Source organism: Rosa rugosa, chromosome 5 (assembly GCF_958449725.1).
Source record: "Rosa rugosa chromosome 5, drRosRugo1.1, whole genome shotgun sequence".
Taxonomy (NCBI): domain Eukaryota; kingdom Viridiplantae; phylum Streptophyta; class Magnoliopsida; order Rosales; family Rosaceae; genus Rosa; species Rosa rugosa.
Genome location: NC_084824.1, coordinates 36,322,033 through 36,394,121, shown reverse-complemented (window position 1 = coordinate 36,394,121; position 72,089 = coordinate 36,322,033). Strand labels below are relative to the sequence as shown.

Genomic DNA, 72,089 nt, shown 5'->3' with positions numbered 1-72,089 from the left:
ACTCAATTTGATGGGAAGAGATGGGATGAATTTGTAGATTGTTCAAAATGGGAGAGAGAGAGAGAGAGAGAGAGAGAGAGGCAGAAGAAGATGGAGACACGACCAGTTAAATTGCAGATTGCTCAATTTTTCAGGACGAGAAACTGAGAAATTGAAACATAGCGAGGTAGACCTCGGGGAGGAGAGGCAGAGGGAGGAGAAGAGAGAGGTGAAGCTTTCGGTGATGGCGAAGGCAGACCTCGATCGACTTCGAGAGCTCTGAAAGTCTGAATAGCATGGTCTGGTTCAATGGGGATTTTGAGTCAAAACGGTGAGGATTGGCTTTGAGATTGGGGTGTCGGAGCTCCCCGGATATGGCAGCTCAGCTTGTCCTCCTTCGTCTTCCTCCATCTTCTTCTCGCGGTGTATGTGGGTTTGTGTCAAGTTACTGAAGCTTCAACGATTTTGCATTCTCTGTGGGTTTATGTCTAATTCTTGTTTTTCACCTTCTGTCTGCAGAAACCATTTTGAAAAGCTACAATTTGTAGCTTCTGAAAACTTGCTGTTGGGAGAAGCTAGAGTAACCAAAAGCAGCTTTTTAAGATTTTACCAAACACCTTGGATTAGACCCAAAAGCGTTGTTGGTTCAAAAAGCACCCTAGGAAGCAATGCCAAACTGGGCCTTAGTCCTATGTATGTATAAACTATAAAACTCGAGCAAACCGATGTATACATAATATTTAATTATGTATTTTTATAATGAAGTGGCATTTTATTTTTTGATGACTAAAAAACTTGCAACAAAAAAGAAAAACTACGAGAGACACCCCCTCACAGCTGATCTAACTGGAATGCTGGGCATACAAATAGGGGTAAACAATAGAACCATATTTTAGGACAGTGAAAGTTATATGCTAAAGATGCTAAATGATCAGCTACAAAATTCGCCTCTCCATATATATGTCTAAAAATGATATTATGAAACTTATCAACCAAATCTCTAATATCTCGTATTAAGATCTTCATAGTCCAGGGAATTGGTGCAGCACCACGTATACAGTCAATGAGTAACTTAGAATCTCCTTCCACTATTATATGATTGAGCCATTGAAGATATGTTGTATGCAATCCTTCTCTCAATGTTGTAGCCTTAACGACTAATATATTTGTAGTACCCAAAACCCTGCATGCAGCTACTAAAGGGTTACCATCAGAATTGCGAAGGATAAAACTTGTGGAAGCTTTCCCATTCTTCACCGAACCATCAAATTTGATTTTGACAAATTGGTTATCTAGAGGTATCTATTTATTAAATCTCTGTAAAATTCTTTGTCTAGCATGAATCTTGCTATTAGCTCTTTGATATAAGGAACATGTATTAAAAGCCTCAAACCCAACTAGCTGCAGGAGTTGTACATTTTTGTTGGAAAACAATCTTGTTCCTGCTATTCCAAATTGACCAAAGAACAAGTAAAGCATTGCTCAAATGGTTCTTACTATCTTTAGTTCTTTTGCTGATATAATCTAACCAATTAGTAATAGATCCATTCCAATTATTAGGAGTACTAAAATAAGAATAAGACCAAACCTGTGCTGCAAAATTACAGCTTTTAAAGAGATGCTCCATAGTTTCAGGTTCAACATTACAAAGAGGGCAGAGGTTAGGCATATTACTATGATAACTCGCAATTCTATCTCTAGTATTTATTCTGTCTCTGATGAAATGCCAGCTAAAAATTTTAACTTTAGGTGGTCTATTTAAATTCCAAACCTTCAGCAAAAGACTAGTCTTGGAATGAGAATGAACTTGAGAGAATTGTAGAGATGAAGCACTCTTAGTTGAAAAAGTACCAGAAGGAGAATAACCCCATATAAATTCATCTGGTTTAGGAGTGAGAGATAAAGGAATAGTAGTAATTTTATCAACAATATTAGTAGGTAAAATTATAAAAGTGCTTGCTTATTTCAGGTTAAATTGGAAATGAAATCATTGAAATGTCTAACTAATCTCTATTTTCTTCAGGAACCATAGGACTACACCCACAACTAATTTTGTGCTCTAATATAATACATCCTTAGGCCTTCTCCAATGGTGGGTCTAAAGTCTAAGTTATAGACCATTGTTTCCCGAAATCCATCTCCAATAGGAGGTTGGGTCTATTACAAAAATTAAATATGGAGGTCTAAAGTCTATTGGTTAGTCTAAATATAGACCTTGGTTTAGACCATGAAAACCAACAGCTGGCCCACATGGATGATTCAAATGTGTTAGAGTATGTAATTGTAGACCTCAAACGATTGGAGTTGGAAAAATTATAGACATTACTATTTGGATGAATAGTACTTTTTAAAAGGTCTAAAAATTTAGACCATGGTCTATTTTAGACCTTGACGATTGAAGATGGCCTTATCCTTTTCATCCTCATTCTATCTCCAGTAGTTCTGCCTTTTGGTTCTTTCTGATGATTGAATGTTTCACTGTTGCCCTTTGACATTTCACATGCGACAAATTCAACATCAGAATCTCCCAACATAGAGATTTAACCTTTTTCAAAGACAACCGTGAATTCTAATATTACAACACTACCATGGAACTGATTCATGAAAGATGATGTTTATGGTTTGGATCGCATTAATTGGTATGATATCTTCGCTGACAAATTTTCAGATAATGAAATCATTGAAATGAGATTGAAAACATGAGAAATTGACCCGAAATTTTTTAGGTCAGGTAAAATGTCTCGATAAATTATCATTCAGGCTTGATCCGTGCTCAGTTTGATGTGGTTGTGTCACACTAAGAAATCCCTTTTTTGGTCATTTTAAGAAATTACTTATGAGATCTACATTTTGATCACATATTAACATTTTAATCGTTCAGTTTTTAAGATTCCATAAGTAGATAGAGAAGTTTTATATACACACATCTAATTACTTAATGCACACGCCTCTATGTTTTTGTTATCAAACTTTCATATTTACCCCTCCTAATAAATAAATAAATAAAAAAATAAAAATAAAAATAAAAATAAAAATAAAAATAAAAATAAAAATAAAAATAAAAATAAAAATAAAAATAAAAATAGAAATAAAAATAGGGGAATCCATAAAAATAGGGGAATCCATAAAAATAAAATAAGAATTAAATGCTTTATATATCTAAATATTAATTAAATATTTTCTTATAGTTTAAATTTTCTTCTCGTATTCGATCGTGATATAATCGACATCTCTTCAAGATCATGCGTGAACGTTAATGGCAGATGAAATAATTGCAGTTCATATGAAGAATTAGCAAGCAACCAAATTGGTTGAAACATATTGAAAGAGGTTATAAAACCATCAAATATATCTTGGATACATCAATATATACATCATCATCAAACACTTCGTTTGCAAAACAACCACCATGACTCATTCTTTACCGATTTTACTATTGACCATGACTATATGGATCATGAAGATATTGACATATATTGAATCTTTAAAAATCTTAGAGGCATGAAGTCTTCATTTCAACTTGAAGAACAACAAAGGTAAGAAAATAAAGTTATTTAATCTTCTAGCAATATACCAACCTTATTGATGTGAGAAAGAATAAGTATAATTAATAATTACCATATTGATATGAGCTGGAATAAATTAGGAATTAATTCCACAATAAATCAAAAAATTATAGTAAAAGAATGTATTAAATAATTTTTTTTGATACGTAGGCGATCTAATTTTTTTTAAAAAATTTCTCATTTATTTATTTAATGAGGAGGGGCATAGATGGAAGTTTGATGAAAAAATGAGACAAAAAAATGTAAGGAATGTGTATTTAAAATTTCTCAAGTAGATAACTTATAAAAATTTTCAGCAAAAAAGATAAAGAAAAGGGAGGTCAATTGCACCCAACGTCAAACTTAGAATTTTCCACGATTTTGCCCAAGCATCGGGGCAGAAGATCAACTCAGATAAGTCTTCTATTTTCTATTCCTCTAAGATCTCTAATAGTACTAAATCTGATATTACAAGTATTTTGGGAATTCAACACAAGGTTTCAATTGGTAAATATCTAGGGATCCATAATATTGTTTTCTGGAAAGACCCCTTGAATGCTAAAGAATTACTTTTGAAGATCTCAAATAAGCTCAGTGGTTGGAAAAAGGCCACCCTTTCTAGAGCGGGGAAGCTTACTCTTATAAAATCTAATATTGTTGGAATGCCAAACCATGTTATGTCTTGCTTCAATTGCCCTCCAAAAGTTACTAAAGCCATTGATAAAGAAACTAGATCTTTCTTCTGGGGTAAGGATTGTCATTCCCCCCCAGTTGCTTGGAACCAAATTTGTCTGCCTAAATCCTTAGGTGGTCTTGGAATTCGGCCAGCAGCTTCCTTCAACAAGGCTGCTTTGGCAAAATTAGGCTGGAAAGTGATCTCTGATCATGATAACTGGTGGGTGGATATTGTTCGTAGGAAATACTTAAGAAAACATGCTTTTTTCATGCAAAATAAGCAGGCCAACCATTCTATGGCCTGGAAAGGTATTCTTGATAATAGAGATCTTTTAATCCAAGGTATGCGCTGGATTGTTGGTAATGGTACTGACATCAAATTCTCGACTTTCAATTGGGCCTTTTCTTTTCCTTTGATCAATCTTATTTCGACTACTAATAGAATTTCTATTGATATTGATGAGAATGTTAGTGATTATATAGTTAATGGCTGTTGGAATGTTAATAAACTTTCTATTTTCCTTGATCATGATACAGTTAACTCTATTTTAAGTATTCCTCTTCCTACTTTGGACTCTAGGGATGATTTTTTCTGTTTAGGGTTAACTCTATTTTCGGTTGCTCCCCATTCGAGGGTTAAAATTTTGAATGAAATCTGGAGACTTAACATTCCTCCTAAGGTCAAGATTTTCTCTTGGCTCTTAGCTAGGGGAAGATTGAAAACTAGGGCAAGACTTGCTCGTTATTCTACTAATTATGATTCTTTGTGTGCCCTTTGCAGCTCAGGGGATGAGGACTTAAACCACCTTTTCTTCTCCTGCCCCTTTGCTGCAAATGTTTGGCGCTCTGCTGGCATTACCAATACAGATTTCCAAAACTTTGAAGAACGGTTCTTTCCTGGTTCAGGAAGGATTACCAAAAGTCTACTACTGAAAATCTTCTCCTTCTTTGCTGGAAAATTTGGGAGGCGAGGAATAACCTCATCTTCAGACATTCTCCCTCTCTTCCTAACATGGTGGTTCATGCTGCGGCATCCATTGGTGAGAATTACAGAAGGAATAACCCTTGCCTTTTCAAGGGTCCTGCTTCTACCTCTCAAGTTATTCGCTGGTCTCCTCCTCCTGCTGGCTTCGCCAAGCTCAATTTCGATGGTTCTGTTGTCAACAATAAGAAAGCAGCTGCTGGTTTTGTTATCAGGGATCATGATGGTTCTCCCCTTTTTGCTGGTGCGAGAGCTATTGGTCATGCTTCTGTCCCCATTGCTGAAGGAAGTGCTGTTCGTGATGGTCTTTATCATGCCTTCCTCCTTAACTGTCGAAAGCTTTATGTCGAAGGTGACTCCAAGTTAATTATAGACTCCATCAACAAAAAATGTGCTCCTCCTTGGCGTCTTCGTACTCTTGTGAAAGACATCCTCAGTCTGGCTAGCAATTTCGAAGCTGTTTCCTTCTCTTATGTTCCCAGGGAAGCCAACTTCGTTGCTGATGCTGTTACAAATATGGGTCATAGATCTTCTACTCCTATCACTTGGTCCAAAAAGTTGCCGTTCTCAGCTTTGTCTGCTTTTAATTTTGATCAGTTTAGTTTTGGTTGTAATAGGGGCTTTAAGTTGTAATTTATTTTCCTCCTCAAAAAAAAAAAAACGTCAAACTTAAAAGCAGTATAAAACAAGAGAGTAACAAAATACTAGATTAAAGAGGACCAAGGGTAGTAAGTGCTTTTGCGACAACAAGACATCAAGACGTGTAGGAAAAAGCTATGAGTAAACGCAGCAGCTAGGATTTGAATCACAAAAGAAAAAGAGGAAAGGATTGATATGTACCAGACCTTCCTCTCTGTTTCTTACCTTTTAAAATGGAGCCACCCTTTACTAGGAAGCTGCTTGTTTCAATTGCCACTTTCAAATACGAAGCTTCCCAAATTGTTTGTGAATGCAACCGCAAGTCCACAATAGAATTATATAATTTAATTAGCCTATTAGGCGTCATAATTAATGGGCTGAAACCCAAACTGTGGCCCAAAATAGAACCCAGGACGCAAATAAAAAAGAAGAAAACGAATAGACGGCGAGAAGATCCCAGTGGCCAAGTAAGTCCCAGCTTCTTCTTCTTCTTCTTCTCCAAATCGGCTGCAGTATGAGTAGCGCCATTAACGGTATTCTCTCTCTCTCTCAGTTTTACTTCATCATTTTGATTTCTAGTTATATATGAACATTTTGCTTCAGATGCCACCTCGCCTTCCTTCTTCTCCGACAAATCCGCAAAGATCTTCGTCGCCGGCCACCGCGGCCTGGTGGGCTCCGCCATCGTCCGGAAGCTCCAATCCCTAGGCTTCACCAACCTCGTCCTCCGCACCCACGCCGACCTCGACCTCACGCGCCAGAACGACGTCGAGTCCTTCTTCGCCGCCGAGAAGCCCCAATTCGTAATCCTCGCCGCGGCTAAAGTGGGCGGCATCCACGCCAACAACACCTACCCGGCCGACTTCATCGCCCTCAACCTCCAAATCCAGACCAACGTCATCGACGCCTCGCACCGATTCGGAGTCACCAAGCTCCTCTTCCTCGGCTCCTCTTGCATTTACCCCAAGTTCGCGCCCCAGCCCATCCCTGAATCCGCGCTCTTGACGGGCCCACTCGAGCCCACCAACGAGTGGTACGCCATTGCCAAGATCGCCGGCATCAAGATGTGCCAGGCTTACCGGATTCAGCACAACTGGGACACCATTTCCGGCATGCCTACCAACTTGTATGGCCCGCACGACAACTTCCACCCTGAGAATTCGCACGTGCTCCCGGCATTGATGAGGCGATTTCACGAGGCCAAGGTCAATGGTGCCAAAGAGGTGGTGGTGTGGGGGACTGGAAGCCCCTTGAGGGAGTTTCTGCACGTGGATGATCTCGCCGATGCGGTGGTGTTCTTGATGGGAAGTTACAGTGGGTTGGAGCATGTCAATGTGGGTAGTGGAAAGGAGGTCACTATTAAGGAGTTGGCGGAATTGGTCAAGGAAGTTGTGGGGTTTCAAGGTCAGCTTGTTTGGGACTCGTCCAAGCCCGATGGAACTCCCAGGAAGCTCATGGATAGCTCCAAGCTCGCCGGATTGGGTTGGACCCCGAAGATCTCACTCAAGGAGGGGCTGGTTGGTACCTACAAGTGGTACTTGGAGAATGTCAAGCAATGATAAGGCAGGTGATTTGCATTGAATGTGAGTTTTGTCCCTTTATCATGAGCTTTCAATTGTTACTGTGTGGTGCTTAGTTCGATCTTGTTGTTACAGTTTACATCCAAAGCCTATGTCAGATTGTGTATCGATTATGTGGAATAAGTTATTTGTGAATGATCTTGAAGAAGAGTACTAGAACCAATTGAGTTATTGTTGTACGACTTCAAACAGATTAAGCCATTTAAAACTATTGAATATATTAGTGCTTTTACTTGGTGCTTTACATGTGTGTTTTCACAACATGGTGCACGCCTTTGAATACATAATATTGCATGCTTCTTATCTCAAATCTGGCTTTGCTATATTATCCTTTCCCAGGGCCTAGTTGGATCTTATTTAAGGTTAGTCAAATTAATGTCTCAATAAAAAGAGGTTTATGAGCCTTGCTCTGAAATATAAGTGTTATAAAATTGAAACTAAAGAAATATGACAGTTAAAGTTAAATAAAAAAAAAAAAAAAAAAACTTGGAATCAAAATATACAGGATAAGAAACAAAAAAGAAGAAGATTAGTTTAGGGAACAAAAAGGATGTGGTTCTAACTTCTAACTGCAAATCAAGATGGTTCTCACCTTATATCCAAAATGGTCTCTTACTTTCCCAAGTGTTGCATGTTTTTATTTATTTTTACTAGTGATTTATTCATTCTTTGCTTGATACCGATAAATCCTCCATATCTGCTTCGTGGATCGAGGCTTGAAACTGAGGCCTCCTGCCGGACCATACAATGTTTAGGAACAGGAAACTCTAGCAAACAGCTAGGTTGGTACTGTAAGAGGATTCGAACCCCAGACCACATGGGTGCAATCTATGTGCCTGACCATTCCTATTACTGGTTTTTCTTAGTTGTTGCACAATTAGATTGTTTCACAATTAGATTGATGCATGATTAGAGTTCCCTCTGTGATGTTTGTTTCTCGTCTCTCCATTGACTTGAGTTGGATGAGCTGTTTCATCTCAAGTTGTACACTAGACAGTGTTCTAAGTTCTGACAGATGAAGAAGTTATTTAGATTTACCGCATCGTTGACATTGGGGCTTATATGTCTATTTGAATGAAGATTTTAATAGTTTTCCTGGGACTTATGTTTAGTTTTCCAAAGGTATCAGCTGTGAGTCAATAATTAGACTTTTTGGGTTCCTAAAAGTCATTAATGAGGTCATTCCATGTTTAGTCTGTTTTAGTGTCTTCTGTAGCTCTGTAAAAGGGTCAGTATGTAGTACTTCATATCAGAGAATGAGATTGCTTTTGTTTTTTTTGTTTTTTGTATTTTTTTTTGTATCAAACAATATCTCTCGAGTGATTTTTGAAAGTTGTTAGTGTGATTCCAAGAATCCTTCTAGTTTGATTCCAGATTTCCCTTTACTGTCTAATACTCCCTTTAAGCCTAGGACCCCTAACCACAACACCCCACACATTGTAACCCTAAACTTGACCTTCTACCTCAAACGCATTACCTAGTGGCTGTCCTACATCACCTTTACTCTTAAGACCATTTTCCTTGCATTTAGTATGTGGGGATTTTGTCGAGCCTCAATGTGTTTCCTTTCTTTCAGTTTATGTGAAAAAGTATCATTGCACCTATTCTAATCATGTTGATTAGTCATACTTTTATAAATGATTCTTCTTTCAGTTTATGTGAAAAAGTATCATTGCACCTATTCTAATCATTTTGATTAGTCATACTCTTATAAATGATTCTAGCAAACGAACCAGAGCCTAACTAATATGGTTAAGGAGGAGACGATCATGACTTATTTTGTTTGTAGTTATTCCTAAATTATACTTATCGATATTAGTTCAGACACCATGTTTTGGGATTTGTAGGATAATGTTGGCTGTATAGAGATAAAGAATCTACTTATCGATATTAGTTCAGACACAAGGAATTGATTTAGCCATATTTTTGAAGTGTTAATATACTTGCAGTAAAAGAATCATTCTAGTTTGGGTTGGGACTGTAGTCTTGAGATAAGAGATTTCATTCTAGTTTGGGTTGGGATTAGTTGTCGTTTTGAGTTACAATTGAGATGGTGCACCAACTGCTCTTGGTGGTTTGCATTTTAGAGCTAGTTAAGTTCTTTGTTGCACATGAGTTGTGGCTCCAGGAAACCAAAGCTCTACAGTGTCTGAAGAAGATCTGATGCTGGAGGGCATGTGGCTTATGCTGATAGAGATAAAACATAAAAGAGCCATCAGAATACTGTCTTGTCAGTCCACATGGAATGTTGTTCTAGTAAAAGAGCCTGGTATGGAGAATATGTGACCCCTTTAATCTTAGGGATATCAATTCCATTCACCAAGAGAAAAGAGCTTTGATTAATCTCATCTGAGAGGCGTAAAAGAGGTGTAAATCGATTTTGTGAAATATTTCTTATTGGGAAATTTTACATACACCTCTTTTTTGCCATATTTTTTTCCAATTTTTTCTCTTCTCCGTTCTTCTCACACTCGGTTCTCTTCCTCTTCTCTGTTGCTTAAGTAACAACTAGTTGGCTATAGGCTGTACGCCTGTAACTAAACAGAAAGAAAGAATTAGAGAAACTCGAGGGAGAGGCAATCGAGCAATCGTACAAGAAATTATGCAGTATGTGCATCAATTTCTTGATTTTTTATTTATACATAGGAACACGACAATATATAAAAGAATTTTTTTATTGGGCAAAATTTAATGTTCTAGGTAAGTCTAATTATAGATAACTAGACTCCAAACACACCTTATGGGTGTGGATAATTACGTGGGAAGTTATTCCACAGAATGTAAAAAAAATTGCTGCACATATTTTGTTTTTGTTCAAATAAATCCAGAATATGTGTCTGGCCCAAACTCTAGGTTACTTGAGCTAGTTGTAATAGAGTTTTGAATTAGAGATATTCTCGGAGATATTCATAGATATCCGATTAATTGTACGATTATCTTTCCTTGTACAACTCTGATTCTATGTCTTGTAATCTTATATATAAAGATGACCCTATTATTAATGAAAGTACGACTTAATTCTCTCATAATTCAGTTTTCCTTAAACACGTTATCAGCACGAAGTCCTAACCCTGAAACCCTAATATCGTAGCCTTCAAACCCTAACAACCTCCGCCGCACACCTCGAAGCCTCACACGCCAAGCCAACCCGCTCAGGCGCTTGCTGCTATCTCCTAGACGCAGCAGCCCAGAAGCAGTAGCAACCCCCGCTGTCAAAAGAAAAAAAAAAAAAAGGAAGAAGAAGCTCTCGGCCAAAAGTCAAAGAAAAAGGAAAAAAAAGGTTGGGAGCGGCCCACGTATTAGGCAGAAGAAGAAGAAGAAGTAGAAGCAGAAGAACAAAAAAAAAAAAAAGAGGAGGAAGCCTGCCCACTTGCCAGAAAGAAAGAAAGAAAAGAAAAGAAAAGAGAAAGAGAAAAGAAGGGGTGTGGCCCACTGCCAGAAAGGAAGAAAAGAAAGAGAAAAAAGGGGCCGGCCCACTGCCAGAAAAAAACAAGAAAAAAAAAACCATTGCTGGAAGAAGAAAGAAAGAAGAAAAGAAAAGGGCGGGCCTAGAAGTAGAAGAAAAGAAAGAAAGAAAAAAAGGAGAAGTCGGTCCAGAGGAGGAGACGCGGTCCATACAGGTGACTCGGCCCACTTCAGCAAAAAAAAAAAGAAAAAAAGGGGCTGATGCGGCCCAAGTCAAAAGAAAAGAAAGAAAGAGAAAAAAAAGGAGGGAAGCCCAGAGAGAGAAAGAGGAGCAAGCCCACATTGCAAAAGAAAAAAAAAAAAAAAAGGGAAGCAGACCACCGCCAAACAATTCCGGCGACCACCTCTGGCGACGATTTCTGGCCACCTCCGGCGACCAAATTCCGACGACTTTTTCTGGCAATTTTATACACTTTTCAAGGTATGTTTTAAAGGTTCTATTAGTTTCCGTTTTTGAAGTTTTTTTTATTGTTTTTCTCTTCTTTTTCCTCGGAGACTTGCAACCTCCCTCTCCTACCCCCCCTTTCTTCTTCATAGGGGAGACTAAAAGCCGAACTGTGAGGATTTGTGCTCACTCCAAGCTTGGAGCTTGTTGAGATCTCCAAACTTAGAGTTTGTAGAAAATTTATGATCGACCACTTACATCATTGTTTCGATCTAATCCAATACATCTTGAAATTGTATTTCTTAGAAGCGACTACGCTCAGAAATTCCTAATTTCTTAGAAGTGACTACGCTCAGAAATTTTTATTGTTTTTGTGGTAGCCTTTTCGCTCCGAAACTAACCTTACTTTCTTGTTGTTTTTCAGGATGAGTAACTTTCTTGTTGTTTTTCAGGATGAGTAACCTGAACAAGTTGAGCTTCGCTCCACTAGAGACAACAGGCGCAGGATATCACAAGTGGGTCTGTGATGTGCGCCAGCATCTTAAGGCTGATGGGATCCTAGATACGATCTGAGAGCCAAGTCAGAACGTGCTTACTCCTCAACAAGCTGCTGCTTTTGAAGCAAATAGAGCTATGAGAGAGGCGAATGAAGCTAAAGCCATAATTCTCATGACAAGGCACATGAATGACGCGCTCCAGAATGAGTACCTCAATGAGGAAGACCCTAGAAAGTTATGGGTAGAACTCGAGCAGTGTTTTGGCAACGTTCGTGACTCCCTGCTTCCTAATTTAGAAGTGAGATGGCATAGCCTCCGCTTCTGTAATTTCAAGTCTGTACTTGACTACAATTTGGAAGCACTTCGTATCAAGTCTTTGATGGAATTCTGTGGGCAGAAAATCACTGATACGATGTTGATCGAGAAGACTCTCTCTACCTTCCTTGTCTCTGCATTGATGACAGCCAAGAACTATCAGATTGATGTCAATGTCAGACGAAGATTTCATGAGCTTATTGGAGCCATGAACGTAGCTGAAAAGCACGACAACATACTTGTGAAGAACTATAACTCTAAACCCATGGGAGTAAAGCCAATTCCGGAGTCTAATTATAGTCGCGCCCCTAAGGAAGGGTGCAAGGAGCGAAACTCTAGGGAAATGGATAATTCTGGACGTTCTGGTCCATATTCTCACCTCAAAGAGGAAGAAAACCGCCAAAATAGGCGTGCATGGAACCGTGGAGGTCAATGTGTGAAAAGAGAGAGAGAGGCAAAGCCTCCGGCTATGGTGGTGGCGCCACCAAGGATCATAGTTGTCCCCAACGCGCCCTAAGCGCTCCTCGATCAAGGGAGCTTGACCATAATGATGCTTATCTTCGGTGTGGAGCGTTCGGACATTGGGCCAAAGCATGTAATGCACCCCAGAATGTTGCTAACGCGTACAAGATGTATCGTGAAGCAAGGGAAGCACATTACATGGAGCAAGAAGATCAAGATGACGATCTTGCTCTACGTGTTGAAGACTTCAAAGGCCAAGATCCAGAGACTGGCGATTTTGATTAAGTCTTTTTATTTTTCAAGAGATGTAATAGACAATTGCCGTATATTTTTGTAGTAGATGCCAATGGTTTAGTCTTTCTTCAAAGTAGGCTCACCCAAAATAAGTGTGATGTCTAGGAAAGTTTTGAGATTAGTGGTACTTAAGCGAGCCTTGCTCCACTGACATCTCTTTACTCACCTGGTCACATTTATTTTGGAGTTACCAAAAGAAGTTAGACGACTACCATTATTTTGCATTAGCTAGCATTTTTGGATTAGATTTTCTTTGGTCAAAGAGACAACGATGTAACTCCGTTGACTTATGAATAAAATTTTGAGTTCTTTTCATTATGACTCCATTTTAATTCTGAGCATATTACTTTGTGCCTACGATGACTGGGCCATCAGTGATAGGAGCATAAAGTGCGACGATATTATTGAGTATATGCCCCATTTTAGACTTGTTTCTCCCTTAAGTTTCGTGTTTTGAGTCATCGAGTCAGTTTAAGAGTCTTGTACAGTGTTTGGCGTAAAATAGGCGCAAAATGCGAAATTTATGAAAAAAATCCTAACGGGATCAGGATTCCTTACAGTCGACGTTTTTGCGGTCTTTACATTAATTCCCTTTATTTTCTCTTAAAAAAATCTGATATTCTCCACGTTTTTGTAGGAAATTTAAGACGTTTGACCAAGCAATGAAGAAGGGAAATAAAGGAGAAAGACGTTTCAGCTGGAAAATAAATAAAGGAGAAAGACGTTTTCAGTTCGGGAATAAAGGAGAAAGACGTTTCAGCTGTTAAAAGACCCCATTATGAGAGGAGTTAAGGCCATAAAGGAGACGTTTTCAGTTGGAAAATTAAAGGAATTATGATGCAATCCCATCCGTCCAATGATGAAGGGTATGATCGACAAAAGCCAACCAATGCTCCCCTATAAATAGGCAACGTCCAGAACAGAATTTCTATCACTTCCTGACCAAGATCAGTTCCTTGTCTATCACTTCCTGACCAAGATCAGTTCCTTGTCTATCACTTCCTGGCCAAAAACTATTCCAAGACTCTGCCCAATTCACTCCTCAAACTTCCATCACCTACAAGACCGTGACCACCATCCATCCATCAATCTACGAAGTTCTTAGGCGCTGAGTCAAGGACGCTCCACCACCATAGCAGAGACGAGTTCATCACCTTGTTGCCAAGCCGCTGAGGAAAGCTTCAAAGTGTAACTATGACTCTACTCACAATTTTTGTTTCGGTTTTGTGTGTTTGGATTTGCGAGTTGTGTAATTGGAGACATGAAATTTTCAGAATATTTTTATTAATATTTTTGAGATTTTCAGTTTATTATTGAGTTAATTTCGAGAATTCTTTTATGATGCATGTTACAATCTTGTGCCCTTTTATGTGTTTAGGTAATTTTCAGAGTTAGGTTCATAAGTTTGCATGCTAGAATAACGGTGAGAGTTCTTGTGTGTTTGCTTAATTTGCCAAGAGTAATTGTTATTTGGGGGTAGTTTCCTCTGGATAACGGCTGATACCGTCTCGCTCATTTTCACCACCTCCTTCAATCTTGTCTGCCTCCTTGTGGTGCAAAGCTCCTTCAAGAACTTGGCGTATTTAGGCACTTGTTTGATGCACTCTAAAGTAATTGTTTACTCTGACCATGCAGCCTTGAGATATCTGATGATCAAGAAGGAGGCCAAGCCCAGATTGATTAGATGGATCTTGCTGCTGCAGGAGTTTGACCTAGCGATCAAGGACAAGAAGGGAAGCGAGAATGTGGTGGCGGACCATTTGAGCAGGATAGTACATGAGGAGGACATCCAGCCCCTACAGGAAACTTTCCCAGATGAGCAGCTCTTTGGGATAGAGGTTAGTGTGCCCTGGTATGCGGATATAGTTAACTATTTAGTCACTAGGACATTTCCTGACACACTTTCCAAAGCTAGTAAGGATAAATTGAAGAAAATGGCTAGGCACTTTATTTGGGATGAGCCCTATTTATGGAAACATTGTAGTGACCAAGTCATTAGGAGATGTGTCCCAGAGTCTGAGCATAGGTCAATTCTGTCATTTTGCCATAGTGAGGCTTGTGGAGGCCACTTTGGGCCTCGTAGAACGGCCTTGAAGGTCTTAGACTGTGGATTTTATTGGCCCACTATCTTCAAGGATGCAAACTTGTTTTGTATTTCTTGTGATAGATGCCAACGGACTGGTAATCTTGGCCCAAAAGATCAAATGCCCATGAGCCCAATAATAACTGTAGAAATTTTCGATGTTTGGGGCATTGACTTTATGGGCCCATTTCCTTCGTCTAATGGCTGTTTATATATACTATTGGCTGTGGACTATGTATCAAAGTGGGTGGAAGCAAAAGCCACCAGGACTAACGATTCAAAAGTGGTTGCAGGTTTCTTGAAAACTAACATATTTTCCAGGTTTGGTGTGCCACGTGTGCTGATCAGTGATGGAGGTTCTCATTTTTGCAACCGGACAATCGAGGCTTTGCTGAAGAAGTATGGGGTAACCCATAAGGTGTCCACGCCCTACCACCCTCAGACCAGTGGCCAAGCAGAGGTGTCCAACAGGGAGATCAAGAGGATACTCGAAAAGACAGTGGGCCCAACAAGGAAGGATTGGAGCCAGAGATTAGATGATGCATTGTGGGCCTACAGAACAGCCTACAAGACGCCTATTGGGATGTCTCCCTTTAGGTTGGCCTACGGAAAGGCATGCCACCTTCCAGTGGAGCTAGAGCACAAGGCTTGGTGGGCTGTCCAGAAGTTCAACATGGATTATGATGAAGCGGGCCTACATAGGAAGCTACAGCTAAATGAGCTTGAGGAGATAAGGAATGAGGCCTACGATGCTTCATGGATCTACAAGGAGAAGACAAAGGCCTACCATGACAAAATGATCCGCGGAAAAAGCTTCCAAGTGGGCCAGAAAGTTCTGTTATTCCATTCCAGACTTAAGCTATTCCCTGGTAAACTTCGTTCTCGTTGGGTTGGCCCATTTATAGTTACAAATGTGTTTGCTCATGGTGCTGTAGAGATCAAGAGTGAGAAGACGGGGAAGGAGTTCAAGGTAAATGGGCATCGTCTCAAGCCCTACTATGAGTCCTTCGTGGGGCACACATTGGAAGAGATACCCCTCCAGGAGGCACCCCATGACGTGTGAACAAGGAGAAGAGTCCCGGCTGAAGGACTATAAATATTAAGCGCTGCATGGGAGGCAACCCATTTCAACCGAAGCTGTGGAGGAGCCATCAACGAGAGTTTGACATTTCTATCCCTTCACTTGCTTAGGTTGAATTGTACTTGTGTCTTTGTTTGTTTGTTTGTTTATTTTACCCTTCCCATATTTCGGGTCTATATACCATATTTTTTTGCCTACATTGAGGACAATGTAGATTCTAAGTATGGGGTGGGTTTACACCTTTATTTTCAGAATTTTTTTTCAGTTAAAAAAAAAAAACAAAAAAAAAAAACAAAACAAAAATTATTTCGTTGGTTTTAGAGTCTTTTTGTTTGTTTGAGTCTTAGGATGCTCCTAACGTCTAGGATGAACATGTCTCTGAATTCATGGCTGAAGGTTTTCACAATCGAAATAGGACTTAATTGAATTCTGTGGTTAATCGACGTTGTGATACTTGTATGAAGATTTGAGATAGGATTGTAACTTGGTTCATTAAGCATGCTAGGATTAAGTCTGATTCATTTGACCCTAAGTGAGCTTTTGAGCTAAAATACTTTCTTTTCGAGTGCTTAATTGATAATTCTAGAATTTCGTGGCTGTATTTGCAAAACCTCATCATTCTTTGAAAATCCAATGATCATGTGCCATAGATTTTAATGGACTAGAGAGTACTAGAACTCGGCTGTTGTGACTGTCAAAACTTGTATGCCATAATATGCACTGATCCTGGATAGGATAGAAGGCATTAGGGTAACCACCATAGCCAAACAAGCATGTGTCCCCAATTGTGCCCGTCGTGGGACTCCTTAGAATGAACCCCTTTGAGCCTACGTTTAAAACCTTTGTTTCATCACCCTCACTACCCTACCATGAGCTTAGTACAGGATATCTCTACCCTTGTCCTAGGGACTTAGTAGAGCATGACATAATGTGTAGGGGTGACGATGAAAGACAAGTGTGGGGTGGGGAAAATCCAAGAAAAAAAAAAAGAAGAGAAAAAAAAAATTTGCCATAAAAAAAAATTGAAAGAAAATGAAAATGAAAAAGAAAGAAAGAAAGAAAAGTGGCAAAAGAGAAGAAAAATTGAAAAGAAAACTCTTGGGAAATTGTTGAAGTGTGGTTTTGGACTTTCATATTTGTAGAAGGCTCAAAGTTGAAAATTAGGCATTTGTCCGTTTCCATGTTGGTTAGAGTGAAGGTTTGGCCCAAAACAATGATATTTGGTCTACAAAAATGATGACATAAAGTGGTCCATATATGCTCTGCTAGGTCCTTAGGATTTTTGTATCCTTAATCTTCATTTCGAAAACCCTAGCTTAGCCCCATTACAACCTATTTTAAGTGCTGACTTGATCCTTGAGATGGGCAGTCTTTGGTTAGTGGAGTCAGGTACGCAGTCGAGCTTATGGTTTAGGTCCATTTGTGCACTTAGTCATTTCTTGAGGTCTTTAATAATTCTTCACAAAATGCGTTTATTGATGAAATATGCAAGTTGTTTGTTGCCTTACAATTTGTTCTCTTGCATATACTTGAGTGTGAAGCTTTTAAGCATAGCCATTTCTGAGAGAAAAATTGAGAGTATGCCTTGTGAGTTTGGATTGGACTTGTTCGAAACATGCTATCATTCACTGTATAACTTAAGTTCTCCACATCTTACTTAGTCATATGAGCGTTACATGTTTATTAACCATGGAATTATCTATGCGATTTTGATTAAGTGTTTAACGTGAAAGCCATGAGTTTGGAGTCTCTGAGACAACAGTTAGGGGTAGTAGAGTCATTTACTTGCTTTTTGTCGAGTCTTTGTTTTGTTTTGTATTTCTGTTTTGCTAAGGGACTAGCAAAAGCTAAGTGTGGGGTATTTGATAGGAGCATAAAGTGCGACGATATTATTGAGTATATGCCCCATTTTAGACTTGTTTCTCCCTTAAGTTTCGTGTTTTGAGTCATCGAGTCAGTTTAAGAGTCTTGTACAGTGTTTGGCGTAAAATAGGCGCAAAATGGAAAATTTATGAAAAAAATCCTAACGGGATCAGGATTCCTTACCGTCGACGTTTTTTGTGGTCTTTACATTAATTCCATTTATTTTCTCTAGAAAATTCTGATATTCTCCTGCTTGTTGTAGGAAACCTTGGCTGGTGGAACTCTTGGAAATAACAACGATGGAGTCATAAAATAAAGCATTTAAGACATTTGACCAAGCAATGAAGAAGGGAAATAAAGGAGAAAGACGTTTCAGCTGGAAAATAAATAAAGGAGAAAAGACGTTTTCAGTTCGGGAATAAAGGAGAAAGACGTTTCAGCTGTTAAAAGACCCCATTATGAGAGGAGTTAAGGCCATAAAGGAGACGTTTTCAGTTGGAAAATTAAAGGAATTATGATGCAATCCCATCCGTCCAATGATGAAGGGTATGATCGACAAAAGCCAACCAATGCTCCCCTATAAATAGGCAACTTCCAGAACAGAATTTCCATCACTTCCTGACCAAGATCAGTTCCTTGTCTATCACTTCCTGGCCAAAAACTATTCCAAGACTCTGCCCAATTCACTCCTTAAACTTCCATCACCTACAAGACCGTGACCACCATCCATCCATCAATCTACGAAGTTCTTAGGCGCTGAGTCAAGGACGCTCCACCACCATAGCAGAGACGAGTTCATCACCTTGTTGCCAAGCCGCTGAGGAAAGCTTCAAAGTGTAACTATGACTCTACTCACAATTTTTGTTTCGGTTTTGTGTGTTTGGATTTGCGAGTTGTGTAATTGGAGACATGAAATTTTCAGAATATTTTTATTAATATTTTTGAGATTTTCAGTTTATTATTGAGTTAATTTCGAGAATTCTTTTATGATGCATGTTACAATCTTGTGCCCTTTTATGTGTTTAGGTAATTTTCAGAGTTAGGATCATAAGTTTGCATGCTAGAATAATGGTGAGAGTTCTTGTGTGTTTGCTTAATTTGCCAAGAGTAATTATTATTTGTTAAGGCGCTGAGTTAAACAAGTAGTAATTAGTTCTAATGGGTGGTAAAAATCATGTCTTAATGATTAAATGATTCTGGAAATTACGTGTTAAATTCTATGTGTAATGGTTAATTTGCACGTGTGAGTTGATTCGAGGGTTAGATAATACTACTAGTTAAGAGAACTACGCTGAGTGTTTTCGAAAATTAGTAGTATTAGGCTTGGTAAGGACTTTTCCGATCCAAGCCTACATTAGAACGAATTAGATAAATGGATTGATCCGCTGAGGCTTTTCATTTGAGCTCTTATCTAAGCGTTTAAGATGGGCACATTCTTGTAGCATGTTGAAATGAATTTTCTGTTTTTACACTTAGTAATTTCTGAGTGGTATTGGTCTAGGTTAGGGAAGTCGATCAATGTATATAGTTTTATTTGTTTTGTTTTTATTTTAAGTAGATTAGGAACCAAATTCCAAAACCCCCATTTTATTCTTTTATTTGTCAATTGACCTTTTTGTGTAGGTGTACCCTACAATCCCCGGACTGAACGATCCCTGCTTATCCTATACTGACAACTACATTTTGCAGGGTTAAATTGTGAGGCTATTTTAGCCGCATCAATTTTTGGCGCCGTTGCCGGGGATTGTTAAAATCCCTAACATATAAAGTGTCATCGATTTTGTTGTATATAGAATGCATGCTAAATTTTTGTACTACACTTGTGGAATGGTGACAAATTGCGATTTATGTTTGGCCAAGCTATAATTGTGATTTAGTTTAAGTTTTATGAGTGTTACGAAATTAAGCATGTCTTTTATAATTGTTGTACAATTTGTAGAAGTTTTTAAGCATATTGTAAATTGTAGAATGAGTTTTTTTTAAAGCATGTTGTAAATTGTATGTGTTTCACTTAGATTAATATACTTAATTGTTGTAAATTGTATGTTGTCATGAATTTAGTTAAATACTTAATTGTTGTAAGTGTGTAAAATCGTATGAGTAGACAAGGGCCCTTTTGTTAATATTGGCCTAAACCCTTCATTAGTACCTTTCTAAGGTCTCTTGAGGTTGAGGGCGGCCTTTATTAGCATTTGGAGAACAGTCTAACACATGAGTTAATTTCCAAACTGAGTAAGGGGCATTACAGATGGTGTCTTAGGTTGAGACCCTGGGTGATGGGTTCAAATTGGATCTCAGAGATACTATAGACTGTGCGTAAACCACAATGTGGAAGTAGCCAATAGGGGCGTAAACCTCAATGAGGGAGTAGCCTCCGTAGTATCACCAAAATGAGTCCTCCCTCTCTCTTACCTCTTAATCTGGCTATCTGGCCTTCTGAAACCACGGAAAGAGACTTATGTCTAGGCGACTATCCCTATATCGTATCTCACCAATAGTAGTGGTTTCTATTGGGCTCGACTTACAACTTGGAATCAATTGAGATATTAACTAAGTTTATAACAAACTTAAAAAAAAAAAAAAAAAAAGATAAAAAAAAAATAAAAAATGTTATGTGACATGCTTAAGGTATATTGGATTAAACATGACCTTGTCGAGGGTAGCTGTTCTATAGTCCCATTGCACAAACGAGGTCCTCTGTTCCAATACCTAAGTATGTAAATGTAAAAGTAACTTAGAAAGTAGGAAAGACATAATGTTTGTATTTCGAACCTTGTATATGTTACTAACACTTGATTTGGTCTTAAAGGTCCATGAATGTCCACTGTCTCTGATAAGACTAAGGAGCTCTTTGAGAAATTGGAACGTGCTAAGCAAAGGGCAGAACTCACTTTTTCAGACCGCCCTCTTCTAGAAAGGAGGGATTCTCAGGACTCTAACTATTCAGGTTATAACTCCTCAACTAGATCAACCGAGGAGATCAACAAACCTGACCATTCTGAAGAAGGAGAAGAACAAGTCTTTGAAGAGGAGGAAGAGGAGGTCACTGAAGAGGACGTTGCGAATACAGAAGAGGAAGAAGAGGAAGAGCACGCCCGTGTTGAGCAAGTACAAGCACCAATGGCTGAGACTATTAGGCAACTGTCTAATCCTACAGGTGGGGGTGCTGCGCCCTTATGCATTGCCTATCCAGAACCAGGAGAGGGGTTTAATGATGATTTTGAGTTAAAGAGTGGGTTTCTGCATCACCTACCCAAGTTTCATGGGATGAGTAGTGAAGACACCAATAAGCATCTCAAGGAGTTCGAGTTTGTCTGTGGGAGTATGTGCCCTAAAGGAGCTGATATCAATATCTTGAAGATGAAGGCATTCCCCTTTACTTTGGAGGACAAGGCCAAGACTTGGCTATTTGAGCTGCCTGCTGGGACTATCAACACTTGGGATAGGATGAAGGGCGAGTTCCTTACGAAGTACTTTCCTGCCTCAAAGGTCACTGTTTTGAGGAAGCAGATTAGTGGAATCACGCAAGGACATGAGGAGAATTTCTGCAATTATTGGGACAGGTTTAAGAGCCTTGTAGCATCATGCCCTAACCATGGGATGAGTGAGGGGTCCCTCCTTACCTATTTTTATGAAGGACTCACCGCTAATGAGCGTGGTCTGTTAGATGCTGCTGCTGGAGGGTCCTTTATGGATAAGACACCTGCTGATGCAAGGGAGCTACTTACTAATCGTGCACTAAACTATCAGCAATATGAGGGGGTGCTTTCCACTCAACGGAGGGTACATGAGGTGTCCACTAACTCTGCTCTTGAAGACAAGGTCAACAAGATGTCTACTCTGCTGTCTCAAGTCTTAAACGGTAATGGAGGAGGAGCAATGGCTCAAGTGTGTGGGATGTGCTCGACTCAAGGGCACCCCACTGATAAATGTCCCCAGCTTGCCTCTCCAGAAGGATGGGAATCTGTTAACGCCCTAGGGTATCATGGAGGTCAAGGCGGCCCGAGGTACAACCCTTACTCCAATACGTACAATCCTGGGCTCAGAGATCACCCCAACTTTCGTTGGGCCAACAATGATAACACCTTGAGACCACCTCAAGGCCCAGGTCAGAATTCTCAGCGCCCACCAGGTTTGTTTTTGAGGCCTCAGGTACCTCAAACTTTTGGTATTCCCAATTCTGTCCCTCCACCTCCTGTTTCTAATACTTTGAGTGCCCCTAATTATGATGAACTGTTGAAGTCCCTTGCTGCGGGGCAACAACAACTTAACACGGCTACTCAAGCTTTGGTTGTAGGACAGGCGACCCATTCAAAGGATATTGCAGAGCTCAAGAATCAAATGGGCCAAGTGGTGGATTTCATGGGTCGAATTGCTGAAACAGGGAAGCTACCGAGCAACACAGTGCCTAACCCAAGGAATGAGCACGCCCAAGCCATCATCACTAGGAGTGGACGCGTACTAGTTGACCCTCCCAGAGCCCACAAGAAGATCCAAGCGGCCCATAATGAAGAAGAAGACGTTGTGGAGGTGTCTAAGGAGGATGTTGAGAAGGACCTAGCTACATCAAGGGTGGAAGTTAACGTGCCCCAAGCTGAGGCACCCAAAGGTACAATTCCTAACTCTAGTGGTTTAATTAAGACTAACCCAGTTGTTTCTATACCTTTCCCAAGCAGGTTTGCCAAGACGAAGAAAGATAAATCTGATCAAGAGATCTTGGAAATCTTCAAGAAGGTTCAAGTGAATATGCCCCTGATTGAGTGCATCAAACAAGTGCCTAAATACGCCAAGTTCTTGAAGGAGCTATGCACCACAAGGAGGCAGACAAGAGAGAAAGAGGTGGTGAAAATGAGCGAGACGGTATCAGCCGTTATCCAGAGGAAACTACCCCCAAAGTTAAAGGACCCAGGGAGTTTTTCTGTTCCCTGTATCATTGGTGACACCAGGTTTGAAAATGTGATGTTAGACTTAGGGGCATCCATAAATGTTATGCCTTATAATTTGTATGTGTCCCTAGGTCTAGGCCCTCTTAAAAGGGATAATGTTGTCATTCAACTTGCTGATAGGTCTAACAAATACCCTCAAGGGTATGTTGAGGATGTTCTTGTGCAGGTAAACCATCTGATATTCCCTGCGGATTTCTACGTATTGGACATGGAGGAATCACCCCTAAATACCACTCCATTACTTTTAGGGCGTCCCTTTATGAGGACTGCAAGAACGAAGATCGACGTGTACAAAGGGACTCTCACCATGGAGTTTGATGGTGATGTTATACGCTTCAACATTCTTGAAGCCATGAGGTACCCTGTTTCTGACTTGAAACCTTGCTTTGCTATTGATGTAGTTGATTCACTCGCGCAGGTTTTCTCTGAAGTAATGGTTGAGGATGAATTGGCTCTGACCCTAGAGGAGGTTGTCGGATATGATGCAAATGGGGAACCTATCCCCAAGGTTGAGTGGGACGTTGAGGAGCCTAGAGTGATCAAGACTGTGGCCTCACTGGAGGCTCAGCCTATAAAGAGGTCAATTTCCTATTTGTCAATTCCGGTTTCTACTAATAAAATGCTACGCTCTATTGTTCAGGCACCCAAGTTGGAATTGAAGGTACTCCCTGAGCATTTGAAGTACGCGTACCTAGGAGAAAAGGAGACCCTCCCAGTGATCATATCGTCAACGCTGGAGGTAGAGCAAGAAAGGAAGTTGGTGGACGTGTTGAAGAAGCACAAGACTGCCATTGGTTGGACTCTAGCAGATATCAAGGGGATCAGCCCAACCACGTGTGTCCACCGGATCCTGTTAGAAGATGGCGCCAAGCCCACAAGAGAAGCCCAAAGGCGTCTACATCCGCCCATGATGAAGGTGGTCCAAGACGAGGTGATCAAGTTGCTAGATTGTGGGGTGATCTACCCCATTTCTGATAGTAAGTGGGTCTCTCCAGTGCAAGTGGTGCCCAAGAAGTCTGGGGTGACAGTGGTACAGAACGAGGATAATGAGCTAGTGCCCCAGAGATTAGTGACTGGTCATAGGGTATGTATCGACTACCGGAAGCTGAATGCCACAACGAGGAAGGATCATATGCCCTTGCCTTTTATTGACCAGATGTTGGAGCGCTTAGCGGGCCATTCCTACTATTGCTTCTTGGACGGATATAGTGGGTACAACCAGATCTGCATAGCCCACGAGGATCAGGAGAAGACGACCTTCACGTGCCCCTTTGGGACCTTTGCTTATAGGCGCATGCCCTTCGGCTTATGCAACGCACCAGGTACTTTCCAGAGATGTATGCTTTCCATTTTCTCAGAATACATTGAAAATATTATTGAAGTCTTTATGGACGACTTTAGTGTCTTCGGTAAAGATTTTGATACTTGTTTAGAGAATCTAGGATTGATACTTGAGAGGTGTGTAGAAACTAACCTTGTGCTGAATTGGGAGAAGTGTCACTTCATGGTGACACAAGGGATAGTGTTAGGACACATAATATCTGCTAGGGGCATTGAGGTAGATAAGGCTAAGGTTGATCTTGTACGTCACTTACCCTCCCCCACAACTGTGAGGGAGGTACGCTCTTTTCTTGGCCATGCAGGATTTTACAGGCGGTTCATCAAAGACTTCTCCAAGGTGGCGAGACCTATGTGTGCCCTATTGCAAAAGGACGTGCCCTTTGTGTTCAATGAGGATTGCAAGAAGGCGTTTGAAAAGCTCAAGGAGTTGTTGACCACGGCCCCCATCATGTGCCCACCGGATTGGAGTCTACCCTTCGAGCTTATGTGTGATGCATCAGACTATGCTGTTGGAGCTGTGTTGGGCCAGAGGAAGGATAAGAAGCCCTATGCTATTTACTATGCTTCTCGGACCCTCAACGACGCCCAGCTCAACTACTCCACCACTGAAAAAGAACTCTTGGCTGTAGTCTTTGCTTTAGATAAGTTTCGTTCTTATTTATTGCACTCTAAAGTAATTGTTTACTCTGACCATGCAGCCTTGAGATATCTGATGATCAAGAAGGAGGCCAAGCCCAGATTGATTAGATGGATCTTGCTGCTGCAGGAGTTTGACCTAGCGATCAAGGACAAGAAGGGAAGCGAGAATGTGGTGGCGGACCATTTGAGCAGGATAGTACATGAGGAGGACATCCAGCCCCTACAGGAAACTTTCCCAGATGAGCAGCTCTTTGGGATAGAGGTTAGTGTGCCCTGGTATGCGGATATAGTTAACTATTTAGTCACTAGGACATTTCCTGACACACTTTCCAAAGCTAGTAAGGATAAATTGAAGAAAATGGCTAGGCACTTTATTTGGGATGAGCCCTATTTATGGAAACATTGTAGTGACCAAGTCATTAGGAGATGTGTCCCAGAGTCTGAGCATAGGTCAATTCTGTCATTTTGCCATAGTGAGGCTTGTGGAGGCCACTTTGGGCCTCGTAGAACGGCCTTGAAGGTCTTAGACTGTGGATTTTATTGGCCCACTATCTTCAAGGATGCAAACTTGTTTTGTATTTCTTGTGATAGATGCCAACGGACTGGTAATCTTGGCCCAAAAGATCAAATGCCCATGAGCCCAATAATAACTGTAGAAATTTTCGATGTTTGGGGCATTGACTTTATGGGCCCATTTCCTTCGTCTAATGGCTGTTTATATATACTATTGGCTGTGGACTATGTATCAAAGTGGGTGGAAGCAAAAGCCACCAGGACTAACGATTCAAAAGTGGTTGCAGGTTTCTTGAAAACTAACATATTTTCCAGGTTTGGTGTGCCACGTGTGCTGATCAGTGATGGAGGTTCTCATTTTTGCAACCGGACAATCGAGGCTTTGCTGAAGAAGTATGGGGTAACCCATAAGGTGTCCACGCCCTACCACCCTCAGACCAGTGGCCAAGCAGAGGTGTCCAACAGGGAGATCAAGAGGATACTCGAAAAGACAGTGGGCCCAACAAGGAAGGATTGGAGCCAGAGATTAGATGATGCATTGTGGGCCTACAGAACAGCCTACAAGACGCCTATTGGGATGTCTCCCTTTAGGTTGGCCTACGGAAAGGCATGCCACCTTCCAGTGGAGCTAGAGCACAAGGCTTGGTGGGCTGTCCAGAAGTTCAACATGGATTATGATGAAGCGGGCCTACATAGGAAGCTACAGCTAAATGAGCTTGAGGAGATAAGGAATGAGGCCTACGATGCTTCATGGATCTACAAGGAGAAGACAAAGGCCTACCATGACAAAATGATCCGCGGAAAAAGCTTCCAAGTGGGCCAGAAAGTTCTGTTATTCCATTCCAGACTTAAGCTATTCCCTGGTAAACTTCGTTCTCGTTGGGTTGGCCCATTTATAGTTACAAATGTGTTTGCTCATGGTGCTGTAGAGATCAAGAGTGAGAAGACGGGGAAGGAGTTCAAGGTAAATGGGCATCGTCTCAAGCCCTACTATGAGTCCTTCGTGGGGCACACATTGGAAGAGATACCCCTCCAGGAGGCACCCCATGACGTGTGAACAAGGAAAGAGTCCCGGCTGAAGGACTATAAATATTAAGCGCTGCATGGGAGGCAACCCATTTCAACCGAAGCTGTGGAGGAGCCATCAACGAGAGTTTGACATTTCTATCCCTTCACTTGCTTAGGTTGAATTGTACTTGTGTCTTTGTTTGTTTGTTTGTTTATTTTACCCTTCCCATATTTCGGGTCTATATACCATATTTTTTTTGCCTACATTGAGGACAATGTAGATTCTAAGTATGGGGTGGGTTTACACCTTTATTTTCAGAATTTTTTTTCAGTTAAAAAAAAAAAAAACAAAAAAAAAAAACAAAACAAAAATTATTTCGTTGGTTTTAGAGTCTTTTTGTTTGTTTGAGTCTTAGGATGTCCCTAACGTCTAGGATGAACATGTCTCTGAATTCATGGCTGAAGGTTTTCACAATCGAAATAGGACTTAATTGAATTCTGTGGTTAATCGACGTTGTGATACTTGTATGAAGATTTGAGATAGGATTGTAACTTGGTTCATTAAGCATGCTAGGATTAAGTCTGATTCATTTGACCCTAAGTGAGCTTTTGAGCTAAAATACTTTCTTTTCGAGTGCTTAATTGATAATTCTAGAATTTCGTGGCTGTATTTGCAAAACCTCATCATTCTTTGAAAATCCAATGATCATGTGCCATAGATTTTAATGGACTAGAGTACACTAGAACTCGGCTGTTGTGACTGTCAAAACTTGTATGCCATAATATGCACTGATCCTGGATAGGATAGAAGGCATTAGGGTAACCACCATAGCCAAACAAGCATGTGTCCCCAATTGTGCCCGTCGTGGGACTCCTTAGAGTGAACCCCTTTGAGCCTACGTTTAAAACCTTTGTTTCATCACTCTCACTACCCTACCATGAGCTTAGTACAGGATATCTCTACCCTTGTCCTAGGGACTTAGTAGAGCATGACATAATGTGTAGGGGTGACGATGAAAGACAAGTGTGGGGTGGGGAAAATTCAAAAAAAAAAAAAAAAAGAAGAAAAAAAATTTGCCATAAAAAAAAAAATTGAAAGAAAATGAAAATGAAAAAGAAAGAAAGAAAGAAAAGTGGCAAAAGAGAAGAAAAATTGAAAAGAAAACTCTTGGGAAATTGTTGAAGTGTGGTTTTGGACTTTCATATTTGTAGAAGGCTCAAAGTTGAAAATTAGGCCTTTGTCCGTTTCCATGTTGGTTAGAGTGAAGGTTGGGTTCAAAACAATGATAATTGGCCCACAAAAATGGTGACATAAGGTGGTCCATATATGCTCTGCTAGGTCCTTAGGATTTTTGTATCCTTAATCTTCATTTCAAAAACCCTAGCTTAGCCCCACTGCAACCAGTTTTAAGTCCTTACTTGATCCTTGAGATGGGCAGTCTTTGGTTAGTGGAGTCAGGTACGCAGTCGAGCTTATGGTTTAGGTCCATTTGTGCACTTAGTCATTTCATGAGGTCTTTAATAATTCTTCACAAAATGCGTTTATTGATGAAATATGCAAGCTGTTTGTTGCCTTACAATTTGTTCTCTTGCATATACTTGAGTGTGAAGCTTTTAAGCATAGCCATTTCTGAGAGAAAAATCGAGAGTATGCCTTGTGAGTTTGGATTGGACACGTTCGAAACATGCTATCATTCACTGTATAACTTAAGTTCTCCACATCTTACTTAGTCATATGAGCGTTACATGTTTATTAACCATGGAATTATCTATGCGATTTTGATTAAGTGTTTAACGTGAAAGCCATGAGTTTGGAGTCTCTGAGACAACAGTTATGGGTAGTAGAGTCATTTACTTGCTTTTTGTCGAGTCTTTGTTTTGTTTTGTATTTCTGTTTTGCTAAGGGACTAGCAAAAGCTAAGTGTGGGGTATTTGATAGGAGCATAAAGTGCGACGATATTATTGAGTATATGCCCCATTTTAGACTTGTTTCTCCCTTAAGTTTCGTGTTTTGAGTCATCGAGTCAGTTTAAGAGTCTTGTACAGTGTTTGGCGTAAAATAGGCGCAAAATGCGAAATTTATGAAAAAAAATCCTAACGGGATCAGGATTCCTTACAGTCGACGTTTTTGCGGTCTTTACATTAATTCCCTTTATTTTCTCTTAAAAAAATCTGATATTCTCCACGTTTTTGTAGGAAATTTAAGACGTTTGACCAAGCAATGAAGAAGGGAAATAAAGGAGAAAGACGTTTCAGCTGGAAAATAAATAAAGGAGAAAGACGTTTTCAGTTCGGGAATAAAGGAGAAAGACGTTTCAGCTGTTAAAAGACCCCATTATGAGAGGAGTTAAGGCCATAAAGGAGACGTTTTCAGTTGGAAAATTAAAGGAATTATGATGCAATCCCATCCGTCCAATGATGAAGGGTATGATCGACAAAAGCCAACCAATGCTCCCCTATAAATAGGCAACGTCCAGAACAGAATTTCTATCACTTCCTGACCAAGATCAGTTCCTTGTCTATCACTTCCTGACCAAGATCAGTTCCTTGTCTATCACTTCCTGGCCAAAAACTATTCCAAGACTCTGCCCAATTCACTCCTTAAACTTCCATCACCTACAAGACCGTGACCACCATCCATCCATCAATCTACGAAGTTCTTAGGCGCTGAGTCAAGGACGCTCCACCACCATAGCAGAGACGAGTTCATCACCTTGTTGCCAAGCCGCTGAGGAAAGCTTCAAAGTGTAACTATGACTCTACTCACAATTTTTGTTTCGGTTTTGTGTGTTTGGATTTGCGAGTTGTGTAATTGGAGACATGAAATTTTCAGAATATTTTTATTAATATTTTTGAGATTTTCAGTTTATTATTGAGTTAATTTCGAGAATTCTTTTATGATGCATGTTACAATCTTGTGCCCTTTTATGTGTTTAGGTAATTTTCAGAGTTAGGTTCATAAGTTTGCATGCTAGAATAACGGTGAGAGTTCTTGTGTGTTTGCTTAATTTGCCAAGAGTAATTGTTATTTGTTAAGACGCTGAGTTAAACAAGTAGTAATTAGTTCTAAAAAGTGGTAAAAATCATGCTTTAATGATTAAACGATTCTGGAAATTACGTGTTAAATTCTATGTGTAATGGTTAATTTGCACGTGTGAGTTGATTCGAGGGTTAGATAATACTACTAGTTAAGAGAACTACGCTGAGTGTTTTCGAAAATTAGTAGTATTAGGCTTGGTAAGGACTTTTCCGATCCAAGCCTACATTAGAACGAATTAGATAAATGGATTGATCCGCTGAGGCTTTTCATTTGAGCTCTTATCTAAGCGTTTAAGATGGGCACATTCTTGTAGCATGTTGAAATGAATTTTCTGTTTTTACACTTAGTAATTTCTGAGTGGTATTGGTCTAGGTTAGGGAAGTCGATCAATGTATATAGTTTTATTTGTTTTGTTTTTATTTTAAGTAGATTAGGAACCAAATTCCAAAACCCCCATTTTATTCTTTTATTTGTCAATTGACCTTTTTGTGTAGGTGTACCCTACAATCCCCGGACTGAACGATCCCTGCTTATCCTATACTGACAACTACATTTTGCAGGGTTAAATTGTGAGGCTATTTTAGCCGCATCAATCAGTATTAATTCAAGGACATGGAATAGCCCAAGTTCCCCTTGCCAAATGGCACCTTAATTACTGTTACAGAAACTCTCTACGCTCATAGGGCAAATCGCACCTATGAATAGCCAACGAATTCCATGCAGAAACGCATGTAGAGAACAAAAAATGAGTTCCTTTGCAGTACCTCTAATGATTGCATCTTAGAGAAATTTATGTGTCTCTCTAGTGGACTCTATGTCACTATTCGAGCTATTAAATCCAATAAAGTCATGAGAGAAGATCTCTTCGATTTAGACACATATTGGCTTTGTCACGACAGGATAGGTCGTTCTGGTCATGATATGATGATCCGTCTACTAAAGACTTCACACGGACATCCATTCTCTTGAGTGAAATGAAGCATGAATCAAAAGTTGATTCATGGACTAAGTGTGACCGCCGCCGCTACCTATGGCACAGCCGCCGTCCACCACTAGCCTAGGGCAGGCACAATCCCTATCCATGATGCCATGGATGGCATCCATCATGGTGATGGCGCCCCAGGTGATGCTGCAATCACTAACTTTGCTTCAAATAGCGTTTCAGACGCTTAGGCCCAACCAAGATCCTCATTGGTTGCTTCTAAGGCCTCTCGCTCGTTTTACAAAACCCGTTCCTTATGTAAATTAGGACTGAGACCGTCCTATGCAAAGGATATGACAATACTCATTCTGTTCTTACATAGAATCCATGGAGATTCTGTGGACTGATTCAACCAATTTGCGGACACTTAAATATCTCATGATGTTGGTTGACAGGCAAACATGATGGTCACATGTTGTGCCATTGTCCATCTGTAAATGCTGCTTATACTACACTCCTAGCACATATCATATGACAACGGGCTCACTCCCCGGATCATCCTATTCAGTCAATTGGACTTGACAATTCTGGAGAGTTTATATCGAAGACTTTCGATGGTTATTGCAATGGGACTGATGTTGGACATCATATTCCCATGTACACACCCAAATAGTCTCGCGGAAACGACTACGATGGTAGTCCGGACATTGGTAATGCGTACCAATCTCCCTATATCCGCTTGGGGTGATGCAATATCGCGTGCAGCTATGCTACTCCGTCTACGACCCACAGCTACTCCATCTACCTCTGCGTTACAGCTAGTGACTGGGTACCATTTCGTACTTACTCATATTTGAGTAAGCTGTTTATGTGCCAATTACGCCGCCACAATGCACTATAATGGGTCCTTATAGACGAATAGACAACTAAGTTGGATTTGAGACTCCAACAATCGTCCGCCACTTAATGCCCTTACTAGGCAATCTCTTTACCGCATGTCTTGCGGATTGTCATTTTGATGAGACAGTCTTCCAGTCGTTATGGGGAGATAAGAACACGAATGTTCAGCAGGAACGACATGAATTATCGTGGTCTGTCGCCACTATGTCTCATCTCGATCCCTGTTAAAGTGACGAGATCACACATATCTGTTGCAAATATGCCTGCAAGGAAGGACGTCCCTACGAGAGGACGAAGCGCCACCCTACACGGAGGTAGGCATGTCGCCAACGCCAAAGAGAGTGGCACTCTAGCGTTATAGGCCATGGCCCTAGCTAAGATGTATGGGAGGCCCGTAGGTTCGAATGATACTTTAGCACAACTCAATCCTTGGATCATCGACACTCATATTCCATCTCATGAGAATCTTCCGGATTATGGTTATCGTTGGGGGATGCCTCAACGTCAGAACCTATTCCTGAGAATATAGAGTTCTATGAAAATTACACTAGTGTACATGAGAAGTGGGATAGAAACTCCATCATAATTGATGACGTATTCGCGCATTTCATAGCGCATGAGTTTGTTGAGTCCGATGATATCGAACCACGCTCTGTTGATGAATGAATGCCAATGTAGAGAAATTTGGCCTAAATGGAAAGATGTGATCCAGGTTAAGTTGGATTCTCTAACGAATAGGAAGTTTTTTGAGCCATTGATGCCAACACCTCCTAACATAAAACCTGTTGACTAATGGGTCTTCGTTATAAAGTGTGATGAGAAAAAGAGATAGTAATCTCTTCTTATGGGGCAAGACTTCTCACAAAAAGCCCTGAAATCGATTACGATGAGACATATTCTCTCGTAATGGATGTCATTGCACTCCACTACCCTGTCAGTTTGGTAGTTTCCGAATAACTGAACATGCAGCTTACGAATGTGTTCACTACGTATCTCTATAGGGATCTAGATATGGAATATACATGAAGGTTCATTGTGAACTTCATTTACCCAAGTCAAGTGGCTCTAGACCACGGAGCGCGTTTTACAAAGAGGTTGAAACGCTCACTAAAGTGACTACTTGATTGGGAAAGGATATGCCATCGCATTTCCATAACAAGTTTCGAATTCTATCGCGGTTCATGTTGGACATGATCTTCATTGGAAGCCCTTAAAATGTTAAGGGAAACCGTTGAACACTTGAAATCCGATTTTGAGATGAAGGATTTTGGAAGAACACGATTATGTCTCGGTTTGGAACTTGAGCATCGTGTTGATAGATGCTTAGGCATTTTGACAAGGTCAAGCCTTCAAGCACCCCTATGATCGTCCGTAGTCTTGATCCTAAAAAGGATCCTCTTCGTCCAAAGGATGATGACGAAGACATGCTAAAGGCAAAAGTGCCATGCTTAAGCACAATAGGTGCATTATTGTACTTAGCTCAATGCGCAAAACCGGACATCTCATTTGCTATGAACTTGTTAGCTAGATATAGCTTTGCGCCAACGCGAAGCCATTAGATTTGTGTAAAAGATATATTTCGGTACTTGAGATGTATGATTGATATGGGTTTGTTCTATCGCTACAGAGAGACGATGGATTAGGACCCATCACACACCAAGAACGCCGCCAACACTGGCCTACGTACTCTATCCCTATCCCAAAACTACATAAGTGTTTTGGAAGGTTTTGCTGATGTTGGGTATCTCTCTGACGCACACAAAAGTCATTCCTAAACTGGTTAAGTGTTTACCATGGGTTAGACCGCGATATTTTGGAGGTCTATAGAACAGACCCTAGTCGCTATATCTTCGAACAATGCAGAGATTATTGCTCTTCACAAAGTGGTTCGTGAATGTATATGGATTGGAGCCATAATTACGCATGTTCGAACAATTGTGGTTTGAAGTTTACCACAGATGAGCCTACAAGCATTTAGGATAATGCTGCTTGTTTTGAACAAATGAAGTAATGCTACATCAAAAGTGACAAGACCAAGTATAATCAACAACAATAGACTCTCCTCAAGATCAAAGTGAACAAGATTCAATCTAAGGACAGTGTGGCAGACTTGCTCACTAAGTCAGTATCTAAATTCCACTTTCGAGAAACGTGTTGATAGCATCGTTTGTTGAAGTTATCCGAACTCCCATGACCGTTGTCATCAGGGGGAGATGTCTACATGTATGGTCTCAAAACGTGAAGGGTGTGTTGTGCTCTTTTTCCCCTTCGACCAAGGTTGTTTTTGTCCCACAGGGTTTTTGTTACTCGGTAAGGTTTTTAATGAAGCAACGAGAGGAGCACCACGTTTAGGCGACACAAGGGGGAGTGTTCAAGTAAATCTAGAATATGTGTCTGGCCCAAACTCTAAGTTACTTGACCTAGTTGTAATAGGGTTTTGAATTAGAGATTTTCTCAGATCTATTCGTAGGTATCTGATTAATTGTATGATTATCTTTCCTTGTACAACTTTGATTCTATGTCTTGTAATCCTCTATATAAAGGGGCCCCTATTATTAATGAAAGTACGACTCAATTCTCTCCCAATTCAGTTTTCCTCAAATAGTTTTTGATTTTTTTTTTGTTAAATTTCTTTTGTTTTTATTTTATTTGTGAATTGACCATTTTGTCTTTCTCAAATATTTCAGTTCAAATGTTTTTTAATATTTGAGGGATATTTTGGTAAAATTTTTCTATTTTGGCTGACAAACTCTCTTCATACACCTCTAGCAGGCCCACCCACTATGTGTGTGGAGAGAAGTTAAAGGTAGTGAAAAAATTTCCAATACAACTACCACATTTTCTGCTTAAAATTTTTTTTTTCCTATTTTTTAATTTACCATATTATCCTTATTGATTAATTATATTTCATAGTTTTTTTAATATATAAAGGTTAAATTGGTTAAAAATTTCAGTTTTGGAGAGCAAACTCTCCTCTTAATAATAGTATAGATTAAGATCAAAATAAAACCATGTATAATTTTCCTTTCTGACTCTCGCCAGAGACGGTGGCTAACCATGGTCAGTGGCGGTCCTGTACCTTAAACTGAAAAGGGGGTTCTCCTATCTCTCTCTCGGCTGCTTCTTTGGTGTTAGTGGGCTTGCTCGATGGTACCTATGGTCTATAAGCTTCGACCTCTTTTGTCTTTGTTGCTTTCGTGGTGTGTGTTGGTAGTGATAGTGGTGGAGGTCGGCAACTTTTGTTTGAGGTATTCAAATTGACATCGCTTTGGGTTTGGGGTGAATGACGGTGAATATTTTGGGGTCTGATTGAGCGATGATCTGTGGAGACATTGATCCTCTGGTGATGGTTGTCGAGCCTGATCATGTTGGTTTTGATGACTGGTTGTGGCTTTGTGATAAGGTGGTGGTGGTTGGGAGGTTGCTGGTTCATCATCTGAGCCAAACCATGTTGGTATCAATGACGTAACGGCCATGCCAGGAGGAATGAAGGTTGTATCTTCGTTGCCCTAGGTGGTGGAGGCGGTGTTGGTGGCGATGCATATGGCTCGTGCTTCTGGCGTGTGGGGTTGCGGGGTTCTCCTTCTCATCCCGATGGTAGGAGCGGCAGCGGCTTCTACGGTGTTGGCAGTAGCAGTATGGTGGATTTCTCATGTAGGATTTGGCTTGGTTGGACTTCTTAGGCTAATTTGAATCAAAACCAATATTGGACGGCTTGTATTAAATAAATAATAATTCATTAAAATTATTATCAAGATTTTTTTTAAAAAATAATACTGATGATGAAACTTTTATTCCATAAAATTTTATTATTTGAAAAATATTATTAATAAAGTATTATTAAAATTATACTCATATTAAAAAAAAGGGTTTTTGTCCATTTACCTTATTTTTAGGGATTTTTTTTCCCATTTACCCAATTAAGTTTTTTTAATTCCCTCTTACCCAAAACACTCTAAGGAAGTCTTCCCTAATACCCCATTAAGTTTTTTTTTTAATACCATTTACCCTCAACTCTTTGTTATTTAGAGAGAGAAAGAGAAAATGGAAGAGAGAGAAACCATAGGAGATTTCGCCGGAGTCGTCACCAGTCACCGGATTCCGGTCACCAGCCGCCGCCCATCGGATTTTTCTGAAAATCTCGCCGGAGATCCTCAAAGAGGTCGTTGGAGATTTCATAGGTCACCGGAAAAGTTTATTGCTCCCCATTGCCCCCTAATAGACGTCTATTGCCTCCTAATAGACATCTATTGGGGGCAATAGACGTCTATTGCCCTCCAATAGAGGGTCAATAAACCTCTATTGCCCCCAATAGACGACTATTGCCCTCCAATAGAACTTTCGGTAGCCGGAATGGGAACTAATCCTCTGAAAATTAGACAAATACACTTTGATTAAAGAAAAAAACGAAGAGATTATATAAATTTAAAAACGTCTATTGCCCCCCAATAGATATTCAATTTTTTGTTTTCTTTCTTTTTGTCCCGTTACTTAAAAAAAATAAAAATAATCTGATTTGGGCACCCAGAAAATGATCTGGGCACCCAATCTTCTTGTTCCCTGATTGACCGGAACCCTCTCTTCTTGCTTCACCAAATCCCTAGGCAATCAGAAACCATACTCATTGTTTCAGACTCACCTTCTAAAGCACCGGACGGCGTCGTTTCGTCCACCACCCCTCCTCCGGCGCCGGTGTTGAAGTCCTCTGCCTCAATTCGTCCACGACTTCTCCTCCGACGTCGGCGTTGAAGTCCTCTGTCTGTAATTGAATTCCAATCAGTTAACCACGTCGGCCGGTTTCTGGAAATTCTTGGTGACCGAATACGACGGTGACGAGGTGGCTGGCATCGAGGCTCTGAGCCGAGAGAGAGAGAGAGAGAGAGAGAGAGAGAGAGAGAGAGGAGCATGGCATCGATGTATTTTTTTTATTAGGATGAGGACAAAATTGTTAATTTAGTTTATATTTGGTAATGGGGAATAAAAATCTGTTGCTGGGGTAAGTGAGATAATTTTGTATAATTTTAGTGCTTTGGGTCAAGGACCTTAAAAAAAATGAAAATGACACCCTAGTATAGGACTTTATTGTTGGAGATGGGTATGAGTGCTATATGAATAATGTTCTAAGGGCAACTCCAACATGGGGGAGGGGGATATTTGAGACTTGGTGCAATCGTCGGTGCTATATATGTTCCAAATTCAAGACCAGTCTCAAAATGAGACCATGGCTTGGTCTATTAGGGAGAGAGGAAGACATGCAAAGACAGCCTCTTGTAACATAAGAGCGCAAAATACAAAGTACGTGGGAGCTGTGGTTGTAGAGGACGCATCATGTGCGAGAGAAATTGTAGTCGACATATGCGTGCCCGCGAGTATGAATTGGTCATTTTCTTACAATTGGAGCATTGCAATGGTTCAAAAGTGGACGGTTGTGATGCATCCAATTTAGAATGGACATTGCAGAATTAATCAAGTTTTCATTTTTGTCATTAAATCCTCAACGATTATATTTTTAATCTAATGGCTAAGATTTGAGTAAAATAGAAAATCAAAGGCTTATATTAAACCAATGCTTATTAATTTAAATTTATTAAATATTATTAATGATAATAATCATTATTAAATCTTATAATAAAATTTAAATTTAAAGTTTTTATTTTATTTAATTAACTTAACATATATTATTAATAGCACATCGTCTAGCAAAAGAAACCTTAAACATTAGTCAGCCATTACTTTGTTTAGAGTTGAAGCCTTCTTGACTCCATCAGTGAACCAGTATGGACTTTGAGTTAGAAGTCTAAGTGGGCAAGGTTCTTGTTGAACTTTTGCACCCTCTCTCATTGTAATCGTTTTCATTATCAATGAAGTTCTCTTCTGAGAAAAAAAAAAACATATATTATTAATAAAATACCCATATTATATTTTCAAACAAGAATAGTGAAAATAACATCCCTTATATAACACTTCATTTATGGATATGAGAATAGGTGTTATATGAATAGTGCTCTAAGGAGTTGCCAAAATGAGTTTAGCACCCCCAAATTGCTGTTCATTGTTGGAGTTACCTTACGAGATGCCAATATAAGTTTAGCACCTCCAAATGAGACTTCACAATTAGAGTTGCCCTTATAGAACTTCTCTTAGTAGTTTTGTCTTTGTTCATTAGGCAACTATTTCCAGCTAGCGAAGTGTAGTACGAGAAATTCAAGTGACCTTGTTGAGCTAAATCAAAAAATAAAATATTGGAAGAGGCTGTACTCATGTCATGTGCCCTGCAAGTGATGAATGAGGTAAAATTACCATTATTATTTGTCCCACCACCTTGAAAACAAAATGTCTTCCTTTTTCCCATGTAATTATTGCTTGTCACTTGTACTCTTTACTCCTCTAGCTCTCATCCCTTTATCATGTACATTTCAAGAATAAACACCAAAATTGTCCATGAAGGTGTTCCTCAACCCTTTATCATTAATCCTTTTCGCTTGGGTTTTTAAACCCTTTACTCAGATTTTGTTTTTTGACAAGAAAAAGAAAAAAAAATTAGACGGAAGAGCCTCTACGTCAAGTTATCAAATAAGACGAAGTGGTGTTAGCTCAGTGGTTAGAGCACCCACTACCTAAGATTCAGGTCATGGGCTCGAGTCACCATGAGGGTAGAAGTGAAATCCTTTAATCCTCTTATAATTGAAGAAAAAAAAAAACAGTTATCATAAAATTACATTAGACACCAAATGAGGCAAGTTTTGAGTCCACGAACAACTTGAGGAACTCTTGTGTCCCAAATTTTCCAATCGATCCCGCACAAAATTAGCTTATCTAAATTAGCTACAATGAGCCACGCTCATACGGCCGCCAACGACACCAACAACTATCAAGGGTGTGACCTACGGAAACACAGCCAAATAGGCTATCACCCGAGCTCCGGCTCATCCCGAGACCACCTCTGACGCGCATACCCAATATCACCTCGCTGAAGCATCGGAAGCTGGGAACTAAAGCATTAGTCCCACATCGAAGACAAGGAAGAGATCAGTCTCTTCCCCACCTATAAAAGGTCCACTCCTCTCTCCTCATTAATTACGCATTTACTACTTACCTAACGTTATTCTGTCAACACAAATACATTGACTAACTTAGGCATCAGAGAAGAGAAGATCGCCAACCGCGGTCTCCCTTTGACGCCCTTTGTATTTCATTTGACAGATAGCGGAAGTAACAAGAATATCACAAGTAGCGGTTCGCCCTCTCGAACTAGCGTTAACCGAGATTTAGCTACCGCTGAATCCTAGACATTAACATTGGCGCCGTCTGTGGGAATCCTTGAGCAAAAGGTCATCCCACCATAACAATCACCATGACTAACGGTAGCGGGGAAATCGCCGAAGGGCAAGCGGACCAGTCCGTTAACCCCCAACCCACCAACCTTGCGACTAACGTTAACTACGCACTATTCAGCACTCCGATCAACCCTAGCGTGCAACCCCAAGATACTCCCCAAATCCCACAAACCGGAAATACAACGGAGCCCCATCCAGGCAGCAGTCGCCCTCCGGGCCAGGACCTCACCGTATGTATGAGCTGGCATTGGCGGATCTCCACAAGGAAAACAGAGAGAGTGAACAAGAGCACAAGGAGAAGGCCGAGGCCCAGAAACAAGTGGCCACGCTAATGTCAAGGTTCGACGAGCTCAAGAAGTCGCTGGAGGCAAACGCTAACCCAGCACAGAGCGAGCAATAGCAGAGTACCCGACGTAGTTGACCCAGCGGCGGAAGATTGGTACATGCACCAATCATCCAAATGAAAGTCCCGCTGAACCCCTCTAAACTGTTGGGAATGTCCCCCCCCCCCCCCCCCCCCCCACGATTGATGATGGAACAAGAAGCTGAGTCAGAACCGCGCACCAACCACTCTGTAACCAAAGCAAGAAACGAGGGCAACCCGCCCGCCCGTAGGAGGGAATTGGCTCAGCGGGAACTCCAAGCAGGGCCCACTGCCAACGCAACCGTTCTAATCTTAGAAAGGATGTAGCAATTGGAGCAAAGGTTAATCCGGGTAGAGGCAGGCGCCCCAGCGCAAATTCAGAATCAGCTCTTTGCGTCAAGGCCAGGGCCATTCACCGCCAAGATCCTGCAGGCCGACAGGCCAGCACATGCAAAAACACCAAAGATGCCACAATATAGCGGTAAATCGGTTTTAGGTTTTAGGTAGCATGACAACGTAAATTAGTTAAGTAAATAATCTGAAAATAACATAAATAAATCATAAATAATTAATTTGTTAAGTGTTTTTGCCAAAATATGTGTTAGGTGTTTTGTAGGAATTGTTTTGGTGGTTTTTAGGAATTTATTTTGTGTTTTTTAGGGATTGCTAAATTTTAAGGATTCTCTTGGTGTTTTGTAGGAAAAGTAGTTAGAATTAGTTTTGTACATGGATTCCTTGTTTGACTTGGTTTAGAATTTGTTTCCTACTAGTATTTGGATTCCTAATTAGTGTATGAGTAGTATTCCTTGTTGTATGTGGATTCCTAATGTGACTATGACTTGTAAAATGTATATAAGTAGGAGTGGGATTTCTAAAATCCATTCTAACTTGTATTTCTTTGTTTGTTTCGAATTAGAGTATATATATAGGTTGTAATTTCGTTGCTTTCTCATTTTTTGCTCTCTAATTTCGTGTTACATGTATGTCTTGCTCTCTTACTTTTGTTGTTTCAAATTGTTTGCATACTTGTACTTGTAAACTTTGTGTGAACTTGTAAAATTTTGTGTGATGTATATTCTTGTTGTTTGATTTTGTTTGTTGCATGTTGTACCCTCAATCCCCGGTTCGAACGATCCCTGCTTATTCTATACTAACAATGATTCTTTTCAGGGTTTAAATTGGCGAATGCTTTTGCACGTATCAGCAAGACTTGTTGCAAAGGGATATACTGAAACATATGGCGTGGATTATGAGGAGACCTTTGCTCCAGTAGCAAAGATTAATATTGTTCGAGTGTTGATGTCTCTAGCAGCTAATCTAGATTGGCCTTTGCAACAGTTTGATGTGAAGAATGCCTTTTTACATGGAGAGCTATCTGAAGAAGTCTATATGAATCTACCACCATGATATGAGGCAAGCACAAGAGGAAGATTTGTGTGTAAGTTGAATAAGTCCTTGTATGGACTCAAACAATCACCACGAGCTTGGTTTGGTAGATTCTCTCAAGCTATGCGTCATTTTGGGTACAAACAGAGCAACTCTGACCATACGTTGTTTCTGAAACGCCGTGAAGGTAAATTAACTGCCTTGCTTATTTATGTCGATGATATGATAATTACTGGTAATAATTCAGAGAAGGTTGAAAGATTAAAAGATCTGCTTGCATCAGAGTTTAAGATGAAAGATCTTGGTTCTCTTAAATATTTTTTGGGGATTGAGGTCACCAGGGGGAGTTCAGAAATTTTCTTGTGTCAGAGAAAATATGTGCTTGACTTGTTTATAGAGACAGGAATGCTAGGTTGTAGACCTGCTGATACTCCTATTTAGCAGAATCATAAACTGGCTGAGTACCCTAATCAAACTCTTACAGAGAAGGCTCGCCATCAGAGGTTAGTTGGCAGATTAATCTATCTCTCACATACTCGGCCAGACATTGCATATGCAGTTAGTGTTGTGAGTCAATTCATGCATAATCCAAGTGAAACTCATTTGGAAGCTGTGATCCGTATTCTGAGGTATTTAAAGTCTGCACCTGGAAAAAGGCTTGATGTTTTCAAAGCATAATCATCTGGATGTTAGTGGTTATACAGATGCAGACTAGGCAGGTTGTGTTACGGATAGAAAATCCACTTCTGGTTACTTCACTTTTGTAGGTGGTAATCTTGTTACTTGGAGAAGTAAGAAACAAAAGGTTTTGGCCAGGTCAAGTGCTGAAGCAGAGTATAGAGGTATGGCTCATGGAGTTTGTGAGTTACTTTGGTTGAGAAATTTACTTCGTGATTTGGGATTTAAACCCAAACGAGCCATGGATTTGTATTGTGATAATAAGGCAGCGGTGGATATTTCTCACAACCCAGTACAACATGACGAAACTAAGCATGTTGAGGTCGACATACATTTCATTAAAGAGAAGCTTGATGCTAAGCTTATCTCTTTTCTGTTTGTCCACTCAGAAGAACAGTTGGCTGATGTTCTCACTAAGGCAGTATCGAGTAAGGCATTTCATGACTCACTTGACAAGTTGCGCATTCGTGATCTGTATGCGCCAACTTGAGGAGGAGTGTTGGCGTGGGTCATACTTACCTTATGTATGTAGATATTCTGTGATCTGTAATATTTTGTAATATCTGTAGTATTATTTGATTTACTACTTGCCTTAGGAATAGTACTTGTCTTATTAGGCACAATTGTAATTTGTATATAATTCCTTCTTGTAAGGTGAATGAAATAGAGAATTATTTAGTCAAAATTGTCTCTAGTTTTTCGTTATATTTTGACTAATGGTTGGGCTTGTTTCCTTCCTGATGTGCTCATATTTTCCTATATTTCTTTGCCTCTTAATCGTGGTTTTTATGTTTAGTTCTCCTTATTTATGATTCATTTACATCTTTTAGTGTTTTTGTAGGTTTGTTCCATAGAAAGAAGAAAAGAAGCCAAAATGAGCTAAGTAGGATTGAAAGGCAATGTGCAATCTGAGACTGGGAATCTGTCTGTGCAGAACATCCAACTTCGCCGAATTATTGGGAGTTACCCAGATCGAATCAGACAATGAGCCTTATATACATGGAAAGCTACGGATGTCTAATTGCTGTAGAATTTTACGGATCTCGATTTCGATACTTCTGGAGAAAGTTATAATTATTTGAGTGAAGATAGGTCAGACAGGAAATCTGCTCGGGAATTTACAACCATTTGTGGAGAACTTAAGTTTCGCGGCACAAGATCGTCAATCCTAATGTTTCAAGGAAGTTAATTCAGATGAAGATTCAATGATGAACTTATTCCTACTTCTACAAGAGATATTTCAAGGTTTTCCCATTCCAAATGAAGAAAGGAATCTAAACCCAAGTTTTACAAGGAAACATGAAGCCAAAGAAGAGCATAAATCTTCCCTATATAAGGGATCACGAATTTTACATGAGAGGGAGTCTCGGGAGCACAATGCAGACGCCTAAGGAGCGGAGACGACTCATCCATCTTCCCCATCTTTTCCCTTCCATTCTTTTTATGTTCTTTCTATGTTTTATTTAGTTATATTTTGTTAAACCTTTTTCTAGGGTTAGGATGATGCTTTAACATGATTATTTATGTACTTTGATGTTTTATTGATGAATTTATAGTTTCTTTACGATGAATTCTTAGTCACTATTTAAATTGATGCTTGTTGTTTAAGTTGTTTGATTGATCACCTTAGGGCTTTGCATCTAGTAATTAGAAGATGAATTTGAGGCGTACCTGCAATATAATTCAAATTAGCTTCTTGTGATTAAGAGTTGTGAATTACATTATTGTCGTACCAGAAGTAATGGTTTGCATGATTCTCTTGTTTTCTAGTGCGTAATGAGTCCTAAATGTTAAATTTATGCCGTACCTGGATAAACTGCATGTTAGGATATACGACCTCTGCCGTACCTGGAGAGAATCATACACTTACGGAAAACTATGGTCTAAGTGTCGTACCTGGACTTAGATACGGGAATTGTCATCAATAGAAACAAAATAATCTGTTAATTGCATCGAAACATAAATAGGATTGTTAGTGGTTGATTCTGAAACCCTATGTTTCATCATCTTTGCTTTTCAACTTATAAACTTTATTTTGTTTGTTTGTTTGTTTCACATTATTTTTTTATTCGAAAATCTAAAAACAATACTTTATTTATCTTAATTGTTTGTGTTTATGTGATTTTGTGTTTGGATTAATTGAGTTAGGATTTAAATTGATTATCAATCCTCAGTTGGAACGACCTCGTACTTGCACACTATACTAACGATGATTCGTGCGCTTGTGAGTTTTAATTAAAATTTCACAATACTTCCTTATTTTGAGATTTATTTTTAGCGGATAATTTTTTCATTGCATATTAGCCATCAATTGTAGCTGTTATATGAATAGCTTTGACTTGGCCAAAAAGAAATTTGAATAGCTTTGAGGTTTAATATGTTTCTCTATGAATGTGCTAGGCATAGAAATTGGATAAAAGGGTCTGCATGTCTGTTGTCTCTGATAATTTAATGATTTGAGGGCCTGGTTATGACCTACATCTATTTTCTGTTTGATTACTTTATCTGAGCTTAAGAATGTCCTGCTTGAATGTTCTGCCTGCCTGTCCTGCTTAAGAATGTCCCGTTTGTATGTACCTATGCACCTCTTGTAGATTTTTACACTGAATTCCTTCTAAGTGGAACCAAACACATTGTAATATAGTGTTTGGGTGGACGTTGGCAATCACTGTCTTCCATCTAAGTGGAACCAAACACATTGCCACAGTTGGATGGATCTATGCTGTGTTTAGTATTGCTGTTTTTGCCGCTCCTCTTAAGCAATATGGTATTAGAATTATCTTGTTTTTGTGATTGATGAGAAGCCCCATGATGTTTACAAGAGAGGTAGCAGTTTACAAGACCTTGTTTATATTCTAGGCTATAGTGGTGTAAGCTGTATTTTTATCTGTCATGCACTATTAGAAATGCTGGCAGTTTGAATAAGTGTTGTTTCAATATGTTTGATATATTGTACTGACTCTACTGAGTGATCCCACTCCATTCTTTGTTGTATATTACATCCATAAATTCAAAATGTAACTTCTTGTTCTTGGTATTTTCTTGATGAACACAATTTTTCCTGTTGTATCAGTTTGCCTTAAACACAAACACGATTAACTGTAAAGCTTCATACTTTGAGACAGTTGAAGTAGCATCTCAGGGGAACAATCAGAATTTAGAAAGTTAATGATTACTTTGCCATTACTCAAAGCATATGACATAACCAAATATTACAGAACTCTTGAAAGCAATTAGATAATGAGACAACGACAACTAATGTTTAGTCTCTGAAATATTCAACCACATTCTTGGTTTTGTTTTAAGGTAAAAAATGCATTCATGTCCAAATTAGTCATTATGATATTTTTTGTAGTTAGTTGATGCCAATCAGAAATCAATTGTTATTAATATTACTAATATATTTGTATAAGTTATTTTTAAAATTGTCCAATATTAATCATATGGTCACCATAATTTATAAAAATTGAAAGTTAACAAAAATTAATAAGGACATAATAAAGATTAAAAATAATAACAAAAATATTTGAACAACATTATATTACCAAACAATCAAGGCAAAATAATCTCTCATGTCTAATTTGGTCTTTTCACAAACAAAAAGCACAAATCAGTTTGAGTTTACCAAATACTTTGCGGCTGCTTTTACCATTGACAACACTTATAAAAAGCCAGTTTACCAAACACTCAACTGCTTTGCTTTTCAGCTACTTATTCTCAGAAATAAATAGAAGCCAACTTTTCCTCAAAGAACAGCCATACCAAACATAGCTCTATTAAATCCTTCTGACTCAGTCCTTTTGGACTTCTTGCCCATTTTGGGCTAAAACGTCTTGCTTGAATTTTACTCTTCGGACGAAAAGGGACAGAACTTGGCAAAGAGTCTAAAGAGGAACAGAGGACCCCTGACTTTGCTGCTTGCTACGTCTATCCTATTATTACTCGGGACTCGGGACTGAGTCTTGAGTCATGAGTTTGCCATTGTCCTCTTCGTTAAATAAACAGTGCAACCAATCTTTCACCAAAAAAAAATAAAAAAAATTAACAACAAATCAATTCTATCAATGAATCAATGCACAGACCCTAACAATATCTCTTGGTGCCATGATCTTCCAACAACATCAACATCAAAACATACAGTTAGGTCTCGTTCATGCAATTAAAACATCAGAAAATGAAACTGAATCATTTATCGTGTTTGAGATGCAAAACAACATGAAACACTTTCATAAAATAAAAGAATATAAGGAGTAAAGTGGTTTACTTCCATACTCTCAAAGATTCATTTTCCTTCTTGATAATTTTTCTTATATTACCAAACATCTAAATTAATGAAAAGTTAATCAGAAATTTAATTACTCATTCTATGAAAAAGAGAAAGAAATTACTTTTATTTTCGCAAACCAAACGAGACCTTAGTGTTTACGGTCTATTTACAGCATGGATTGCACCAAAAAAAAATATTACAAACTTGTTAAAACTGAAAACATTAGTAAACATTATATTAATAGTTACAATCTCGTATCATCTCAAAAAATAACTAAAAAACGTTACACAGTTATGAGGCTCATCCTCGGCATAAGAATGAAGGCATATAAATGCCAAAACTACTTTATTTGCAGGAAAATTAAGTAATTCCGAAGCCCCACTAAAGATTGAGAGCCAAGAAAGCTACAGACCATTTCCTTCTTTTATAATGAAACAAATTAAACTAGATTTCCAAAGAGACTTCCATGGACCAAGGTCCACCTGCACCTAGGCAAAAAAATCAGATATTTTGCCACCAAATGCCCCATTTTGCCCTTCATTTTGCCTATGGTCCACCTACACCTTGGTCCATATTAGAATTTTTGCTAGATTTCACGTGCATACAAAACAAATATCAAAACCATGAAATTGCAGGGCACAATTGATAGGACACTTCCATGGACCAAGACTGAGGGCCTTTCGTCACTCCCACCTCAACTTTGTTTGTTTGTCTTTGCCTCTGTTCCTCTCTCTCGCTCTCTTCTTTGCCTATGGCCCTATTCACTACCCAAGCAAACACGAAATGCTCGCTCACTCACTCACTCACCTCCCTCTATAATATTGACAGTGCCCAGCTCTAGGGGCCTTAGAATAGGACCCCAGTTTTAGTGTTTCACTCTGGACTCTACTTGTTGCACTGTCATCTCACTATCCAACCCCCTAAAAGACAGATTCAAAACAAAGCAACCAAAAATTAGAATTCCAAAGACAAAATCCAGGATGACATGAAATTTCTAAATGGATTTGAACATGTGAACATGGATTGAACATGAACTATCAAAGCCTCCCCACATATCCCAAGAAAAAATGGGACCAATAATCTATTATTGTGACAGAGGCAAACACTGACAGTAATTTTGAAATGGTAATGATCAGAACCACGAGCACTGGTGCATTGATTATTTACTCACCCACCAGGCCATCAGTATCACCAATTTTTGGCTTCCCAATCTACTCATCAAACAATCACATAAGAAAATGATGAGGACCAAGATCAAATAATGAATGTAGATTTTCCTTAATGAATCAAAAGAAAGGCAAAAATGTAAAACAAATGGCAGTATCATCATTATATTGAAGAAATCAAAAGACGCAATCTCTGTTGGAGAAGAACATTTGCATACCCTTTCCATATAAACAGAATGACTGAGCCAAACACTTCAAAATAATGAGTGAAAATGGAAACCAAAAGAAAAAGAGAAAAAGAAAACAAATTGTATCCCTAAGACTAAGAACAGAAAGATTGAGCCGTCCAGCCAATATCACCAGTACTACTAGTATCATCAAAAGCCAAAGAAGCTGCAGATGAAGAAGGAGATCAGATCTTGCCTCAAGAAGAACATGACTTTGGAAACCATGACAATATTCCCTGTACCAGTCCTCCCCTCACATATTCTGAGGAAACAAACAAAGCATTCTTCGAAGTTCCAGGAAGTTGTAGCCAGAGCACCCACCATGTTCCACCACCAAAGCTTGTTGAAAGCCCCAAAGCATTTGCCTCCCCCAGAAGCCTAAAATCATAGACACACAAACAAACAAACACAACCATTTTGAGATATGGGTTTTTCAGCATCTTCGAGAAGAAGTTGTGGGTTGGTGAATAATTGTCAAAATGAGCATGAACTGACATCTAGAAGATGGGAGGGCAAAATTCGGTGTTTAACTGTAATGGGTTTGCTTTTGTTGTCGTAATAAAATTGAAAATGAGAAGAGAAGATAATGAGTGAAAAGGAGGAGGAGTGGGTTTGCCTTGTTTTGATTGTGTTCTTCTTCTTCTTCTTCTTCTTCTTCTTGTCTGCAGCTCTGTCTGTCTGTCTAAGCATAACATAATGAGGCCAAATAAATACGGGAAAGAAAGAAAAAGGAGAAGGTGTCTGCTTTGTACGATACGAGCATGGAGATGTTGTTTTCTCTTTGCCTTAATTAACACTCTCTCTCTCTCAAAACTTCCGGCTCTTCTACCTTTGCTTTCGATCCTGATCACATGGTCAGCAACTGACCATGGATTTTCTGGTCACTGACCGTCCGATTGAGATCGGACAGTTGACAGTTAAGTAATGAGATTTAAGATGAGAGCTGTCAACCATCCGATCTCAATCAGACGGTCAGTGACCAGAAAATCCATGATCAGTTGCTGACCATGTGATCAGGACTGGCTTTGCTTATTGTCCCAGAAGCCACAGATTAGCTAGATTTGCGCAAGCAACCTCTGTCCTCTAATAGTTTCCGTCCATACCCTTCATCAGCTCACCCATATATTCCACTTCTGCCCCTCGAACAATTTGAAAAGCCCAATGCCCCACTACTGCTTTTCTCAATTCAAATACTTCAACCCCTTTCCACTGACTCTTCCTGACCAAACAAGCACCAAGACCGAGGTTAAAATTTTTCGAGAAGCCCATCAATCAAATCAAATAAAACCCTACCTATATAGCATAACACTAGCTGCAGCAGTGCTTATTAACATTCGTTTGTCCTTGCTTAGGACCAAAGCAACTCTGCTAAGCATTCATATAGACACTAGCCAAAGCCAATGACAGCACAACTTTTCCTAACCTAATTATAGTAGCCAACACTGCATATATAGTTATATACTATAACTTAATTTAGACTCTTTGATCAACAAAATATTGGTTTTTACCCTTTCGTCCCATACTTTTCACCACCATTGAGGAGAGGCCCTCAAAAACAAAATGGGTAGTTTCGTTATTTTGGTCCAGACAGGTAAAACTACAAAGTACTCCCGACTTTAAGAAACTGTGTTGCTGAGGCATAGAAATCGGGTGATGTGAATTTTCCTTTAAAGGATTGCTATATATTATAGATGACAGGTAAATTAAATTAGATGTTGTTGCCTTGTTAGTGGCATTCTAATATTTTGATTATTTTTGAATTAATTTTGTTAGTGTTTAAGGAAAATCAAAATTGGGAGAGAATTGAGTCGTGCTTTCATTGATAATAGGGGCCTCTTTATATAGAGGATTACAAGACATTGAATCAGAGTTGTACAAAGAAAGATAATCGTACAATTAATCGGATATTTATGAATATCTCCGAAAATATCTCTAATTCTAAACTCTATTACAACTAGGTCAAGTAACCTAGAGTTTAGACCAGACACATATTCTGGATTTACTTGAACAGTTAGTGTATTACGCAATAAGATATAACAAAAAAGACATAAATTTCTCTATTTGGATTTTGTGAAAAGCGGCAGGGTGAGTTCTTTCATTTTCACCTCTGTAAGGTAGAGACGTCTCTTGACCGCTAGTAAACCATCATTACCACCACTGGGAACAAAGCCACCGTTGGGTCACCTATTATGATGTTGCTCTAGGATTGAGGACGACGTAGGGATTGAAGAGAATGAGTCCCTTTTTTATAGGAAAGAGAGACTCATTCATTTACATTTTCCCATGTGGGATGCAAATGGCTATTCTAGTGTACAAATGCTTATTATGAAGTATATTGGCGAGGTCAGGAGCATGTTGATATGCTTAACCTTGGGTTTCGATTTGTGACGATCCGACCGTTGGATCATCGTGATTTTTCATGAGGATGTTAGAAATATCGAGTTTAAAAAACCCTTAAAATTTGAGCCAATTTCGATGTGAGATTAGATTTTCAGGATTTTCGACGAATTTATTTAATGGCGTTTCAGAGCTTCGTATTGAATTTAAATTTTGGTTTACAGTTATTTTCGATGAGAATGTCGGATTTGAGTATTATTTTATAATTTGAGAAAAACTAGTGACAGGACCTGTTTCGGATTCAGGATGAAATCCCGCGGGCCCACCTTAGAAGAAATTTCACAAAAAATTTGACAGAACTTTCCCTAAAAGTGGACTACCTAAAATTTGTCAAAAATATTTTAATAGTCATATCCATCCTCATCTCCTGGAGCCTATCTGCTCCCCGCAATTTATAACAAACTCTTCAACAATGTCAATAAATTTAAAAGTTAAAACTACTCTAAATATTGGAATAAGATACAGGTAGGTTAAACGTGTGACATACGATAAAGATGAAGGTGGTGGACTCTATGCACGCTCGACCTCAATTACTGTGGCGACCCGGAGACCGGATTACCACAGCGCCGCCTCCCCAAGGAACCCTACTCCCGCGACACTTGGAGCAAGTGTTTTGGGCCTAGAATTCCTCAAAGAGACAAGGCCTTTAGGTTGGAAAGCAAGAAATCTATAAGCCTGAAATTCTTGGGCTTGTATAGTGGGCTTGGCTCGTAATCACAAGATTACGAACTAGGCGAATAAGAGGAAAGGAAGGTGGTGTTGAGTTGAGTTTTAGAACCTATGTCAATTTTTAGTTCTTAGCCCCAAGTTTGCATTAAGTTCATTAAATGGTAATTTATGTGAGTCTTCTAGGTCTAGCCCACTAGGACCTAAATTCAAATGGAGGTTCTAACCCTAGGGTTCCACTTTGGTGGTAAGCAAGCACACACATCATCAACCATACATAATGTTACAAAACTTTAGTGAAATCAAGCAAGCCGAAAAGAAATAAACTTTAAATAGAGTAAAACAAATTGTGTCCTCCAAGGATTATCCTCCGTGCCCAAGCTTCAACAACAACAGCCTGCAAAACAAACTAAAGTAGGGGTTAGGCTCCTACATCCAGTCATTGCCCATGCCCGCCCCCATATCTAAGTTTAAAAACATGAGTTATTGTTTTGAATAAAAGAAGTAGATAAAACCGGTTTGCGCTTCCACGTGATCGTCACCACGTAACTACAATCCCACGGCAATTGGTCATCTTTCACACTTCCATCACAACCGTCCATCTAGCCAATCACTTTCCGGAATTCATTAATCACAAGGCTAGAGACAAAGGGGAGATAACAAGGGCATGGTGCACACTGCCCACCACCGGTGGCTCAAGGAGGAACTGACCTCTCCTTACATCCCCATCAATTGCCAACACATCAATCCAATCCACGCAAACCATTTCAATTGTAAAACAGATAATTTCCAAAAACCATGCAAGAGGCCTCATATAAAACATAGTATATGCAAGAAAAGCATAGATAGAGTTAAAGGCATCCCCTACCTGGAACTCGAGCTTTCTCTTGCAGCACTTGGCCTCAATGCAACCTTGTAGCAACCACCACTTCACAAGATTCCACCACGATGTCAAGCCTAGATCAATAAGCGGCATTAATAACGATAAACTAGGCTAGCTATTCACACGCAATACTCTCCAAAGAGAACATTTCCTTTAACTTATTTGCTAACTAATAACCTGGCCATTTGGGTTCCAATAAGGAGTTTGCTGTTAGGAAGAGGGGGTAAGAACACTTTTTAAAAGACAAGTTGTCAAAAGCTGGAAACAGAGTTTAAGTAGAAACTGTTAAGGGCCAAGGAAGAGTGTTCAAAGTACTTGAGATAAATTCTTGGGAAAATTTTGGAAAGAAGTTGGTTTAGCAACCAAATCAGTGAGATTGAAACGGTTATAGAACTCTAAGTGAAGCCATTTTAAAGAGTAAGGGTTTTAAAGGCTAAAGTAAAACGATGTGCAGATTCTTTCCAGAAATACTAGCTTCTGTACACCTTTTTCAAAAATTCATAACTAATTCTAGAAAAATGGTTTTGAGGTGATTCAAAATCCGGAATGTTCATCTATGTGTCTACTATATTTCCCTAGAAGAAACTGACCCCAAATTGTCAACGGTTTAGCTCCAGTTTTTAAATGAATGCAGCTGGGTCAGATTTTACTGGAAACTGAAAAACTGCAGAAACTGGTTCTTTTGTGTAAAGCTCCTTTGGTACCCAAAATGGCTGGTTAAGTAGGCTCTAAGACACCTATAGGTTATATATAAAGCTCCTAAAGACTCAAAGTCTCAGTCACCCTTCAATACTATAAGGGGAAGGTCTTGTAGTTCACTAACATGATGTTTTGAAGACATGGTGTTTGGACAACAGTAACACAAATAAACTTTTGAATCAAGCATGACTCCAATGTTCAAGATAACCATGGTTTAGCACATATCTAACCCACTTAAGAGGCATGTCTAATGCTCCTAATGATCTATAGCTCAAGTTACTTTCTAATACTATATGGGGAGGTGCTGTAGCTCGATGACATAATGCATTGAAACATGATATTTGGACAGCTACAAACAACAAATAACCTTTGAGCCAAATACGATTCTAATACTCAAGGTGTAGCCATGACCTAGCAGAATCCCTAGGCATTAGAATGGATGAGAAATCAAAATTAAGGCAGCAAGATACCAACAACAGCAGTGACAAGTTCACAATCTTCAAGAATTCGTAACAACAACCAAGAATATAGAGTTTTATGGAAAAGATGATACTCACCAAAGATTAATCAAAAAAGTGAGCTTCTCTTGAGGATTTCAACAGGAAAGAGAGCTGAGGGAGCTGATTGGATCGAGTCCAGCCACAGGCCAAGAAGTTTGCTCAATCTCGAACATGCAAAGTGAAACAGAGACTGCTCAATATGTAAATGAGGTGTTTTGAACGTATTGAGTCTAAAATCGAGGAAACAAAGGGGAACTTGATGGTTTAAGAATCTTACCAACTGTTGGTATCAGTCTCAAGCAAGGTGTTGTGGATTCGGGTAGAGCAAGAGAGGAAGTTTAAGCAGAAATCCGGAACAGGCTTGCTCCGGAACAGCTTCCGCTTCGAGGGGTGTACAGGTCTCAAATCAATTCCGATGGAGCTGATATTTGGAGGCTAGATAGAGGAGACATAGGCGAACAACTTTGATGAAGAAAGTTTTTTCATCGGAGGTCTCTAACTAGGAGTTTCGAGGCTCGTAAACAGACTGATGTGTCCAGGGTCGAGAGGAAAGGTGAGAAGAGAAGGGTGAATGACGATTTATGGCCTGGGTTCTCTCTTTTGAAGGTCTGAGATGATGTTCTTGGAGGAGTTGCCCTTTGCATGATGGAAACGTGGAGGGGAAGAGCTGAACGAGGCTCCCTTTCTCTCTGTCCAACTCTGACGTGAACAAGGAAAGAGGAAAAGCTGAGTTTTGCGTGTGAAGGAGAAGGCTCAGCTTTGGGCAGATAAATTTGGGGTAAAAGAATAAGGTGGTAAAAACCCAAAATGATGGGGAAAATAAAAGTAAAATAAGTAAATACAAGAAAACTCAAATTAAAGTGTTGACAATGCTAAATAAGGATCGGGTCTCACAAAACTTATTTTTAGATAGAAAAAATGGCAAGGCAAGTTTTGTCGGAGTTTTGCTCGAGTTTGAAAAACATAAGGAGTAAATAAATTGTGCTTTTGAAAGTCGGTGAGATGCTTGACGAGTAAGCTTCGGGTAAGGCGAGCAGAAATTTCGCCAATTATTAAGAAAGGTAAAATAAGAAAATCGTAAACGCACGCACAAGTATATTTCAAAATTATGCAAAGATGTCATTATGAGCTACAAGGACCATATTGGATCAAGGAAGAGGTTTGGGTCAAAGGTTGACTAACTTATTGGGCTAGGTTCACTAGCATACCCGTCGGTTGGGTGTCCAGAGTAAATTTTGGACTCTAACCTTACGCTATTCTCGGGCCCAAGGCCCAAGCCCAAACTATTTCCAAAAGTATTTAGCCGAACAAAGGTCGCGAAAAATTTTCCCGTCAAAAAGTGACGTTTGGAATTTCACGGGGTCTACAATTACTCTGCAGACTAGGCACGAGAAATCGAAAAGGCTAGGAAAAAGTGTAACATCCCGTATCTTAATTCACCGGTTACTAGTCATTTGGACAGTAAACGACAATTCGATTTACTTTTACTCTTTTTCGGTAACTTTAGTGGCCCTAAAAGTTGACTTTTTGTTCGGGTCAAAATTTGAGAAAATGTTCTTTATGAAAGTTGTAGAGGACGTTAAACCGAGCACGTGCATATGTGGTACGTAAAAATCGGAGCTCATATGCGAAAGTTATAAGTGAAATTGTGAAAGTTACTGTTCACGGTAAGTTTCTATAAATATAGGAAGTTACTGTGGTAAGTTTCCAAATTTGGGAAACTTACCCGGCTCTTTCTCTCTCCTCTCCCCCGACCTCTCTCTTTTCCGGTTCGGCCATTTTCGTCCTCCCTTCGATTCTTCACTTTCCGGCCACCAGCCGGCGTGCAACCGGTCACCAGAGGAGCGCCTCCTCCCTCCCAACACGCTAGTAACCTTGGTTTTCGAAGATTTGGCCGGAAAAGCTCGGAATTGACCTAAGAAGATCACTGTAGCAGTTGGGGTTTTTCGGCGATTTCCGGCGATTCCGACCACCTCCGGCCAGCAAATCGCCGTCGAAGGTTTGGTTTTCATCACTGATCATTTCCCCTATGGCCTTGTATCATGATTTATTGTGTAGAAGTCGAATTGACGAAATGAAATTCTAGGGTTTTTGGAAATTTCTGGGTTTGTGTTCATCAAATGATTTCGGCTGTTTTTACTTGTTATTTGGATGTGTTGTAGTTGAGAAAGAGGTTAGGTTTGTTGTTTTGCAGCTACTGCCAAAATTTGGTGGCCATCGGAGGTGGTGGCCGCCGGCGCGTGGGGCCCACGCGCTGCCACTGTTGGTGGCGCGTGGAGGTGTGTGGGGCAGTGTTTTAATTCCATTTTTTAGCCCATTGAATTGTGTAAATGTTGTAGAGCTTGTATGTGAAGTTTGGTGATTTTTGGAGAAGCTTGGAATTAATTATGAATTTTTGAAGTTTAGGGTTTCGATTATCGAATTATGTGAATCCGACCGTCGGATATCTCTCGGTTCTGACTTGGAACCTTTAAGATAACGAATTGGTATTAGTGGTAGAATGTGGGTTGAATCTGAGGAGAAGTGGAGATGTGATTATGAGGAATTGATTTTAGGAATCGTATTAATTTGTTGAATAGTTATTCACGGAATATAATTGTGTACAGGATGACGCACCGAGCGATTGCTCGACGAAGGAACTCGTATGCGTGATCACCGGAATAGTACTGTGAGTGGACTTTTATTTTTAAAGAATGATGCATGCATTTATTTTTCCAGAAATAATAATTTATTTATCATTTTATTATCGAGCATAATATTTTGCCTTGGATTATAATTTTGGCATTGTTTTTCCATATGAATTTCATATACGAATCTATTATGCTCAGATTTGGATTTCATGATTTGTTTTCGGAATATGATTAAATTTTCAGAGATTAATTATAATTTATTTTCAATTATGATTCGGGAATGGATTTTGAGCCTTTGATAAGTATCTCCGATATATGGTTTTTATTTGAAATCATGATTTAAGTGATTTTCGACGAATTACTTTCCGAGGTGATTTCTGGAATTTATTAAAATATTTTATTCGTCGATATTGAGATTTTTTGGATTATTTTTCGAAAATGGGATTTTCGATTGAATTATTTTATCGATTATTTCTCGCCTAATGGTTTATGAATTCTAGAATATTTTGGCGTGCGGGGCCACGTCGTTGGAGTATATATTTTCTTGAGATTTTCCGAGTATGGATGGGATTCATACTCGTGTTTTGTTGCGAGATTGGGGAAGCCTTACTGATTTACTGGTTTTTGATTGTTTTTCCTCACCATACTCGGGTCATTTGATTAGGTCTCCTCCTCACTTACTTTGTGTTTGTGAGTGGCAATTGAGGTAGCTTATTCTCCTCCTCACTTACTTTGTGTTTGTGAGTGGCAGTCGAGGTGATTTATTCTCCTCCTCACGTGGGTGGCAGTCGAGGTTATTAGTTCTCCTCCTCGCACAATCTATGTGTGAGTGGCAGTCGAGGGTAGGTAGAGCCTGAGAGGCTCCATTCCCGTATGGTGAACTCTCTTCCCCGTATCATTTTATTGTTGTTCTTGACTAGCGGGGCTAGTCCGATTTCTGTTTAACCAGCGGGGCTGGTCCTATTTCTCGAGCATCGGAATTTATATTCTTCTTCGTGGTTATTTGTGACTAGCCCCATTTCTTGAGAGGAGCTTCTCGTGGATTGTTTTCATAATTATTGCATGCATCGAAAGTTTTTAATGAAATAATTGTGGGAAAGTATAAAAATCCATTTTGTTTAAAAATTGTTTATTTTGTCCACTCACGCTAACGTTTTTATATAATTTTCCCCTGGGCCCTTCGGTTTCAAATGCCCAGTTTGCAGGCGAAATTAGTTGAGGTCGGGCGTACATGGAGTCAAGGCATAGCCAACAGCATTGCTTCCGCGTACTCATTCTATTTCTGTTTTCTTTGTTACTTAGGGGATTAGTATTGCTCTGATAATCTATGAGATTAATATTGTCTTTGGGTTGAGACTGACATCCGATGAAATTGGAGTTGTGATTTGGGGAGCAGATGGCTCCAGGAGAATAAGGATGGATGATTTAGAAGTGTAAATGTTTTCCTACAGGTTTTGGGTAGCCTACTTTTAGGGGAAGTTCCGCCAAATTTTTGGTAGAATTTCTTCTAAAGTGGGCCCCGCAGGGCCACTTCGGATTTCGGGGTGAAATCCGGGGCGGGTCTTGTCAAAAAGCATTTGAAAACCGTTAGATTGAGTGGACGAAAAATAAATGCTTTTAAAAGGAAATAAAATAAAACTAAATGCTTTTCCAAATTTCACTTTCGAATAAAAACAAAGCATGCAGTCCTGTTTCTTGAATATTCTTTTAAAATGCTAACTGGAATGAGCATCTCAAAAATAGTACAAAACTGGTGAAAATAGTCTTAAATATTTCTCTAGTACTGATATCTCAAATAATTTCAATATTCTGTAAATCATCTCAAACCATGCTCAGATATCAAAATCATTTTAGAAATCTCAGAACTCTTAAAATCTCAGAAATCTCATTCAAAAATACTCTCATGATAAATTATGGGGTGTGAAATTTGCACACCCAGTTTTGCAAACCGCATAGCTTATTTTTTTAATAATATTTCATCTCACTCAATTTTACACTTCCTAATATACCCTCAAAGTCAGATTTTCCTTTTTCTTCTTTTTGGCTCTCTCTCTCTCTCCAAAACCACGACTGCCCATAGATGAACAGTAAATTTGTGGCTGGGTTCCTCTTGAATCATTGCCTGGAAACGTGTCTTTCTACCCAACAAGTTTCCTACCCCATTGAATCATTGGGTATTCTTCTATTTATACCCCCCAAACCACCAAGTACCATCCCTCTCTAAATCTAACCCCTTCCACTCCCAGTCTCCATCTTCCTCTAGTTTTGAGGTTTTGGTTTTCCCATTTTAGGAGGGGCTAGGTTTGTCTGTAGCAATGGCCATGGTCAAGTTTGTTGCTGCCTTGATCCTGTCACTCCTTGCAATCTCCACGCTGGGTTCAATCATTTCATCTAATAAATGAACAAAAACAAGCCCAAGCTGGGTTCCTCTTTCTAGCTGCGAGGTTAAAGAACAGAGACCCATTTGCAGAGCATTGGAAGAAATCCAACAGCCATGAAAAGCGTTCTTGCTCAGGTATTACTCGTTCTTCAAATTAATTCATGCATCTTCACTATCAACTTAATTCAAAATCCCAAATACCAAATGCTATGAACTAAATTTGATGATGCAGGACCGTCTTTGCAGATATGCAATTCACTCTATTCAGATGCAGGACCGTCTTCAGATCACTCCAAGACCCCCTTTCCAGAAAAGCATCTAAATCAAAGACAAGTTTTGCAAAATCTTCCTCACTTCTTGGCGTGGAAATCGAGGATTGGAGATATGCAATTCACTGCATCTAAATGAGTGGACTCGATTTATGGAGTGATAGCATGCTCTGGGCCAACACTTGTGTTTTTTTTTTTTTTCCTCCATCTGAAAGGACTAAATTCCTTCTCTTCCTCCAGCTCTCTTCTTCCTTCTCAAATCCTAAGGAAAATCCACAATTGCTATCCAAACCCGAACACTCTACTCCAAGGCCAGCCCCGGAATCCAAACTAGAAATGAAGAAAGAAGGCAAAGATTTGGCGCGCAGCAGGCACCGACAGCGAAGAAACCGTTCGCGGTGGCCGGAGTCGAGTGGTGGCTGGAGTCGAAGAAACTGACACTGATGGCAGAACCATTTATGCTTCTTCTTTCTTGTTTGATCTCTTCCCCTTTGCTTGTTTCTTTGCCCACAGGCCCTTCTTGTGATTATGATCATCACCATCCATTGATTTTGGATTTGGGATTTGATGAGGGACAGAGGAAGAATGGATTTGATATTCTGATGGCCGAGGGGTTGTTGGGGTTTTTGTGTGTTTGGGGAGAACACGTGTCGATCTGCAAAAAAGCCACGTCGTGGTTGGTTAGGACGGGCTGACCAGGGCTGGTCAGCCAAGTATTATCCAAAAAAGAAGAAGGGTATATTAGGAAGTGTAAAATTGAGTGAGATGAAATATTATTGTTAATGTTAGAAACCAAAGGCTCTAATTAACGTAAAATAAAGAGAGAGAGAGAGAGACACACACACACAAGAAGTATAGAGGTTCGTCTCCCGCCTTAGCGGGAGACTACGTCCACTTGAATGTTTAACTATGTGTGTTGGGCCTTGCGGCCCAAGAGGATTATTACAAAGTGCGTAATGGAGTGTTGAGTAAGTGGGAAGGAGTCTCCTTTTATAAGGGAGGGAGGCTCATTCATTTACATGTTTTCCAATGTGGGATACTAAAACCACTATTCTAGTGTAGAAAGGCCTATTATGGAGGCAACTTGGCAAGGCCGGGAAGGTGGCTTCCCAGCGAGGTATTGGCCGCTTCCGACTACCGTGGCGTAGCTTGAACATCGGGTTACGGGATGCATGTCGCGGTTGGGTCCCACCATGGCTTGTGGGCCCCCTTAAGAGGGTGTTACTTATGCTTGGTGAGATAGCAAACTAGCTTGCTAGTAGAGGTATCTACAATTATTAAAAAAATAATAGGGTGTGCGGTTTGCAAAACTGGGTGTGCAAATTTCACACCCCTAAATTATCTCAGAAATCACCTTTAAAATGTTCAAATCACAAAAAGGCGATGACTAGAGGGAACTGTCGACTAGTCATCTCATGCCACATAGAGGGTACTGTCGACTGAAATATGAGGAGGTGATGGCTATAGAGTACTACCGACTAAGCATCTCTTGCCAGCTGGAAGGTACTCCCAACCAGAATAGATAGTTAAAGGGTAATGGCGACTAACTATCTCATGTCATCCAGAGGATACTGCCGACCAGATGACGCATCGAAAGGCTAGGTACTGACGACCAGAATATATATTCTGGAGGGTACTGCCGACCAGAATATTGTCGGGAGGGTTTGCGGACCAAACTATTACCTGGAGGGTACTGTCGACCAGATAATGCATGCATGCGCTAACATCATCATTTTTCATATTTTTACCTCCTCAATTACTTAACTCTAAACTCATAATTCCTCATCAACTTATAACATTAAAATCTCCAATTTTCTCTTAATAACTCGATACTTAATAAAACCTTTTGGAAAGTAAAACTCAATCCCAAATAAATCAACTTCATAACTCGTCACTAATCATCGAAAGCATAGATCATAAAATCTCGAGAATTCAATCATAAATCAAATACTCGATAAATCGTTGATACTCAATATCATCATAAAAAAAGCGGAATGATAAATCGATGCTCAATAAAACTCAGCATCTCAATAAAAATAAAATCTTAAAATCTCAATAATTCAAACCATAATTAAATCTCTTAAAAAATAAAAGCCCGAAAGTAGTGTTGCATGCATAACTTATTTTAAAATCAAATGTCCACTAACTGATTTGCGGCTATGACGGCCGGCCGACGAGTTCCTCCTCGAGGTCGGTCTACATGTCATCCTGAACAAAACGATAATCATGAATAATTGATTTCTGGAATCAAAATTAAATTAACGATAACAAGACCGAAACCCTAAACGATTATTCGTCAAAAGCTTGATTTTACATAAGAACGAGTTCAAACTTCATAAATCATGTTAACTCGATAACTATAACAACCTATCAGAGAATGAGGTCGATCCGACGGTTAGATCTTCCCAAATCGAAACCCGAATTTCTGAAACTTCAGAATTTTCAATCATTTTCAAAACGTGCACCAATCAATAAAAAGCTCATATATACATGTCCGTAACGCTATGCTCTACCTAACATACCAAAACAAAAGACCTTAAGTGGACGGATGTGCCCCCACGCGCCGCCAACTCCCGCAGCAAATTGGGTAGCAAGGCCTATATATACCAATTTATACCTCTCAACATCCCCAACAACTTTCTCAACTATAACAATGATCAATTTCAAGTCTAGAAGTCAGAATTTACCTCGAAAGCTAGGAAAATCCTAGATTTTTTTATCTTCGATTCGTCCTTCTTAGAGTGAATTGGAGCCAGTGGCTGGGTGGGTTCGAACCACAAAAAAGAGGGCTTAAAAACCCAAGTAGTTTCGTCTGAAATGGTGGCCGGAGATAGAAATTTCGTCCGGGTCAAGAAGCGGCTCGGCCGGTTGGATCTTCCACTACCGACTTCGTCGTACGCCACTGCTACATAGAGGAAGAGGAGATCGACACGGTTCAAATGGAACCGGTATCATGGTCTAAGGTGGCCATAATCGGCGCCAGCGAGACCGAGAAGGTTCGGCACTGATATGCCATTTTTTGGGTTCGGTGGTTTCTATTTCGAGAAACTTTCATAAATGGATGTTTCCAAATCAGGAAACACCTATTTATGGTATCAGAGTTCCACTATTTATGAAAATGCCACTAACTTAAATCCTTAATAACTTCTTCGTTACAACTTTGATAATTGCGTGTCACGTGTCCACAGACTCGGTTTAACTTACTCTACTATTTCCAAAAAGAAGTTTCCTTGAAAGCTAAGCCGAAGAAAAAGTCAACCTTTTGACACACTAAGAGGTCAAAATTAAAGTAAAAAGTGAAACTTTTATTTGTTTACCGTCCAAATGACCAGTAAACGGGTAAGTTTAGTTATGGGGCATAACAACTAGACACATGAGTGGACATTTACTTTTCAAATTAAATATGCGTGTAATATTATTTCAATTATTAAATTTTCGTATTGATATAAATTGATAATAGTTGAGCTTGATATTTAATTTTATGATTTATTGATGATTTATCAGAATTCTGTGAAATTACATTTTTGATAGTATGATTGTAATTTTCTGACGTACGAGTGTGGATGATTTATTGAGATTTTATTATTATATCATTTATCGAGATATTGAGAATTTAATTGGAAAAATGATGAGTTAAACGAGAGTTAATAAGATTGAGTTCAGATTATGAATTGAGGAGGTAAATTATGAAAGATGATGAGTTAAACATTACGACTGTTAATGATGTTTGGAGTTATGAATTTAAGGAGGTTATATGAAGAGGTTAACTATATTCTCAAGTGCATGCATGCCTTACCTGGTCGGCAGTACTATTCAGACAATATTCTGGTCGGCAATACCCTCCAGATGACATGAGATGGTTAATCAACAGTATCTTCTAGCCATTGCCTCCTAGTAATCCGGTTGGCAATACTCTCCGATGTGTCATCTAGTCAGTAGTATACTTCAGATGACATAAGATGGTTAGTCGGAAATACCCTCTAGCCATCACCTCCTCGTATTCTGGACGACAATACTCTCCAATGCATCATCTGGTCGGCAGTACCCTCCAAATGATATGAGATGATTAGTCATATGTTATTCATGTACTTTAGATAGAGTGAGGGGTATTTTGGTCAGGAGTAAACTATAGACATTCCAGTTAAAGTGAGTAGTTATATAGTGTAAGCAGTTCTTCCGGCACCTTCCTTTTAGTCTCTGCCTAGTGAGTACTGCTGAGGAACTGATCTTAGTTGTCGCCGGGTAAGTGCTATTGGTGTAATGACCTGGATTTTCGTGTTAATTTCTTGTATTGTACGTGAAATTAATGAAAGTCCAGTTGGTACAAATTATGGTTTTGATGCCTTGTTCTTATAATTAATCGAGAAATAGAAATTATTTCGGACAATTATTCACTCGGAATGTTTCGATTCAATTGTTGACTTTTTGTACGTTAAGATTATGTGAAAACTTCCTTCACGAAAATTGTAGAGCGCATCGATACGAGTTCGTGGACATGCGGAACGCCAAAATAGGAGTTCGTATGAAGAAGTTATGGTCAACGAAAATTTTTTCCATTTTTTGATAAATAGAAAAATTTCTGAAATTTTGCCAAAAAACCCTAGTTTCCAAAAATGGAAACTGGGTTCCATTTTCTCTCTCCCCGAGCCAGAAATCACCTCAGACTTTCATCCGGCCAAAACTCCACCGACCGACCACCGTTGGCCGCGCCATTGGTCCCAATCTCTTCGTCTCTCCTCCCTCTTCAAGTCTGTGGTAGCTTTGTTGCACGATTTAGGCTGTAGAAGGCGCAGCAAGGCGGAGAAGCTTGGTGGCGGCACTGCTTCGGGGAATTGTCGGAACTCCCGATTCCGGCCACCCCCGGCGATGATTTTTTCGGGCTTTTGAAACCCAGGAGACGTACATGCTTCCTTCCAAGCGGCTTGAAACGATTTGAAGTGTGGAGGTTGAATCGAGGATTTGAAATTCTAGGGTTTCACCGATTTCTTGAATTTTCGAGATAAACTCCGACCAAATGGATTAGAGTCAGACTTTGTGCTAGTTGTGGAAGTTGTTGTACATGTTGAGATGAACATTTTGGCATAGGTTTCGTGACCTAATTTGGGTTGCCGGCGGTGCGTGGAGCCCACACTCAGCCACTGCCAGCGGGGCGTCCGACCAATTTTTGGGGTTCTATTTTCATGCTTGTCATCTACTCGTCGATACGAGCATGTTGATATATCATGGGGTCATGTTGTGACCATTTGAAGCATGCTAGATTTAACGTAATTTCAGTTTTAACGGTTTGTGATCCGTGAGGATCTGACCGTTGGATCATCTTATAATTTTGAGAAATTGATTCTAGAAGTGTTCCGAAGACCTTGGGAGGTCTCGGAGGAAGTTTTGTCTCGATTGACGAAATCTTCAGTTTTTTATTTAAATGCTTGGTTCGAACCGTAACCACTTTCATTTTAAATCGTGTGCTAAGTTGAGACCTTATTTTACTTAAGTGATTGACGGAGTATGTTCTGTACTTTATCTCGACTGTATGAGAAGACGCAGGGGATTTAGAGGTGAGTAAATCTCACGAGGTTCATTTATGAACGGAATTACTTCATTATTCAGAATTATTTGATAAATTGTGAAACCGTTTTTGAAAATAAATATTTGTTTTAAATTATATGAACTTGATCGTATACGGTTCATAGGTAAGTAAGATGAGGTTTTTATTATAAAAATAATTTTTCTGAAGTTTTGGTGTGTGTCTATATATATATATATATATATATATATACATGACATATATATATTGATAGTGTGGTGTTGTGGTGGTCACAATATTTATGAGTTTATTCATGATGGTCTTTTGTGGTTTTACTCTTTGCGGGAAAATAATATACTTGAGAATGTTGATTTATATTGTTTTGAAAGAGTACCTTGTGTTGTGGTGTAACATTTTTGGGTCAAGTAGGACCTCTTTAAATGTTTTGTTCTAAGAGTCGAAAACCTGAAGTCTGAAGGTTACAGTGATAACCTCAGTGGAAGTAAATCGGGATACCAAGCCTTTGACCAGTGATTGGTTACGATTTAGTTAGAGCTCTAGTCTATCTGTTAGGGAACTATCATGTTGGAAACTGTGTGTTATTGCACTCGTAATTTTCAAAGAGAATTTCGGTGTTTTCTTTCTTTGGCGATCCATGAGGGACTTGAGATTCTTACTAAAAATTTTGGTGGTTTTAATTTACTCTTAAGTTGAGAAATTGTTAAGCATGTGTTGTTTGCATTATTTTGTTTTGGGTTTACTCATATGAGCTTAAAAAGCTTACCGGGTTTGTTGTTTGCAACCCGGTGTACTATTTTATGGTGTAGGGGTTATTCCAGCAGGTCAAGACCACCAGGGTTGAGATCGCGGTGTGTAGTTGTAGCAGTGTTAGGTTCATAACCTATTGTGTATTATACTGCTGTTTGTAGTATGCTTTTAATGAGTGTTTCCATTCTACTTTGATGTTGTAGAGTTTATGTAAACACTTGGAGATGTAATATTTGACTCTAGTGATTGAATTTGTATTGACATGTGTGGACTCAGTTTATTTTGATGCTTAGTTTAAATGAAAAAAATTTCTAAGCATTTGGGCGTTTTGTTGAGTTACCACGTTTTGGATTTGAATTTCTTTTATTCGAAATTCAAGGCGTGACAATTGGTGACATGATCCTAGTGACCGTCTGATGATTGCTACTAGTGACATGATCCTAATGGCTGTCTGATGAGTGCTACTTGTCACATGATTTTAGTGGCTGTCTAATGAGTACAGCTGGTGACATGATTCTAGTGACCATCTAATGAGTGTTACCGTCTGATGAGCCCTTCTACCCACCTGAGTGGGCGCTCACCTGGTGATGTGGCACAACTTTCGGTCTTCAATATTCCCTCAAAACTCGACCAATGGACAAACCAAGATCACATGGACATTGGCAATGGAGAGGCAAGTCTGATGGGACCAGTATCTCGTCGCGACATGGCTTAACGGCGGATCGGAGATAATTGTCATAGAGAAAACGGGTTAAGAGACCTGATGCTTCTTGACCCTTCGATCTGATTTGGGTATTTATAGACTAGAATTATATTTTAATAAACGATAGAGATCAAATATTGGGTTTTTGAACGGTTAAGATTGCACCACGTTAATTTTTTTTAAAATTAATTTCCATAATTCTGAAACTTTGGGAAATCGTAATAAATAGCTTAGGTGGGCAAAAAATTTCTTAAAAATTCTCACGGACTCATCTCGTCGCGTAGTTTTTTTTTATCAAATCCATAGATTGAATATTCCACATCAAGAAAAATTCAGAAAATATTCCTGAATGCCTAAATAATCTCCGAGACTGTTGACTCAATTTATAATGATTCCACTTGAACACCTTACATTTTTTCAAGTAGTAATATGTAACATTGTATTTGACATTACCTTAGTAGTAATATTTTATATTACCTTACACATGCATTACACTTTAAGTCCTTAAATTTTTCCTGAGTAGTAATAAAAATCTTTCTTCAAATTTATCAATTTTCAACTTCATTCTAAAAAAAATGAAACTGAAAATCGATACATTTTACTTTACCCGAATATTCAGGGAATCTTGTTCCAGTTTCGACTTCGATCCATTTTGTTGAAGCAAGGTTACCATTATAACTATATATTTATCAATTATATTTTTAAAAGAGCAACATCATCAAGACATAAGAAACTAGGGAAACTGCGGCACCCCGTGGAAGGGGTCCCACAGCGCCGCGACCTTGAGCCAATGAGAAACCAACATGTCACGAATAACATCCCGATAACTCATTAACCCAAAAATGCAAGGCCTTTTGGGTTTAGGTTGTTGGTTTACAAAACATTTTCCTTTGAGCAAATCACTATAGCAACCTAACAACATATTTTCAAAAGCAGAATTCAAAATGGACTATGAACTTTGGGCTTACAATCGGAGCCCAACCTTGGAAAGCAGTTCACTAAGTTATAACCTCAAGTATGAGAGACGCGCTCCAGGGTTATGAGCCTCTAGAAATTTTAGATAATTAGTAGGGAATAAAAAGGATGAGTAAACAAACAAGCGACTTTAAAGTCTGACAAAAGACTAAAACCTTCATTTGATAAAATTGAAGACAAATACACCAAGCCAGACCATGTGCCTCCTTTTGCACGCTCCTCGACCACATGCTTGAAACATGCACACTATTGTAGGGGTGAGCTTTCGTCCTCGCATGCCCAATAAGGGCCGACCCTACCATGCTAGGTTTGAAAATAATATACTTGAAAAATATGTACTACATAGTATTGTGCATGTTTATCGAAAACATTTGAAAATGAGGCAACAAATATTTATTTTCTTTTATAAAGCATATGCAGTATGCTGAATCAACCTGAGCTCAGAGATACTCACCTGCAGGATTTCCAACTCACCTGTGACCGAAACCCTGGTTTCCTGTACCCGACAGACCAGGCCAGCTGCTGATCATAGCCAAATCTATTAATATATACCATTCACTTTTCTTACCGGCTATGGGCAGCGAGAGTGTCCATTTACTGGTCCAATGTCATATGACGTCACTGTCGACTCCCTACGTACACTACTAAGGTGACATGGGCTCGACACAACATATGGTCATATCGCTCCTCCGGAGGTTCACAGTTTCGACACCGTAGGAAGCATTGCTCCTATCACTCTCAGGTCACAATAATCATATCATCTCATATGTCTTCACAACACACAATGTCTAGCCTCAATTTTTGTTCAATCTCGATAATTAACAATTAATGCAATAAAAGTCATCGAGGCATCGACTATGCATCCATAAATATTTTTGCAGGCAATATAATAATTCATAAGCATATACATACACAGGAAACCACTAACAAGATAGGGACGGCTCACCCTACCTGGAATTGGAGTGATCGTCCACGTACAATTAGATTCGTTCCCGACTTTTAATCTTTCGTCTAATTCCAAGTGCACACGCTCGAGTCCTTTATAATAAAATTAAACCAATGAGTAATTTGACGTCATTATAACTTAATTAACTGAGCAACCAAAGCATTCACTTAATTCCCTTAAAGTCCATCGAATTATCCTCTAACCGAACAATGATCTAGAACTTGTGTTTGTAGAGATTTTCCTTTAATAGATAAAATTCATTATCCATTCCCAAATAATCCAAATGATGTAGCATTTGAATCATTCGGGAAATTGTGATTATACTTAGCACTTTCACCTTCATTTGTTTAGCATTTCTACTATAAGAAACTAAATTACAATTTTCATTCCCGAACGATTTCGCCTCTTCAACTCATTTCGGGATATAAAAGCTTCAAAGAACTTTAATCGAAATTTTGACCCATTTTCAATATTGTCATCCATCACACTGTTTTACTTGTCATAAGTGGTACATTCTTATTTACCAACCTCTTCAAAGTGCTCACCAAATTAGCCATTTACTTCCCACATTACACTACAAGGACCAAAATCTCAGTGACTTAGTAATTACCATCAACTCACTTGAATTACCCTTATTATCCATCTGTACAATTTCAATCATGAATGAAAATACCAAAACTAAATCAAGTCACATATTTGGTACTAATAATTTCACACATTTAACCACACTCATTCATCAATCAAACAACAGATTACAACCACAATAGTTTCATCAACAGCAGATTCAAAACCCGGACAGTTACAAATTCTTCTTTTCCAAACTGAGAGTTAATTCAATTGCTGCAATCTACTATCAACAGTCGTGTAAGCACCTAAAAAATACCAGATCATTAGTAACCAACCCTTGACCATTTCGGTATCCCAAAATAGAACCTGTACATGGTCCTTACCTCTTCCAGTTTCAATTGAAACTGACCCAGCAGTCTCCTCCTTCTCCAAAACTTTCAAAAACGCAGAAATCCATAACCTCACACAATCTGAAATTTGAACTATAGAGTTAGGGTCCTCTGTCCAAATCAAGCTAGAGGTTTCAAGTCTGAAGAGAGGTGACAAAATTACCTAGTAGAGAAGGTCTGGAAGTTCAGCGGTGGCGCACGGCGAAGTTAGCTCGACTCAAATGCTAGCGGCGGTGCGTACGGCGACTCAGGATGGAGTTAGAGGTCGGGGTCATAGGGTTTTGGTCCAAGGAGAGGTGTTGATTCTATCCTTGGAGGTGGCTTTGCTCGGTTTGGACTGGAGGCTGGAAAACGAAGGCATGCAGAGCCACGGGCTCCGACGATGCTCATGCGACGTCGTCAGGTGTCGGCGGGCGAAGAGGTTTACTGGGTTTTATTCCCCCTACTTGCTGATGATGTCGCCAAAATAGGCACTCAATTTAAAACTCTGTTGTCATTCGTTAGTATATAAGCAAGTAGGGATCGTTCTAACCGGGGATTGAGGATACTCCTACAAAGATGGGTCAATTTAAAGTTAGCAATTATTAAAACAAGTATTTATCTACAAATTTACACAAGAAACACGCCATAAAAAGGGGGGATTCAACTTTTGGTTTCTAAGTTCCTATGAGATAAAACAAAGAGAAAATTATATACATATGATCGACTTCTCACTACAAAAAAGAATTCAATTGGCTTCACTTTTTTGCGTCGGCGTGTAATAGCCGTCGCGAAAGGTGTATATTTTGCTTCGGCAAATTCACCCCGTCGCAAAGACACCAATCTCGTACGACGGCAAAACAAACCCGTGGCAAAGACACCAATTGCATACGACGGCAAAACATCCCCGTCGCCATAAAACAAATTGTATGCTACTGCATAACAACGCCGTCGCATATTGTGATATGAATTGCTACCACAAATGTGCCGTCGGGTGTACTTTGTTCTAAATTATGTGTTAGAGGGCAAAAGAGAATTGAACTTTGAAAAATTTCTCTTTGGGTCGGCCTCTCTTCCGCTCTCAACCTACTTCTCTTCCGTATCAGATCTATGAGAAGCTAGTGTGGTGTTTGGGTATTCAGAGTACCAAAGTCACAAATACATGCATCTCGTCTCTAGGTAAGATCTTTTATAACCTAGATCTCGTCATATCAATATAATCCATCACAAATCTAGTATTTCCTTCTTCTCCAGATTTCCACTCTATCTAAGCTATTGTTTGATGCATAGAACTTCATTTTGGAGAGTGAGAAACAAAGAAGAGAGATGAGTTCGGATTTGAAATTGGAAAAGAACGATAGGGAGAGAAGACCTATTTCAATTCGATTCGTTTCAACTTCCGTAAACCCAGACCCAGATCCCTAATCTTTCCTCCCCGAAATCTTACATCGAATCCAAAATACAAAATCCCAAATCAACAAACACAAATCAACAACCTCCTTCACCTTTAACCTAAGAGCGATAGGTAGCAACCTCTGTTTCACTCTCTTTCTGTCGATCTCAACTCTCTTTTAGGCGGTAAGACTTTTTTTTTTTTTTCCTTTTTTTTCTGATGGACTTTTATTCATTGTCAGTTGTTGCCTAAGGTTGGGTGATTGAAGCAGAGGATAGATATGCTTCGTATTTGGTGAGTTCCTTCCTGATTGCTTCAAGCAGCTCATTATCGTTTGGTCTAATTATGTTCGGTTTATGCTGTAAAAGATTCCAATTACTTCTTTACAGTTTCATACCTTATTTGGATTCGTTTATATCACTTGAGTTGGGATCAGATTGGAAGTTTCAGGCTTTGTTTCTGTTTCTTAGTATTGAATGAAATTTTAAATGTGTGCTCTTTAATTGATGGTCTGGCTATTTCAATTCGATTCGTTTCAATTCAAACATGAATTTTATCTTTTTTTATTGTTTAGTAAATGCTTAAGTTCATGGTTTTGAATGGAAAACTCTGAAACGATAAGTTTTTACTTTGATTTTATTCACATTTTAATATTTAGTAGTATTTGGTTTGGTTCTCCGAATTTGTTAGGATTTTATACTCACTGTGTTATTTGGTTTCAGATAGGGAAAGCTTTTTTGAAGCAGCTGAAAGTGTTCCTGGGGTAATTTTTTCAACTTAGTTCTTTATTTTTTAGACTTGTTTGTATTGAATTCAATTGCCATTTGTATGCTTATCGATTTTGTGACAGTTTTCGATGAAAGAAAGCATGGAAAGTTTTGATTCTCTCTGATATGAAGGTACTCCTTGATTAATGACTAAGATTGCTTTTGTTGTTGTCTTGCAATTTCAAAACCGGATTAGAATAAAACTTCTGGATTCTGCCTTACATTTCAAAAGCGATGTACTTAATTTGCTGGCTAAGATTGAACTTCTTCACCAAATTTCTATCAAATCTAGTCGATTCACTAGCTAGAAGATCTACGAACCCAGACATTCATCTAGAAAGAAATTTGATGAAACACAAAGGAAAAGGTGAGATCTACTCACATCTGAACGTGAGTGTTCGTCCATATCTTGCGGTAATTTTTTTTCATTTTTTTGGTTCATTTGAGCTGTTCGTACTTCGTAGTGTTTTCTTAAGATTCAGAGTACTTCTCTATAAGCCAGCCATTTTAGAGAGCAGTTTAGCTCGACACAATCTTTTGTTAAATTGGTGAGCTTGATCCAAAGTTTTAGTCTTTGTAATGTCTGTAGATTTGGTGTTATCCTATGCAATGAATCCAAGTAAGTTATGGACAAATCTAATCTCATTTATAAATAGTATATGCATTCATCATCTAGTTTGTGTTTACCAAATTGTGATCCAAAATTGTTTTGCTTCAAATTGTGATCCAATATTATTTTTTTGGTATTCTAACTTGTGATTTACTTTGTGTTTTTAATTTTCTGTTACAACAGTATTAGCGCATGATTGCTTTCATAACCTAAAATTGGTTTATATTGATTCTCTGGTTTGTAGTGTTTCCATGTATGCATACTCACAGGTTATTGTGCTAGACTAGAGATGTAAGTTAGCTTATATGTTTCCTCTAAAAAAAAAGAAGTTAGCTTATATGTTGAAAGTTGAAACTGTATCCTTTATATTATTGGATTCATCTGCTTTGACTTGCAGTATTTTCATATTTTGGTCATTTATGCTGCCTTTGGTCTGATACAAGGCAAAAGTTATATAAAAGACCAATATATTGCTCTCTTTCATGAAGAGGTTTCAACTTATTTTAGATCTTGTTTTTCTCTTTATTTTCTCCTTCTATAGTTTTTTTTTCCCTTATTCATGCATTCCTTGCTCAGTAGTTACTTTTATGCATGACTAATTCATGGGAATTGGTTTTCTTATCGGAAGCCCTATTGGCCAAATTCTTATGAACCTCGACTATTTGCATATGAATCATATTCTTCATCTAGAGTGTCAAGTTTCATTACACATTTGTTCTTGTGTACTTGGCCAAGGTAATTCATAATTTGATCTGATGTTGTTTTTTACTGATATTCCATTTTCTTAGTGTTCGCTAATATACACTTTGGTAATTTATCCTCTTATTTCCTATATTCCCCAAACGGACGTATAGTTTTGCTGACAAAAAATGATCTATTTGGGTGCAGGTGATGACTGTTTGGACTTGCCAAGATGTTGACTTCAGATAATCTTGCTTGCGATGCACAATGTCTTGAAGCTATCTATATCAAATATATCTTAATTCAGGAGGATTGGTAGCTGTATGTGTCCCAATCTGATATACCTTGTAGTTCCAAATCAGATATGGTCTTTGGGTAAGCAGTGTACATTTGAAAATCTTTTGGTCTTGATTAATGTTCTTATCTGCAATATTATTATACTTAACATATTTTTGATCCAATATTTCTCATTGGCCTACATCTAAAGCATTTCTAACTTATGGTGTGGTGCAAGAAAAACTTAACTTAATGTTCCATTATGTTAAAATTGATTGTTATTTTAAAGTCGAGCTTGATGTTGCTATGTCCTTGTCCTTAAGTCATGGTAGACATTTAGACTTGGTTAAACTTTCTCACCTTTGTTTGGTTAGGTCACTAATTGTTTCTTCAGTTGGCAAGCTAAAGATCCATCTATACATCTAAAATAGTTAGAACATACTTTATCGTGTCAGCAATATATAACACACACACACGCTTTGTTCTTTCTGTACGTACGGATATTGTTTCATGAGAAGTATTACTTGCCAATATGTTAGGTTTAGATATATTCATGCCAAAAACAAGATAGGCTTTCTAGATAAATGCATTATCTCATAAGCAAGTGAGTTGATATGTGTTTGGTTTGCACTCTGACCTTAAACTAATCAAAAGTCAAGACAAAACCTCTCTTTTGCTTGTCATTAGAGTTGGCTTCACCCCCTAGTACTTCCTCATCAGAATCAACTACTTTATACATATCTTCATTGTCCTCGGCCACAAACTCTTCCTCAACACTACTTCCAACAGCAGCTTTTACTTGTGTACTTGGTCCAATACTCTCACCAAAGACATCAAATTCATCTTCCATATCTCCCAACCAATCGTCATCCCAACCATAATCCCCATATTCATCATCCTCATAATGTGGCCTATAATCTTCATCTGCAGAATCATCATCTCCAGATTGTGCCCCATCCTCCTTATAATCAACCTACACTCTTCCTCTCTTCCTAAACTCCCCCACTTTAATGTCAAACAAATCCTCACTTTCACTAACCTTTTGTTTACCTTTAGCCTTTGGATCCAAGGCAGGTGTTCTACTTGCTTGAGTAGGTATGCTGCCATCCCTATTCCATTCTCTAATCACAATCCCAAGCTCTTTCTTGGCTGCTCTCTCTATCCCACTTTTCCTTGGTGAATCCGGAAGCTCTTTTATGATAACCCCAGGTTTCTTTCTTGGAGAATCCGGGAGTTCTTCAATCACAACTCCACTCTTCTTTCTAGCTTGACTTACAAAACAATCTGCCTCCCCATCTTCATACATATATAAGTCACTATCCGAGTTTGTTTCTTCATAGTCATCATGTAGATCCAAGTGATCCAAGTAGATGATGACTAATCGGATTTCTGGTACACAGCAACACATAATAATTGCGTCCTTGTCTGTCTTAATCTTAGTCATACCATCATCCTCATTCCCTATACTATACCAATAATCTATTCTCCTTCCACTGTAGTTCTGGTTTAAC

The 72,089-nt window shown here is 39.2% G+C and overlaps 2 protein-coding genes, 2 long non-coding RNA genes and 1 other non-coding gene across 6 annotated transcripts; 4 read left to right on the top strand and 1 right to left on the bottom strand.

Moving 5' to 3' along the window:
* Positions 1 to 5,211: 5,211 nt before the first annotated feature.
* Positions 5,212 to 5,814, top strand: LOC133711594 (uncharacterized). The gene has a single exon (XM_062137698.1). The coding sequence runs from the start codon at positions 5,212 to 5,214 to the stop codon at positions 5,812 to 5,814; it is 603 nt and encodes a 200-aa protein (XP_061993682.1).
* A 378-nt stretch (positions 5,815 to 6,192) lies between these two features.
* Positions 6,193 to 7,644, top strand: LOC133710270 (putative GDP-L-fucose synthase 2). The gene is made up of 2 exons (XM_062136298.1): positions 6,193 to 6,353; positions 6,424 to 7,644. The coding sequence occupies exons 1-2, from the start codon at positions 6,335 to 6,337 to the stop codon at positions 7,377 to 7,379; spliced, it is 975 nt and encodes a 324-aa protein (XP_061992282.1). The 5' UTR covers positions 6,193 to 6,334; the 3' UTR covers positions 7,380 to 7,644.
* A 35,660-nt stretch (positions 7,645 to 43,304) lies between these two features.
* On the top strand, positions 43,305 to 43,402 carry LOC133713211 (small nucleolar RNA snoR100). Its single transcript, XR_009847881.1, has one exon. It is a non-coding gene; the product is annotated as a small nucleolar RNA snoR100 (small nucleolar RNA).
* A 6,217-nt stretch (positions 43,403 to 49,619) lies between these two features.
* On the bottom strand, positions 49,620 to 53,065 carry LOC133712245 (uncharacterized). Of its 2 annotated transcripts, none has more exons than XR_009847244.1 (3): positions 52,002 to 53,065; positions 51,782 to 51,888; positions 49,620 to 50,599 (listed from the first exon to the last, which is right to left on the bottom strand). It is a non-coding gene; the product is annotated as an uncharacterized LOC133712245 (long non-coding RNA). The 2 variants fall into 2 exon arrangements; XR_009847243.1 differs by having other exon boundaries at positions 49,621 to 50,599; positions 51,782 to 51,914.
* Positions 53,066 to 70,090: 17,025 nt separating this feature from the next.
* LOC133708450 (uncharacterized) lies at positions 70,091 to 70,678 on the top strand. Its single transcript, XR_009845841.1, has 2 exons — positions 70,091 to 70,356; positions 70,510 to 70,678. It is a non-coding gene; the product is annotated as an uncharacterized LOC133708450 (long non-coding RNA).
* The last annotated feature ends 1,411 nt before the right edge of the window (positions 70,679 to 72,089 follow it).

What these genes read in the sequence shown, in the direction of transcription:
- LOC133711594 (XM_062137698.1), top strand. Translation starts at nt 5,212, where the DNA reads ATGGTGGTTCATGCTGCGGCATCCATTGGTGAGAATTACAGAAGGAAT.